Source organism: Dromiciops gliroides, chromosome 2 (genome assembly GCF_019393635.1).
Source record: "Dromiciops gliroides isolate mDroGli1 chromosome 2, mDroGli1.pri, whole genome shotgun sequence".
In the NCBI taxonomy this organism is placed as follows: domain Eukaryota; kingdom Metazoa; phylum Chordata; class Mammalia; order Microbiotheria; family Microbiotheriidae; genus Dromiciops; species Dromiciops gliroides.
In genome coordinates this window covers 176,432,250-176,502,378 of record NC_057862.1, presented here as the reverse complement: position 1 = coordinate 176,502,378, position 70,129 = coordinate 176,432,250, and the positions used below count along the sequence as shown (strand labels likewise).

The following is a 70,129-nucleotide window of genomic DNA, read 5'->3' as shown; positions in this document are numbered from 1 at the left end:
GCCGACCCGGACCGTCGCCATGGTCACCGCGGTTACCATGGTCACCTCCCTTCCCTGCGCCCCTACCGTCGGTTTCCGTTGAGGAGACCTATCTAGGAAACCAAAAACTCCCAGGATTCCCCGGGTCTGACCGAGGCCGAGGTACCTAGAGAGGTGGCCCTCGCCCGCCGGCGGGGGTGGAGTAACGAGTGTGGACTTCTCTGTCCTGGGCACCTTAAAGGCAAGGACATTGACACGTGGGCCTGGGGAGGGAAGGAGAGCGATTTGTTTGCAATTACTATTCCTGTTATTATCGTGATTACTATTTCCGGGCCGTGCTTGACCACGTTCTACTTTAGAAGGCTCCTAGAAGCGAGGCTTGGGAATGCTCTGTAGTGACTCTTCGCAGGATTTGCCGCCTTTGTCCTCAATACAACTAAGTCTTCGAGAGATTCTTAAAGGCAAAGTACTGAAGACACCCCCCCACCCCACCCCCTTGAGACTTTTTAACAAGATACATTTCAGCCTCCCCCTTTCCCCCTTCAGTTACACTTGGTCCACCTCTCCTTTAAGAGGTTCTTAAAGGTAAAGACCAGGACGTGCTATTTTGCGACTTCCTTTCAGGATTTTCTGATATGCCTGCTGCACTTGGGCACCTACCCTTTAAGATTCTTAAAGGTAAGGACTGGCAGGATTCCTGTCTGCAGGCTCCCCGTGTTTCTTAAGCCGGGTGCTATTCCCTGGCCTATTCGCCCTGGTGGCATCGGTCAGGGCGAACTGCCCCATTTGAAATAAAGAAGCGTTTTTCTACGACACACGATGCCCCATGCCTTTCTGGGCTTCCGCAGGGCTGGCGTCGGGGTGGGGTGCTTGCCGTGGGTCCCCAGTTGTCTTGCAGTTTTACATTTACAAGTCCGTTTGGCCTTGGATCATTGTCCGCATTTTACACATGAGAAAGCCCCAGCTCAGAAAGGTCTAAGGATTTGCTCACATAGTAAATGTAAGAGCTGGGGCAGAAACACTCCCTGATTTCCAGGGATCCTTCTGGTGTGGCTCAGGGTCATAAGGTCCTACACCCACTTTAAAAATCTTAACTCATTTTATCCTCACAACCTTGCTCTAGGCGTTAAGTGCCAGCCTAGACTCAGGTCTTTCCGATTTCCAGGTGGAAAACTTTAATCCCCTGGGCCACCTAAGCTACCTGAGGTCACCAAGACATAGAGTCTTCCCAAGTGTGCCCAGTTAGCAAATAGAGATGCTAGTAAGTTTCAATGGGAAATAGCGATAGATTGAAGGCAGATGGCATTGCTTCAAATCCAGGCCCTGCTTAAGTTCCTTCCAAAGACTGTGAACCCAGGCCTTCTGTGTTGCAGATAAGAGTGGTGGACTTGCCTCAGTTTCCTCATCTGGAAAATGAGGAGGTTGGACTATGATGACAGATGAAGTCTCTCCATACTCTAAGTCTGATTCTGTGACTCTTCACTGCATCACCAATCCTTCCAGCCCAGACATAGGGTACAAAGCCAAGAACAGATCTGGCTTTGGTCCATGTTGTAGACCAGTTACCCTAAAGTCAGTCTGAGTAAATTCTCAGCCTTCAGTAGAAAAATGTAAGGCAAAAAAAAAAAATCCATTTAGCCCCTGTCCACTGTGTCTGTGTTCCTTGACCCTTTGGGGGCAATCTGACTCTTTCAGAAAGGGCCTGAATTCAGAGGTAATAGATGTTCATTGTCACAACATTGGTTTAATATCAGATTCCACAGGAATGTCTCCAGCCCCCATTTCTTCTTTTCCACTACCTTGCAAAATTTTTGGAAGGGCTTCTCTTAGCATGCTCAGCCTGGCCTCTATCACTCTCTGGAGCAGGGGGTGGAGGAGTAGAATGGGGCTTGTGTGCCCTCTTTACTGCAGTGCAGCCCCATCACCTGCAGAGAAAGTGGAGCTGTCAGTGCCTACCCAGGGGACGCCCACGTCTGCTCCTGCCTCTTCAGTGCACCTGAACAAAAGCGGCAGTTCCCCCTCATATTCCACCCCCACTCCCACGTCAGCCCTCTCCCCACACATACACACATACACTGAAGTTATCTGAGCTCCAGGTTTAGCTCCCCCAGGCAGGCCTTCCGCCACTCACCCTGAGACACATGATCAGCCTCCTGAGGCATGAAAGGGCCAGAGAGATGTCCCAGATGTCCCTGGGAATGAGGAGGACCAGGGACAATGAAGGGTGACCAGAAGGAGCATGTGTTCACCACTTCAGGCTCCATTCCCAGGAATGATGTGTTTAAAGGAAGCCAAGATTGAAAGGATGACAGAAATGGCCAGAGTTTAGCAGGGTTGACAATGGTGAGTAGTTGAAATGGAGAGTGAAGGGCAAGGTTTGCTGCCCAGTTGTGATGCAGACACCCTCCATCAGAGCAGTAGTCCCAGGCCTGATACAAAGGCTTACCTTTGTGTACGTCTGCAGAAGCTTATAATTGTTGTTGAGGATGACTATGATGACCCTTGGCAGCAGGAGCCATTCCCTCCCCCTGGGAAGATTCCCCACCCTTACAGTCCCATCAGCCTGGCCCATCTGTGTGTTCTTTCCGACGCCTACAGGGAACAGCTCAGAACAGACGGAGCTGATACCAGACTCTCTACCAGACCTGGAGGGGAGTGAGCAGGGCTGGAGAAGGGGGCGGGGCTGGGGTCTTCTCCCCAGGCCAAGTCTCCTCTTCTCTTCAACCAGCTCAGATCAAACCAGAGGTGGTTTTGCTAGTCTGAGCTTGGGTGCCAAGAACATCCAGGTCCTTGACTTCCATATCGAACATAACATCTCCTTCTACACATACCTCTCTTCCTGGGCCTCTGGGGCTGCTTTCTGGCCACTCTGCTTCCCTCCTGCCTGCCCACCCCCCAGGGAGGCACTACCAGCTGCACCCCACTCTTCTTCCTGAGACCTGGGAACAGAAGAGCTGCATTCTCCTCTCCTCCCAAGGCTGGCTGGATAACTGCATGAAGTAAGGATCCGTCTATCCCTCTCCCTTGGGGATCTCATTTTGCAACTTTATCTAAACCTCCCTGAACCATCTAGTCCAGTCTCCTAACCTTAGGAATTGCTACACCTAGCCCAGTTGGAACAGGTAAGGGCCCTTCTTTTTTGAAAAGGTTCCAGGGTAAGTGAAGAAGACTTAAGAATCCTTCTGTTAAACTCCAGACATGTTGGGGGAGTTTTGGTGGCTTTTAAAAATTCAATTCAGTTCAACAATTATTAAGTGCCTATTATGCCAGGTACATAGTTAAGAATGTTACACAGGGGAATGTGATGGAAGCCAAGGAGGAATCCAGGCAAAGAGTTCTAGGAAAGCATGAGGAGCAAGGAAAGGATTTCAGGCTTCTTGAAGGAGGTAGCACCAGAACTGGAGCTTTGGCCAGGCACAGACCCTAAAATGCCACCTGCAGGGTACAGAAGACAGCCTGTAACGAGAACACCAAGGCACCCAAATGTTGTGAGATCTGAGAACCATCCAGTTCAGCTAGATTGTAGAATGAATGAAGGAGGGTCATGGGAAGAAATAAGACTGAGTAGAACACTTCCAATTGTATTTTATCCTATAGGCAATTAGGAGCCACTGAAAGTTTTGAGCTAGATAGTGACAGGGTGCTTATAAAGCAAAGGTAGGGAGGCCAGTTAGAAGGCTCATAAAACAGTTCAGGCCGGAGATGATGCGGACTAGAACTAGGCTGGTAGCTGTGTAGAGAAAAAGCAATAGATGGAGAGATTATGGGGATGGAATCCACAGGGTTGAGCAATTCATTAGATGTTGGGAATGAGGGACTGGAAATGATCATAGCTAGCATTTATAGAGTGCTTTAAGGTTTGGAAAGTGCTTTACAAATATTATCTCATTTGATCCTTACCCTGAGAGCTAAGTGCTCTTATTGGCCCCATTTTACAGATGAGGAAACTGAGGCAGACAGAAGTGAAGTGACTTACCCAATTAATAAGTGTCTAAGATAGGATTTGAACTCAGATTTTCCTGCATTCTTTTCCTCTGCCACCAAGCTGCCTTCAAAGAATCAAAGGTGGGGCAGCTAGGTGGCACAGTGGATAGAGCACCAGCCCTGGATTCAGTAGGACCTGAGTTCAAATCTGGCCTCAGACACTTACTAGCTGTGTGACCCTGGGCAAGTCACTTCACCCCAATTGCCTCACCCAAAAAAAAAAAATTTAAAAATTAAAAATAAAAGAATCAAAGGTGATTTTTCAAGGTCAGAGTCTGGGTGGTGGCACTTTTAGAGAGATAAGCTCTTTACTTCAGCCTGAATTTGGTTTTTTGTCTGTTTTTGTTTTGGGGGGAGGGGCAATGAGGGTTAAGTGACTTGCCCAGGATCACACAGCTAGTAAGTGTCAATTGTCTGAGGCCAGATTTGAACTCAGGTCTTCCTGAATCCAGGGCCAGTGCTTTATCCACTACACCACCTAGCTGCCCTATGAATTTGTTTTTAAATTTCAAGTGCAGGATGATATGATGGTATACTTAAAGAATCCTAGAGAATCAACTCAAAAATTACTTGAAACAATTAACAACTTTAGCAAAGTAGCAGGATATAAAATAAATCCACATAAATCATCAGCATTTCTATACATGACCAACAAAGCCCAGCAGCAAGAGATAAAAAGAGAAATTCCATTTAAAGTAACGGTAGATAATATAAAATACTTGGGAGTCTACTTGCCAAGACAAACCCAGGAACTCTATGAACACAACTACTAAACACTCTTCTCACAAATCAAATCAGATCTAAATAATTGGAAAGATATCAATTGCTCATGGATAGGCAGAGCTAATATAGTAAAAATGACAATACTGCCTAAATTAATTTACTTATTCAGTGCCATACCAATCAGACTACCTAAAAATTATTTTATAGAGCTAGAAAAAATAATAACAAAATTCATCTGGAAAAACAAAAAATCAAGAATATCCAGGGAAATAATGAAAAAAAATTCACAGGAAGGTGGGTTAGCAGTACCAAACCTGGAGCTCTGCTATAAATCGGCAGTCATCAAAACTATCTGGTACTGGCTAAAAAATAGAGTGGTAGATCAATGGAATAGGCTAGGCTCAGGAAATGCAGTAGTAAATGACACTAGTAATGTAGTGTTTGATAAACCCAAAGACTCCAGCTTCTGGGATAGGAACTCAGTATTTGACAAAAACTGCTGGGAAAACTGGAAGATAGTATGGCAGAAATTAGGCATAGACCAACATCTTACACCTTATACTAAAATAAGGTCAAAATGGATACATGATTTAGACATAAGAGGTGATACCATAGGTAAATTAGGAGAGAAAGGAATAGTCTACCTATCAGATCTTTGGAAAGGAAAACAGTTTATGACCAAACAAAAGATAGAGTATATTATAAAATGCAAAATGGATGATTTTGATTTTATCAAATTAAAAAATTTTTGTACAAACAGAAGCAATGCATCCAAAATTAGAAAAGAGGCAGAAAGCTGAGAAACAATTTTTGTGGCCAGTACTTCTGATAAAGGCCTCATCTCTAAAATATATAGGGAACTAAATCAAATTTATAAGAATCCAAGTCATTCCCCAATTGAGAAATGGTCAAAGGATATGAACAGGCAGTTTTCTGATGAAGAAACCAAAGCTATCTATTCCCATATGAAAAAATGCTCTAAATCTCTAATGATTAGAGAGATGCAAATTAAAACAACTCTGAGGTACCACCTGACACCTATCAGATTGGCTAAAATGACAAAAAAGGAAAATAATAAATGTTGGAGAAGCTGTGGGAAAATTGGAACACTAATTCATTGTTGGTGGAGCTGTGAACTGATCCAACCATTCTGGAAAGCAATTTGGAATTATGCCCAAAGGGTGATAAAGCTGTGCATACTCTTTGACCCATGTTAAGGGCTAAAATTCTAGCTAAACTGTCTAAAATATCTAATGAGTGGTCGCCAATAAATTATAAGCTTTAGCAAGAGTTAGACTTTTAAGCATTTATTAAGGAGAATAAGAATTTGGTAAAGAGAGAGAGAAAGGCCTAGATTCCTATCTATTAAAGGGAGAGCACATTTCTAGCTCCCTTCTCCACCAGAGTCCAGAGGAAAGAGAGCGAGACTGAGCACCAGTCTCTTCCTTCCTCCTCCCACTAGCCCGCGTCACTTCCTGACTCCTCGTCTTGCCCTCAAAGACCTTCCCTTCATGGGCAGAACTCTTCTACAGTAAGTATCCAGCAGGTGGCGTTATTCCAATCGTTACACCCAGCAATACCACTTTTGGGTCTTTTGCCCAAAGAAATAATGCAAAGGGACCCACATGTACAAAAATATTTAAAGCTGCTCTTTATGTGGTGGCAAGGAATTGGAAGTTGAGCGGATACCCATCAATTGGGGAATGGCTGGACAAGTTGTGGTATATGAATACAATGGAATACTATTGTGCTATAAGAAATGATGAGCAGGAGGAGTTCAGAGAAACCTGGAGAGTCTTGTGTGAGCTGATGATGAGTGAGATGAGCAGAACCAGAACATTGTACACAGTATCAACATTGAGTGTTGATCTACTGTGATAGACTATATTCTTCTCACCAATGCAGTGGTACAGAAGAGTTCCAGAGAATTCATGATAGAGGATCTCCAAATCCGAGGGAAAAAAAAAAAACTGTGGAATATAGATGCTAAATGAACCATACTATTTCTTTTGTTTTTGGTGCTGTTGTGTTTTTTTTCTATTTTGAGGTTTTTCATCATTGCTCTGATTTTTTCTCTTATAACAGGACTAATGCAGAAATAGGATTAATGTTATTATATATATATATGTATATAGATATATAGATATATCCTATATCAGATTAACTGCTGTCTAGGGGAGGGGGGAGGGAGGGGAGAGAGGGAGAAAAATCTGAAATTGTAAAGCTTGTATAAACAAAAGTTGAGAACTATCTTTACATGTAACGGAAAAAATAAAATACCTTATATGTAAAAAAAAAAAATTTCAAGTGCAGGAAGATACCTTAATTCTTTATCACTCTTCTATTTTCCTGGTAAAATAACCCCGATTCTTTCACCATTCTTCTGGACTCAGTCATTTGGATATTTACTGAGTGTCTATTTTGGGCCTAACACTATCCTAGGTAAATATGGGGGCACAGAGAAAGTGTATAAGGCAGGGTCCCTGCCCTCAAGGAACTTATAATCTTATATAAGTTTATAATTGGGAGGGGAGGGTGAGGCAAAAACAGAAAAATAAGTGAAAATGAAACAGTATATAATTAAATGCTAAATTGTATCCTGTAGACTATATACATCACTGTTGTAGGACTTCGAAAGATCAGTGATGACTAGAGTAGCTTGCAAAAGCTTCATAGGGGAAGTGGGAATTGAGTTATAAGAAGGATATGGTCGGGGGCCGCACTAGCCCTGGATTCAGGAGGACTGGAGTTCAAATCTGACCTCAGACACTTAACACTTACTAGCTGTGTGACCCTGGGCAAGTCACTTAACCCTCATTGCCCTGCAAAAAGAAACAAAGAAAGGATATGGTGAATTGGAGGGGAGAAAAGGACATTCTAGGGAGGCCCCAAAAACATGAATGAAGGCAGCAAGACGGGGCATAGGCAGGAGAGGCTGGGCTATAGAGGGCCATGGAAGCTAGGCAAAAGGGTTGCCGGTGTGGTTCCCTGTGAAATAATCTCCTAAATGCCCATTTCATTTCCTGGGAATTCCTGAGACAGGACCCTGCTGAGATTCTGACAAGTTTCCAAAAAGATGCCTTTAGTGCTCTTAGATATCATCCTCCTACTTAAGTAGGCCAGGATCCTGCTTACTTTCATAGCAGCAGGTAGAGTTTGAGAACAGCAGGATTGAAGGGGCCTTAGGGTTCATCCAGCACAATGGTTCCAAGGTGTCTCCTGGGGACCCCAGGGAGTCCCCCAAACCTTCGAAAGGGCAAAACTATTTTTATAATGACACTGAGACATTTTGATTTCTAATATGGTTTTTATTGATAGATATCACACATGGAAATAAAAGCTCTTAGGGGGGATCCTCAATGATTTTTAAGAGTGTAAAGGGGTCCTGAGATCAAAAAAGTTGGAGAACCACCAACCTAGTCCAACCTCTATCCAATGCATGACTCTCCCGACCCTCCCCCCAAAGCCCGTGAAATCATTCAACTCCTTCTACTTAACTAATAATTAGTGGTAGAGGGGCAGCTAGGTGGCGCAGTGGATAAAGCACCAGTCCTGGATTCAGGAGGACCTGAGTTCAAATCTGGCCTCAGACACTTGACACTTACTAGCTGTGTGATCCTGGGCAAGTCACTTAACCCCCATTGCCCCGCCCAAAATAATAATAATTATTAATAATAATAATAATTAGTGGTAGATCTCCTAACACGGAGGCTAGTATCCTTTCCACTGAACCACATTTGGTTCCCTTCATATCATATACACTCAGTTTGGGGGGGAGCTGGCATGCACGAGCCCAGTAGAGAACCATTGAGACTTACTTGGGGAGTGGTCCCAAGAAACAGGGTAACGAGGTTAGTTCTGAGTAGTCTCCAGTTTTGGTAACAGTAAGCAAATCAGTGTGACCCTTTGAGGAAAGGACATGTCAGTCAATTATTACTCTATGACTCTACTGAACGGATATCCCACTGACTTCCCTACCTAAAACAGCCCTTCGTGGTCACCAACTCCCCCATATGTGTTGTCTATGTGTTCTATTAACATATAAGATCCTTAAAGGGAGAGGTTATCTTGCTTTTGGTATTTGCTTCCCTAGTACTTTGTATAGTTCCCGGCATGCAATAAATGCTACAAAAACAGACGTGAGGCTAGGCAGAATGGGGGTCAGAAGAAGCATCTCTGATGCAGGGGTGAGGAGAGGACTGCTTGGTAGAGTTGAACAGAATGGGGTACCCTCGTGAACTGTAAGGGTGAAAGTAAAATAATCACAATCTACTGTAGACTGGAATTGGTTGGTACTGAGTGTGGGTCTATCCCTGAGTGGACCTTCAAGCAGCTCCCAATAAAAGGATTAAGAAATTGTGTGTAGGGGGCAGCTAGGTGGCTCAGTGGATAGAGCACCGGCCCTGGAGTCAGGAGTACCTGAGTTCAAATCCGGCCTCAGACACTTAACACTTACTAGCTGTGTGACCCTGGGCAAGTCACTTAACCCCAATTGCCTCACTAAAAAAAAAAAAAAGAAAAAAAAAAGAAATTGTGTGTAGAGAGTACCACCCCCTCCCCCTATCACTAGAGGAGTCTAGATGAAGGGTCCGTCCAAACTCTATACAAAGCCTTAGATCAGGGGTAGAAGGACAGAAAGAAGAGATATGGGGGCCTGGTCCCATCCTTAACACAAAAAGACCTTTTAAAGTACAAGAACAAATAGTTATAATCTCTTAGAATGGAAAGTGGGGTTGGGAGAGAATAGCACTGACTGAAGACACAGTGAAGGAGGCAACTCCAGAGAGTGGTGAAAACCAATGTGTCACTTGGTGGGGGTGATCACTAGCATTGTCCCCACTAACTCTGATACCCCTTTATGCTCCTGGAATGTCACTGCATCTAGTTCCTTGCCCTGTGATTTCACTCAGAATACATGCTGTGCACAAACTAGTCACTGTCCAGAGCCAAGTTCAGTGTTAACACTGGGGGAAAGGAAGACAGCATCCTTCCTCATGATAATCTGTCACCTCTCCTGCCACTGAGCCTCATCTATGGAGCTTGCTTTGTCAAAGACAGAACTTGTCACATAGAGGCCCAAATCAGAAACCATCTCCTACCCACACATTTGTGACAGATGGTATTCACCTTGGGGTGCCCTTGGATCCCAGAAGATCTGGTCATCTTGGCACACAGTAGAAATGAAGTAGGGGGGAGTAAAAGGTCAATTTGTCCATTTGTGTTCAAACTCATCTTTACCTATGGGCCTGCCCTACAGGGAAGGGGGAGGCAGAGGCTGAGTCAGTGTTAGAATAGAACTGCTGGTTGGGGGTGGAAAGAAATAAGTGTTATATGGACTGACAAGGGTGAAGAGAGAAAGGACAAAACAGAGTTCTGAGACCTCAATTGGCAGAGGCATCTAAAAAAGAATTCGGCCTGGTTGGAGGAAGCTTGATTATTGAACATCATTTGTCAAAGTAGGAACTCCATCAGATACTTTGTCCAGTACTTTGTTGGAAGCTACCTGACTGAAGCAGATATCCACTCAAAGAAACTTCCTAATAATTACAGCTATCTGAAAAATGAAAGGCCTTGAAAGGCCTTGAAAGGTAGTGAGCTCCCCCTTACTAGTGGTCTTCAAGAGGAGGCAGATAACTACTTGTTAGGGATGTTGTAGAGGGATATTCCTGTTCGGGTACAGGTTGGACTAGCTGACCTCTGAAATCATCATCCTCTAGGCTTTGGGTATAGGAAGAAGACTGAAGTCAGATGCAGTTTGTTTTTCCAAAGAGTTAGGCTGGTTGTGTGTAACCCAGGAATCAACACAGAAGCAGGTTAAAAAAAAAAACAACCCAAGATATATATCACTTGCCCTATGATCACTTACTCCTCTCTCCCACTTAATGGTTGTTGGACAAGTCAGGAGGGAAGTAAAGCCAGGAGGCATTCAGAGGAGAGGGTGTCTGGGAGATGACATCAAGCTCCTATGTGGAGGCCCCATGCCTCCCCCCATCCCCCGCAAGGGACTTCACTCACAAGGAGCAAGCTGCCTTTTCCCATTCTAGTGCCTGCAGGTTTGATGGGTTCTTTGTTTACAAAAGCTACCCAGATATTGACTTAGGCTGACAGGTTTCTGATTTCCAAGGTCACCCTTTCCCTCTTTTAGAGACGGGCACTCTCCTGGCACCTTTCCAGCCTTTGGGCACCTCCTCCATTCATTTACCCCATGTACTCAAAAATAACTGCTAATGGCTCTCCAGTAACTCCGGCCAATTCCTTAAGGGCCCTTGAGAGTGGGTCATCAGGGCCAACTGACAGAACACATTCAGCTTTTAAAAATGATCTTTGACTGGCTTCCTCCAACCCTCTCCTCGCACAGGATCTAAGTAAGTTGGATGGTCTGCTGTCACCTTATCCTCACCAAGTCCTATCACCATGGACACACTGTGAGATCAGATTAGCTTCTGGGCACCAAGGCACAGGAGTGTAGGGAGGATTGGTCTTGGCTTGGCTTGTCAGACTCAGGAACAAACATGATACACAAGCCCCACTAAGCCTCTCAGCCCAGGATTCCTTTTCTGGGTCCAGCTTATCATTGTTGACTTCACCTGGTTGCTATGGGAACGTCAGTCTCTGGTGGATGGTGAGCAGTACTTTGCAGACAAGGAGCACTGCAGGCAACCATGGTAACACCAAAAAGAGCAGAGCCTTATCCTTTCCCCCTGGAGGAGTGAGGGGGAATGGATGAGGTTGGTGGGAAACGGGGTGGAGGTGGCAGCTCAGGAGCCTTAGCTTCCTTGGAGGTTTGGCTCAGGTTTTTAACAGGGCCAGCAACCTTTGACAATTATAACACAAAGACAACAATAATCTCACATTTATATAACATTTGAAGGTTTGCAAACTGCTTTACAGGCATGATCTCATTAGATCCTTACAATGAGCCTGTGAGGCAGATACTACAGGTATTATCCCCATTTTACACATGAAAAAACAGGTTCAGGGAAGTTAAGTGACTTACCCAGTGTCACATAGCTGTTGTCTAAGGTAAGATTTGAACACATATCTTTTTCTGCTACTTGGCTCTAAATCCAGGGCTTTTTCTTTTCTTTAAAAAAATCAGACCAAAAATTTGTCTCCTCCAATAGAATTCTTCCATGTAACAAAGTGTAATTATGCAAAACAAAATGCTCTAACAGCATATGCTCCACTCTGCATCAGAGGTATGTTTCATCAGTTGTCTTGGTTGGTTATTTCATTGAGATTGAGATTTAACGTTTCTTAGAATTTTTTTCCTTGACTTTATTGTGATCTTTGTGTATATTTTCTCTGAGTTCTACATACTTCTCATTCTGCGTCAAATCATACAAGCCTCCCCAAACTTTTCTAATTTTTTCATATATTTGTGGTTTCTTACAATGCAATTGTCTCATTACACTTATATACTACAATTTACTTGGCCATGCCCCGAAACAGTAGGCACCCACTGTTTCCATTTTTTACTAGCACATGGGGTCCAACATTTTTTTCCATTGCATTAGCTCTCTATACCACACTGCCTCTTAAGAAGAGAAAAACAATTGAATTTTCTCCCAGCAACCCAAGGCAGTTGTCGAATAGGAATACCTCCTATTTGTCCAATGTTCCAGCCTGACAGTAGAGTCATCACACCCCCTTCTCACCATACCCTGAATTATTCTGGCACTTAGCATTTTGTTCCCCAATCTTTACTAGACTTGTCCCAAAAGGAGCTGTTACCTCATTTTTCACCAAGTCTATCAATTCTTTCTTCATTTCCTGGTTGTGAGAGATTAGCCTAAATTTCTGCCTATGCCCACAGGGCCTTTCCTAAATTTACCACCTCCCTCTATTCCCCCCCCTCCCCCAACTTCAACCAAGGAGTCTGTGAACTCCTTGAGGACAGGGACTGAATGAACCACATTAACCAGAGCCTTTCATACAATTTAAAGTTGCAAAGGACCTCAGGGGTCATGTCAGCCAACCCCCTCATTTTATGGAAACCAAAGCTCAGAATTGAAATGATTTGCCAAAGGTCACAAACCACTACCAAGGCCTATCAAAAGAGCCAAAGCCAAGGACTTTTTGTTGACTGAGGTAGATTTTATAAGGCTTGGGAGTCCCAGTTTATGCTAAGCAGACCCTCTTATAGGCATTTCTAACTAATGTTAGCTTTCTGAATTATTTCTGAAATCAGACTTTTCTAAGATCCTTGCTTCAATTTGAGATGGCTCAGAGGTGGGATGGGATGGAAGCAGGATAATAGGTCCTTTAGTATCTTAAGATTGCAGCATTTTAACAAGGCCACCCTAGTCCCCTAGAGAACAGTTTTAGGGCCTCAAAAATTAGCATCCCCATCCTCAATATCATAAACAAGTCTTGATGGCTGGGGCTTAAAGCCAAGGGAATAGCAGTAGGCTGTGTTCAAGTCTCAGCTCTGCCCTTTAAGTAGAGAAGGATCAAAGGCTTACATGGCACTAGTAATATCAGGGAAAGGTAGGAATGGAGTTGTAGTAATCTGGCATCTTGACTGTCTTCTCCCCTGGTCAATTCTGGATGCCATAGTTCAGGAAGGTCATGAATAAGCAAGAGAGTTGCCAGAAGAGGACAACAGGGATAGTAAAGGGCTTTGCCATGTAAGGGTATGTTGAAGGAAACAGCCTCAGGGCTGGACAGAACCCTTCAAAATACTTAAAGCCACTGTATAGAAATAGGATAGGCCAGAATCAGGATCGATGTTAGGGAGCTTTTGTTGCCTCTTGGCAACTTCCAAAGTATTAGAGATGTCCAGAAGTAGAATGGCTGGTCTCAGGAAGTAGTTGAGTTCTCCTCCTTTGAGGCCTTCAGTCAGAGGCTTGTTGGTCACATGTGGGGTAAATTGTACTGGAGATGACTTTTCAGGTCTGGGCTGGACTGGAAGCATGAGGTCCCTTCCAACACTAAGAATCTGTGTGTTATCTTTGTGTTTAGCACATCCTTCATTAGTGCTTAATAAATATTTGTTGAGTAAACTAATACCTCCTCACTTGCTAGAGCCACAACAGTGCTAAGGGCATGGAAATAGGACCTGCAAGGCAACAGCAACATCAACCAAGGGGATTGATCCCAGGGGAGAAGAGGAAAGCTAGAGAAGGCCAAGGGAGTGAAGGGACACAATGGGGAGTAAAGGGCTGGCAGAGCAGGGAAAATTCTATGTTCAGTCACAGAGGAGGCAATAGAGGAGGCAGACGTCTGAACCTAAGTGGTGGGTAAGTACCAATAAGGTGTTTTAGTTCATTATAATACAAATAGTACCAGACTTCAAAACATCAAGCCTACGTCCTGCTTCCAGCTCCAAGACCTTTTCTCCTCTCTCAACTTGCTTTCCCATCGGTAAATGTAAAAAGAAACAAAAAATGCACAACCCACCTAGCAATGTTGTAGGGAGGGCACTTCGTGAAAGTGCTCTCAAGTTATTACTTATCCTAGAGAAGCCCCATTTCCCTATCCACAACCCAGCAGGCACCAGTAGGAAGGGGCATTTCTCCCTTCACCTTGTATGGGTCCAAGGATGCCTGCTGTCCCCTCCCTACCCCATTCCCACCACCCCCGGAAGCAGCATCCGTGATAAGGTGTAGAGTCAGAGGCAGTGGCAATTGCTGTCACACACTAGACATTGTCAATCCTTTGAGTGGAGGAGGGAGGAAGGGAAGCTTGTCTATGTTCCCCCCCCCACACTTCAGCTTTACTCTCTCCAAGCAAGAGACAATATGAAGCAAGAGTAGGGAAGAACAGCTAAAGTGGAAGGGAGGGGCCAAATAGGAACAAGTTCCAAAAGCAATGACGAAATAGCACTTAATATGTAAGGAGTTAAGTTTGCCCAAAGAAAAGCAAAGGAACAAAGGGAATGCTGGTTATAATAATACAAATGCTGGAATGAGCAATGTCCACGGCCCCATGGTGATTAACAGAGCTGGGTCTCATAATGGTTCCTTATAATGCATTAGAGGTCAAATCAATAATGGAGGATAAACCACAGCGAGCAATTCCTAACTAAAAATAAAGCAGCCTTCTGCCCACCCCCAAATCCCCAAGCCCAGACAACCTAGAGTAGGGGCAGCAGCAGTGAGTAAAAGAAGCCTGCCACTGGGAAAAGCCCAGTCAGTGCTGCTCTCCAATAGTGTCTCTTGAAGCCAGGCTCCAAGAACCTACCATTCAATCTAGAAGGCATTTAGCAAAATGGCCTCAGGGACAAATATTACCACTGGGATTCCAAGCCATAAACCCAAGAGCTAACAAAGAAATTAAAGTCACAACAGCAATTACTTGTATTTTTAGATTGGTGACATGGGGAGTTCAAACATTGTTGCCATAGAGATTAGGAAAAAAATGAATTAAGGGATTTCATAAGGCCCTGGCCTTTTGATGGGCTCCTTACGGTTCTCATATTTAGGGGACTAACTATCCCTGCTATATCTCCCATAAGGAGGCTTCCCTTTCTCAAAACCTAATTACCTTTTTTTTTTTTTTTTTTTTGGTGAGGCAATTGGGGTTAAGTGACTTGCCCAGGGTCCACAGCTAGTAAGTATTAAGTGTCTGAGGCCGGATTTGAACTCAGGTACTCCTGACTCCAGAGCCGGTGCTCTATCCACTGCACCACCTAGCTGCCCCAAAACCTAATTACTTTCTTTTTTTTTTTTTTTTTTAGTGAGGCAATTGGGGTTAAGTGACTTGCCCAGGGTCACACAGCTAGTAAGTGCTAATTACTTTCAAACTGTATGACTAGAGGCAGCAAGGTGGCAACTGGACCTCATGTCAGCAAAGATGGAGTTCAAATCCAACTCCAGATACTTACTAGCTGCCTGAACCTGAGCAAATTACTTGACCTCTATATGCCTCAATTCCTTTATCTGTAAAATGGGGATAATAGCACCCACTTCTCAGAACTGTTGTGAAGTTAAAATAAGATAACATTTACAAAGCACTACTTTACAAACCTTAAAGCACTATATAAATATTATCTGAAATCCCAAGTCCCTAAACTATGCTCTTTTATGGATGGCAGACCTAGGAGAATATAAAGGGATCTGGCCAAGAACATTTGCCAACAAGTTATGGCATCCCTGTAAAATGGGCAAACTTCCATAATCCCTTTGGTTATTAAGTTATCACTTCACACTTGCCACTGACTGGCAAGGTGCTGAAATCTATGGAATAAAGAGCTTTAAGAGGTTCTCCTGGAACTAGGCAGTCTAGAGACCAAGACCCCATGAATGAAACGTACCTGCCTAGGAGGTACTGCCACACTGCCACCTTGTGGAAGGGAAGGATCCAACCTAGGGTGCCTGGAAAGGGGCTAGGGCTTAATTACAGACTGACTATGCATTAAAGTTATAGTATAGGAATAGGAAAAGGCTTAATAGCCTTGGAGCTACAACGCGGATACAGATGGGGAGCCCAGCCCGGGGAAGAGCCTTTTGTCCATTTTTATTTCTTTAGAGAAAGCCAAAGGAAAAAAAAGAAAAAAAAGGAAAAAAAGAAAAAAAAAACGCAATTGCGTTACAAACTTTTATCCCTAGAACCGTCCGTGGATTTGGCTCGTGAGAAGTTAAAATCAGAGACAGACAGACCAACCGACAGAGACAGCAGACGTGCGGGCAGCAGCTGCCGCTACTGGGGGGCTGCCCTTTGTACAAAGTTTATATATATTTATATACACAGACACAGGGGTATAAAATCCAGTGAAAAGGGCTCAAGTGAGCCAGGGTGGGAGTGGGAAGTGGCAGAGATGGGGGCAGTGCCAGCTGTGGAGGCACAGGGGAAGAGGAGGGGAATGGTTGTGCTCACTCCCCTCCCTCCTCTCTGCCTGGGCCAAAGAGATGAAGATGGACTGGAAGGAAGAGGAGCTGTACACAGAAGATGGAGAGCATGGGAAAGGCACCCCATATTTCACTCAACTCCTGGGGAACCCCCAAGGCATCCATAATGTCTAAATGGGTAGATGTCTCATGTACCACCCAGCAAGACGCTGAGCCCACAGCAGTCCCGGCCTCAGGTTGCACCAAGCTGAGGTTATAGGCTTCACAAGGTATATACGTCCACCTCCATCTGCCAGGCCCATTTGTTGCATCCCAGCATCTACAAGGTTTTCCCCAAAACTCAAGAGGCTTCTTCACCCAGAGGTCCTAAGGGCTTTCCCTGGTAGGCCAAGAGGGAGGGGAAGGGGAAAAGAAGAGAAGGGTGGCACCTTCATTTGTGGCCCCCACACCCCCCAGAATGGGGGACAAGTAGAGGAAAAAAGGATGATAGATGGGGAAAGGGCAATGAAGGGCACCCAGGGAGACGATACACAGAGAGACACTTGTATTCGATGTATGTACAGATTCTGCTCCCCCAGGCTGGGGGCTTTGCTCAACACAGAGTCCATCCCCAGTAGGGCCTTGGAGCAGCTGCTCTTCCTGGTGTCCAGTGTTGTCCCCAATCGCCCCAGAGCCAATGTCCGTGCCCGCAGGCTGGTGTGGTCCGTGGCAGTGGGGAGAAAGGGGCTGTGGAGGGGCAGACACGGAGAAAGGAGGTGGAGTAACCCAGAGGCACTGGGAAGCAGCACTGGGCTCTTACCTGTAGGCAGATGAGCAAAGAGAGTTAAACTACTAACCAAAGAGAAAGAAGAATAGGAAAGATTGGGAGAAAAAAGGCAGGAGTCTAGAACTTACATAGTCTGGGGAGTAAAGAGGCTGGAGAGCTGGAAGCACTGTGAGGCAATGGCCTGGGAGGCGAGATTCAGGGCTGGACTAAGAGCTGGGGAAAGAAATGAGAGAATCACTACACTATCAGAGGCTCTCCTCCTCCTCCTCCTCCTCTTCCCTCTGTAACAACCAATACTCACCAGTCAGGGCTGCAGGGTTCAGGGCTCCTAAGGGAACAGCTCCGTTCAGTTGCAGGGCAGCAGCTTGGGCAGCAGCAGCTGTGGTTGGGAGCTGAATACCAGAGCCTAAAAGGACAGAGAATGTAGCACCAAGTCCAAAACCTTAGGTTAAAAGTTTATCCCCATATTCTTCATCACAGAATAGTACTCACCCTCAGCCAACTTGGCCATCAGCTGCAGCCGCCCACCAGCGGTACCCAGGTCCAGTTCCTCACCACCATCAGGGAAGGTAATATCTGTGCCACCATCCAGTCGCTCAGTCACATGACCCACCCTCATAGGTCGCCCTGCAAGCTCAAAGCCATTCAATTGTTCCAATGCCCGCCGAGCACACTCTGAGTCAGAAAACTGCAGGGACCACCAAGATAATGTCAGTAAACTCCTGGCCATAGACCTGAACCTAAACCCCCCACCAATATGACTTCCACCACCCTACAAGTACAGCTTCACTTAGGCCTCTCTACATATTTTCCTTTCCCAAGAGACATGACACTTTAAAATCCCTTTTCCAATTCAAAGTGTTCTAAGAGACCTTTCTCCAAAAGCTGGTTGCCAGAGATCTGATCTTCCAGGCCCCAAATAAGGAGTACCATTTGCCATGAAACCTTGTCTGACATTGCTCAAGATCAGACATTCTTAAACTTTGTTTGTTATGGACTCCCCCTGGGGCAGTCTGTGAGCCTATGGAACCCTTCTTAGAATAACATTTTGTTTTGTTTTGGTTTTTTGCGGGGCAATGGGGGTTAAGTGACTTGCCCAGGGTCACACAGCTAGTAAGTGTCAAGTGTCTGAGGCCGGTTTTGAACTCAGGTACTCCTGAATCCAGGGGCCAGTGCTTTATCCACTGTACCACCTAGCTGCCCCAGAATAATGTTTTTAAGTACAGAAAATATATAGAAACCAATTATATTGAAATAATTATCAAAATATTTTAAAACCAAGTTCACACACCCCTAAGTTAAGAAGCCCTGCTCTAGAAACAACCAATAAATAATGGAAAGGTAAGCTAGAAGGATCCAAGGCTTTATGTTCTTATTCAGCTTTTACAAAGAAAGAAGTTCAGGAGGCTCAAGAAAAAGTCATCTAGGACTACCAAGAGCTATATTCTGGGGTGGGGTGGTCTATCAAGGACCACAATCTGGGGACAAGAGGGCTAGAACTGCTGATGATGGTTTTATTAAGTCATTGTTATGTTGACTAAGGCGCCTCTCTTTTTTCCTCCCTGGACAGAAGTAACCATAATAGCATGGGCACAAGCAAGTACCGCTTGTTTGAGTTGTTTAGAAGGCTAATGATGATCCCAACAGGAAGCAATTTAAGGACAAACAGGTCCCAAGAAAGCCACACTACCTGAGTCATCCAGGAAATTGTGCTTGCTACTATAAGAGTCACTGCATCTGGAAAACTCCAACACCTGCTGGAATGTTGGGGTTTAAAAAAAATTTTCTAGAATTACCTGCCCTAAGACATGTGGAACTGCCAAATCCCTAGAAAGTGGGGCCAGCAACTTGGACTCTGACTTTCTTAAGATAAATGATTACCATAGTACAACACAACACAACTTTTCCATCTCTCTACCTTGGGGTTCATTTGCATGACTTAACCAAGAAAACCAACAATTTTAATAGTTGGCAACCAAGTCAGTAGCCTGAGCTATGTGGAGCTGGGGGAACTGGAGACTAAAAGTAGAAGCAGGGGCAGCTAGGTGGTGCAGTGATAGAGCACTGGCCCTGGATTCAGGAGGACCCGAGTTCAAATCCAGCCTCAGACTCGACACTAACTAGCTATATGACCCTGGGCAAGTCACTTAACACTCTCTCTCTCTCTCTCTCTCTCTCTCTCTCTCTCTCTCACACACACACACACACACACACACACACACACACACACACACACACACACACACAGAGTCCACAGTCTGACTGAATGATGAGAAAGAGCAACTGCCAGGTGGTCTCACTTCTATTCCTGGGCTTTTCCTTTTCACAAACCCATCTTTTCCTTAATCAAGGAACATCAGACTCCCTCAAATTCACTAGTCCAGGCATAGCCTCACTGTTCCCAACACTGCCTCCAGAACACCCACTGTACAACTTCCAGCTGGTTAATAAAAACACTGCTCTCACCTGACCTCCAATCTTTAATATTCTTTAATAGCAGCCTAGAATCACTGCTAACAGCGAACTTGCCACTTTAAGGTTTGCAAAGCACTTTATACATCTTTATTACCTCATTCAGTACTCACAACAACCCTAGCAGGTGATATTATCTCCATTTTACAGATGAGGAAACTGAGGCAGACAACAATTAAATGACTTGCCCAGGGTCCACACAACAAGTAAATGTCTGAAAGAGTTTGAACTCAGGTCTTCCTGACACTAATATCCACTGCACTGCCTCACTATTTGTTTTGTTTTTTGTTTTTGGTGGGGCAATGAGGATTGACTTGCCCAGGGTCACACAGCTAGTAAGTGTCAAGTGTCTGAGGCTGGATTTGAACTCGGGTCCCTCTGAACCCAGGGCTGGTGCTTTATCTACTGTGCCACCTAACTGCCCCCTCACTATTAACCAAGGAGCATGTTCATAGAACAATGAAGCTCACCAGACTCCAGGATATCACATCAGTGCCAGTGATACAATGTAAGAGCAAAGAATCCCGGAAGTAAGCAACAGTATCAATAAACCATTTACAGTCCCTATAACAAGAATATGATGAAGCTAAGCTAGAAAAAACAAACAAGGAAATAAACTCAATTTCAGAGAAGTTGGGACAAATAAAACTGCTACTCACGGTTAAGAATCCAAAGCCTTTAGAGCGGCCTGTATCTGGGTCCTTCATCAGGACAATGTTATCAATCTATGAAACAAAAAGAAGGGTCTGGATTATTTTTGCCATGCCTCACCACTGATTCCTCCCCCCATCCAACCCATTCCTGAGATTTTAGACAACTTCTTTTCTCCCTTACCATCACATCCTTCTATCCTTTTAGATCAGAGCTAAAAGTGTACTATTTCCCCAACAAAAACCTTTTCCTGATTAACCTTATTCATTTATCAACACAAGTCCAAATTCGCTCCCTCATGACTCTTTCTTTTCTTTCTCTTTTTTTCTTGTGGGGTAACGTGGGTTAAGTGCCCCATGACTCTTAATGAACAATATTTTATGTGCATACAGGATAGATTCTGTATCTAATTTTTATCACATAATACCAATCAAAAACAACCCATTCTAAGCATCTGCTTAAATGTATGAACTTCTAATTGCATCTGAAAAGCACTGATTGGTCTCATCCCACATTTTCCAGCTCCATTCCCTAGTGTCCCAAGAGGGTACATACTTTGCCAAAGGGCTCAAAGATGCCCCGCAACATATCCTCAGTGATATTGAAGTGTAGGGAGCCAACATAAAGCCGCATAGGACCACCACTGCCCTTCTGCAAGTTGTTGGCCATGGCTGCCAAGCGGTTTTTCTCAGCCTGGAAAAGAAAAATGGTAAGAGGGATCACTCTCCACAATAACCTCTTCCCTATATTACTCCAATTACAGTTTATTACCCTTTGCATTCTCACCTGAGAGGCCTGCACAATGATGGGGACACCCAGCAGACGCTGCCCTGTTAGTCCAATTGCTAGTGGCACTGACTGGATTTCACAGAACTCCACATAGGCAATGCCCTTAGAACGACGTGAGTTCCGGTCTGAGATAATACGCACATCACGTACCTGTATAAGACAAAGGAGGAAAATAGAATCACAGACCTTAGGAGCCAGAAGGGCCATCTATTCAACCCCCTCATTTTACAGATGAGGAAACTAAGGCTCAAACATGTTAAATGACTTTCCCAGGGTCAACTGGCAGGTATCAGAGGCAGGATTTAAATCCAGCTCTACTTGACACCAAGTCCAGCATTTTATTCACTGTGCCCATGCTGAGTCTTAGGTTGGGTCTACAACTTAGATTGGGTTTATCCTATCCTTGGGTCGACTGATACCAAAAGAAAGCAGGAGATGATAAGCAATTTACCTTGCCAACAGCAGAAAAAAAATCCTCTAGATCTCGGGGTCGAATGCGGGCAGCCAGCTGCATACAGAAGACTGTTCGAGCATCACGTTCCTCTGGGCTCAGATTGTCAATAGGCTCCCTGTAGGATAAAAATACAGATTAGGGAGACCCCTATCTCCCAATTATTGTTCCTCTTAAAGAGGCCCATTAATTACTGAATTATAAACAAACAGTCTCTGGATTTCATGATTCATTCAACTCACCGAACTGGACTCTTCTCTCTGTAATGGGGGCTCTTGCTGTGTCCATATCTGCGCCTAGAGAATATAGTTGTTGAAACAAACAAAAGCAATTAGGACTATTCCACAGAAACCCATGTGACTTCTTATCCATGTTGGTCTGGAGATTAGTTTCCTAATATATAGAGAGATTCCAGCTGTTCTTTCACTCATCAGTTCTTAACATCAGCCTCCAATGAGAACTACTACCCTCAAGAGGCAGAAGTGCAGGAGACACATATCACCCACATCCCTATATACAGCTACTATATTACATGATACATAATATATTATTAAAATAACCAACTCCATAACAAAATCTGTTACCCAGTAGCAAGGGGTGGACTCCTGTAGCGTACACGCTCCTCCCGCCGGCGATCCCGGCTGCGTGACTTGCTACTGCGTCGGCGATCCCGACTGCGGCTTCGGTGGCGCCTCTGACGATCCCGGCTCCGGCTCCGGCTATTTCTCCGTCTGTGTCGGTCACGGTCTCGGCTGCGGCTACAGTTAAAGATGACTAAATTACAACATATCTCTCTACTAACCCTTTATATATCAGCACCATTATCCTATCCCAACAATCTTTTCAGATACTACTCCCAAGAACCAATAATTCCCTATTTACCTGCGTTTCCGATCCTTGCTTCTGCTATGGCTGCGGCTCCTCTTCTTCCTGTGAAAGACAGAGTTTTAAATCCTCCCATGGAGTCAGGACCTCCACCCATCCCTCTAAAGTGACAAGTTCCAAAGCAATACAATGGGAAAATAGAAGGCACTTAAGATACCAGGATGAAAACGCCAAGACACTGGGCAGAAGTGCACAATACCATCAGGTTGTGTATACCACCAGGTCGAATTTCTAAATTCTAATGCTGGAGGACTAGATAAGGCATTTTGTCAAAAACAAAAGCTTGTGGGGTCCCAATCGTGGAATTTTCTTGCTGTTATATCCAAATAAAATGTGCTCACACTAGGACTGACTTGTGAGTCCACATCAGGAAGTGAAGGCTTGAGCCAGGTCACCATTATTCCTATGACCCAACAGGACCATAACTGGAACCAAAAGAGTTAAGCATTCTTAACAGCAACTAGGGGGTATCACCTCCCAGGTCTGGCTGTCTCCTCAACTTGAAATAGGCCATTTATTTCCTCCTCCCTTACCTCCAAACGCACCCCAACCAAAAAACATCCAAGTCTTCTCCATCCCACACTCACTTGCTTGTCTCTCCACTGGTGCTGCTTCCACTGGTGCCACCTCCTCCACTGTTGCTAGTGCTGCTGGTGCTGGTGCTGGTGCTGGTGCTGGTACTGGTATTGCTTGGGCTATCCTTTTTCACCTCCTTTCTTTGCTGCTCATCCTGGGGGGTTCGCCAGAGGAATGTCCCAAGGGTGCAGACACCAAACACACAAATTCCAACGGACAAAAAGGATACAGGCGAACAAGGAAGAAAACCCCATGAGATCAAGTTCTCTAGTCATCTCCTTGGACATAGTTCCACCAATTAATGAAGCACAAAGCAGAGAAAAGGAACCATGCTCAAGTCTCATAGACAGGATTTTTCTTCAGAAATTCAGCAGGCATCTTTCTAGGTGCCCCCCCCCCCAAAATGATTTGCTCCCTCAGTAATAAGAAACTAGGGCTGGGACTACTGGGGTCCACTGCTATTTGTTGGGTGGGCTCCATGGCTTATAAATAAAACCACATTCATGACCACAATCAGGTGTGCTAAAAGGGAGCATCTACCTCTCCATCCTTTTCAAAAACAACTGTAGGCAATAAATAAGGGACGAAAGAATAATGTCATGGAAGGGCCTCACCTACAACTGGCCATTCTCCTCATTCCCTAAGACCCAGCTTGTGCCCACTTCAAAAAGAGAAGCCTAAATGAAAAGCCTAGAGCTTGGGGACATTACCTCTTCCTTCTTGTAGGGGGCTTCCAACATGGCTTCAATCACTATGTCAAAGTCATCTGACGCCATCGTGTCACAATCTAAGAAAAGGAAAGGCAGATGAAGCTGACGAAGGCCAAACCCATCTAACAGAAACTTTCCAAGCCAATCCCTTGCCCTCAAAAAGACAGACCTTGGGATGCTACAGTTCCATTTCTTAGGGAACTGTCTGTCACTTACCCTGGGTCTAGTTCTGTTGCCTAAAAATCACAATTAGTTCCGATCTGTAGCTTGGATAAGGAGACAGCTGGATAATTAAATGGTTTATGGTCTAGAAGGAAACTTAGAGCTTTGTTATATGACTAAAATTTTAACGAGCACCAGCTCAAAGAGACTATCCTGTGAACACAGTGTATCAATTATCAAAACTTCCCTTTACAAGGGATTCTATGCCTTTATCTTGTTGTCCAAAGTCTTGAATAACTGACTAGCTGCAAGTTACTCCATTTTGCTTAGCATACATTTTCAAACTTGCAAATAAAACAAGAAAATGATAACACAAACCCAAAATTCAGGAAAAGACAGTGAGAAACATGTAGATTTCCCTATGTTCTTCCCACATGCCTAGACTCGATACCAATTAACAGGGTTTTTATCAATGAGTATTTTCTTTTTTTCTTTTTTGGTGAGGCAATTGGGGTTAAGTGACTTGCCCAGAGTCACACAGCTAGTAAGTGTCAAGTGTCTGAGGATGGATTTGAACTCAGATACTCCTGAATCCAGGGCCAGTGCTCTATCCACTGTGCCACCTAGCTGCCCCTCAATGAGTATTTTCTATCCATGATTAAAGGAAATTTAGGTAACTCAACAAAGTGATAGGGATAGGGATAGGGCTTGTTATTTCATTGGTATAATCAAATTCCTGGATGAAGAAGAAACTGGATACTGAGGTCAGCATTTTCTGGGTAACTCAACAGTATTAGAGAGTAGCCCATGGCACTGAGAAGTTAACTAATTGTCCACAGTCACACAGCTAGTATAGATACATATCAGCATGAGGACCAGGAATACCTAGATCCAAGGCCATTTCTCCATCCATGCTGCCTGTTATACAACAAGGTGATAATAAAGGAAAAAATACTTTGGATAAAAACAGACATAACCACTCCTGCTTTGAAGACAAGATGGGCAGGAGAAAAATTTTTGCCTCTCCCCAAGCTTCCATGTCTAGCAAGAGTCTTTTGCCTGGATGTCCATATCAGGTCTGCCAAAATGGAAAAACAAAGGCACTAAAGAAAAACAAGAGACTAAAGTTACATATAGATGACCAATTTGTATTAATTATGAATATACAGCATGGTCAGTTTTTTGACAAATAAGAATACTTATCCAAATCCTCTAAAAGTAGTTACCTGAAAGACTATATACATTTATCCAATCATCATTACTCAAAACATTTTTGGAATTTCTTTTTTGGAACTGATTTCAGAGCTTGAGATACAGTACTCTAAATACTAAATACTCATTTCTCTTTTGAGTCTTACCAATAACCAAGCTCTTGTCACTGAATATTTTCTACACATTATCATTCTTGGTAACAACAAAAAAATGAGGGAAAAGTACTGTGGATAAGATGGGTTTAATAGCTCCTAGCTGTAAGACTTTTAAAGACTTTGGAGACTTAAGATTTTTTGTTTTGTTTGTTTTTGCAGGGCAATGAGGGTTAAGCGACTTGCCCAGGGTCACACAGCTAGTGTCAAGTGTCTGAGGCCAGATTTGAATTCAGGTCCTCCTGAATCCAGGGCCAGTGCTTTATCCACTGGGCCACCTAGCTGCCCCGCCCCCAGCCCTAAGATTTTTTTTAATCAATCAAAACTGATAGGAGCCAAATCTGGTGAATGAGAGATAATACAGTTTGATACCATTTTGAGTACAAAATGAAATATGGCTAAAAAAGTAATAATATATTTTATTATAACAACCCCTTACATTTGTATACATTCTACAATCTAACAAATATATTTACATATACTTCAAATGATCCTTAAAAGCAACAATGCCCTGAATACATATGGAACAGTACCCATGTTACAAATGAATAAACTAAAGCCCAGGGAAGTTAAAACTTGATTAGATCACATAACTATTAAGTGGTGAGCTAAACTCCAGTGAAATTCTACCATGAGGCTTATAAACTAGCCATTAAGAAAATCCTAAGAGTTCCAAAAATGTTTTGAACAATGTGTGCACACACAAAGATCCACAAAATTAATATCTTTTAAGTGCCTATTCTCTATAGCACTACAGTAGGCACCATGTGTGAAATAAAACATGGATAAAAATACCTACTTTAAGAGAACCCACATTCCACATTCTGATAGTTTTCCTTTAAAAAAACATATATCTATATATATACACACATACACAAACACACACACACACACACACACACACAGATCAACCCCATTACTTTATGACAGGTCACATCTTGCACAAACGCCTTTTGGTTTTCTGTAATATGTAAAATGTGCTTCAAGAGCAGGAACCATGCTGACCAATATTGATTATTTAGATCACTGTCAGAGTCCAGAAAATAAACAAGTCTAAAAACTAGAAATAACTTCTTGCTTCTCAAACACTAGTCATCTCAATTATTGTTTACTAGATCCACATTTCACAAAACTCCTTTGCCGTTTTACCAGCTATGATTTTTGCCCTCAAAATGTTTCTAATTCATGAGTTACTCTTTGTTCATATATAGCATAGGATAGTGACATGGTTGCAAAAACAAAAACAAAAAAAATTTCTTTTAAATGGACGATCTTTTGCACCTGAATCACTTGGCCAAGGTAAAGTTTCCATTTGTTTTCAGCCAAAAAGAGGAATGGATAAGTGAATCTGTGTGCACTCTTGCAATATAAATACTTTTGTGGAACCTCCCAATCCAAATGGATATGTGCCAGAATTGTACCTTTCTTTGTGTCCTAAACACTGCTTTACAATCTGCATACAACCCGCTGTCAGGCTGAAAATTTCCCAAGTACTCTTCCTGCCCCACTACAGAGAGATCACAAGAGAAGCCCCATCCAAAGACTGCATTCCCCCACACCCCTCCTCCTCAGAAAAATATGAGAAAGGAGGCTCCACAGCCACCAGAGTGCTGGGATATCGCCCAGATGGCCTGCTCGCAAGCAGCACTCAAACAAGCTGCCAGGCCCCTGCTGTTGACCGGGCAGAGGAAAGTGCTTTAGAATCAGTGTCAGTCTAGTTCACCCAGAATCCAACACATGCTGGAGTCCCGGGGATGATGGGGGGGGTGGGGGCGGGGAGAGGGTTTTCAATCTTTGGATCTGGTCACTCTGCTGAGCCCAAAAACATCCAAACAGAAGGGAGCTTAAAAACAATGTGAACAATGAGGCTGACCAAAAAACAAAAATAAACCAATTAGTGGAAGGGCCTCTCTCCCCTGCTGTAAGTTCAAGTGTTGGCCCGAGCAAAGCCATCCATCTCGGCGACCACACTTTCCCTCAGAGATCGCCATACTCGCACCACCAAAGATGGCCCTGCTACTCCTTCCTGGTCACACTTTAGCCCTAGAGCCTTCCGGATCCTCTGCCAGGAATTTTGGGTCAGAAAAAGAGATGAAAAAACCCGACACTAAAACACAGTAAATTCCATGTGGCCTTTTTTTTTTTTTGGAGGGGGAGGGGAATAGAGGCTGGAAACCCAGGACAGAGAAAAACAATGGGGGGAGCTCTAAATCCCCTCACCCCTCTTTCAGCGCCGTGGATGATGAAAGTCCGGCTAGGCCATCGATTGTGGCCACCTCGCCCGAGAACGGCAACGAGGAGGAGCTAACAAAGTGTCATGGCTGCGGGGCTCTGTTATGGGAAGAGATCAAAGTCACAGGGCCCTGGGGGGAGGGGGAGAGGGTGGCGCAACGCTACGGTCAAACCAAGGAGAAAGCCATGATGGGGTCGATGCCTATAAATTATACGAATGCCCTATGCCTGTGTCGAGAACGCTATTTCCAAACCAAAATAGCAAACAAAAAATTAAAAGGTTTGCGTGGTTCTGCTTGCGACATCACTATCTGCTTGTGACGTCAAGGGGAGGCGCCACGCGGCAACGTCACGGGCGGGTGACGTCTCGGTCGGGGGTGGGGGGGAGATTATTCAGCTTCGGGGGTCTCTCACCAGCTCCGGGTCCCCGCGGGGGGGTCCCGGGTTTCTCCGTTCCTTGAGGTGTGTAAAGGGCTCTGAGCCCAGCTCTTTCTCAGGGTCTCGGCAGAGAAAACGGCGCCGTGGCCGGAGCTGCTCTTCTTCCCGCAAGATGGCGGCAGCTCCGATGTCTTCCAGAACCTTCCCCCAATCTGCGCATGCGCTGAGCCCAAGCTAGGGTGGGGTCAACCCGAGCCGTCTCGCGGCAACTCTCCATACTGCACCCTTTTATTGGCTAAAATTAAAGTTATGGGCGGAGCCAGGCTCAGCAGTTTCCTAGCAACCGTCAATTTCCCTACTGATTGGTTGACGCTTCTGTAGATCAGGGAAAAGGGCCTTACCTACAACCTTTGTTGACGCCCATCGCTTTCTCATTGGCTACTGAGCCACTGGGGGAGGTGGAGAAAAATCAGATAGTGGGCGTAGTATTAGAGTAAGGAGGACCCACCTGACCCTGTTTCCAGCACAACGATTGGCTAGACCAATACGTTGGGTGGAGACAGTAAGAAAGAGCCGTAGTTATTTCCTTACATTCCCTAGTGATTGGCTGAGGGTGTCACGCTGGCCTTTAAATCCTTTCCCTGGCTAGGTTTGCTGTGAATAAAATCGTCCCTTGACCTCACCTATGATACTTAGCGCGCATGCGTCCAAATTTCTCCTTCGGGTTTTACTGCCTCCTAGGCTCTTTGTCGCAAACTATCCTAAGGCAGGGGTAATACCAGCTGAAAAGGTTTAAGGATGCAGAGGGTTCTTCTATTTCTTTTTACCAAATCTCATTCCAACCCTCCCGTCTCCCCCACTACCTCAGACATCCTACTTCCTCTCCTAGTAGAACGCAGGCGCCACGTTGATGCTTTCAGGGTGAAGCAGGGGCACAAGTCCCTTGGCCAGAAAGGAACTGAACATAACGACACCCACAGGCACGTTTTCAGGGCTCTTTAGTTTCCACAGGTTTTATAGTTCCAAGGTTTACTTCCCAGAGCTAGCAAAAAACTTGGACAAAAGGGAACTTCTGCAACAAGCTAACAAGTTTCTAGTCCCTGCCTCCAAAAAAGACTGGGGTAGGCAATTGGAAGAATCATCATTACTATCCAGTCTATGGTGAATGTTACAACAAACACAGTTAAGTCTTCACTCAATTTGTTGGGATTCGGTCTTTCAGTTTATCTAAAAACACCTCAACAGCTAGAACGGTTTGGGCCACGTCTTATGACTTAAGTTTTAGTATGCATTCTTTCATTGCAGAAGTTAGTGTGTGTGTGGCATGGGGGGGGAAGGGTCTACAGAGGTGAAATATTACATGTGTAGGTACATACTGTCAAACAGGGTGGAAATACAAACTATTCTGTTGAATTGCTTTCCCTTAAAATTTTTTTGTTAGAATGGAGAGGAACATATTCAGAAATGAATGTGATAGAAAAAGAGGTATCAAAAATAATTAAAATTTTAAAAGATTAAATTTAATAGGGACAAATTAAGTCATATCTGGGTTCAAAAAATCATTTTCACAAGTACAAAATGGAGGGTGCATCAAAACAGCAATTCCTCTTTAAAAGATCTGGGATTTTTGTAAGCTGAACGAGTCAACAGGTTCATAAGGCAACCAAAAAAGGCAAATGTGATCTGAAGTTGTATTGTCAGGCAGTGTACAGGACTAGAAAGGTGAAAGCCCTGGGATACCTACCCTTGAAGCTGCCTGGAGCTGAAGTATTGTACAATGTTCTAGGTGCTACATTTTTGCAGACTGCTAGACTATAGTATCCAGGGAAAGGCAACCAGGATGGTTAAGACTTGAGATCGTATGCAGCATGAGGACTGGTTGAAAGAGCTTGGGGTGTTTAAGATTGAGAAGAGGAAAAAATTCTGGGGAAATCAATAGCTTTCTTCAAGTGTTTAAAGAGTTGTTCCATGAAAGAGGGAATATAATAATAGACGACATTTGTATAGCACTTTAGAGTTTGCAAAGCCATTTACAAACATTATCTCACGTTTATACATTATCTCAAATGGATTCTGCTTGGCTCCAGAGAGCAGAATTAGGAGCAAATGAGTGGAAGAGTTGTAGAGAAGTATATTTTAGGCTTAATATGAGGAAAACCCATCTAACACTGAAGAGCCATTCAAAAAGTAATCAGTCTACCTGAAGAACTAATGGATCCTTCCTCACTAGTTAAAACAAAACAAAACAAACAAAAAAACCTGGATGCCCACTGGTCTATCATAGAGGGGGATTCTTATTCAAGCAACAGGTTGGGCTAAATGGCCTCAGAAATCTTTTCCAACCCTGAAATTCTTTCCCTGTAGGGCAAGAGTATAATATAATAATAGCTTGTCCCAGCTGACAAGGCTTAGCAAAATGCTGGCTCCGAGGGCCAAAAAGCACAATTAAATTTCCTGACGATAGAACAAGAATGGCTTTCACTCAGGTGATTTCAGGATCTGGCTCCTGGCCTAGAAATGAATGTGACTGAGTTTCCATCAGGTCCTGAGAATCAGAGGCAGGGGCAAGGGTGAGTGGGGGCAGGAAGGGCTATAACTTTGCTTTATTCGTATTTCCTTTGACATAGAAGAACCAAGAGGAACACAGAGTTGGGCAGGGTTGAAAATCACTCAGTCCAGTGTTCTCAGGGTTTGCTCCAGGAAGCCCTAGAAGCTGTGCCGTCCCTGTGGCTTCGCTTTCTGTAGATTGTTTCCTAGCCCAGGATCTTTTATCACCGAATGGGACAGGGGGCACTCTAATTAACTCTGCTCTTTTACCCGCCTTTATAAGACAGGAAAAGCAGATGAGGATACCCTGATCTGATGAATGGCAATGGTGACCCTGCCCTAGGGAATAATTACTGGTTCTATCAGTGCTATAGGGGAACTGGGAGCTGGTTCCTGGTTCCTAGGCTTTGGGCACTAGCAGGCAGCACTAGAGGCCGATGGTATAGGAGCGACCAGTAGGGTTATGAATAGCTGAGCAGATAGGTGCCGTCACTGCCCATTCATACCACACCTTCTTGGCATTGCTGCATCGCCAGAATCGCACACAGATAGTCTGCCCTTCATGCACGGTGATGGGCTGCTGTAGGAACAGAGACACAGGATGTTTGGGGTAGCTGGTCACCACAACTGGGACAGGGGCCTAACATAACAGAGCTTGGGAACAATAAAACCATGTTGGAGGAAGGGAAATGGGAAGTCAAGGAAAGAGACGTAAGTTAAGGGCAAACGCAGTAAATATTGGGATCAAGGAAAATGTCATCCTGCTCCTAAACATGCTCACCTTGATAGGAAAGAGAATAGGAAACCAGGAGAACATTCCAGGAGAGTGGGTCTCTGGACGGATACCTGTGGGGATGTAAGAACCAAATGAACTCAAGACCCTCTCCCTTGCCCTTACCACAACATGACTGTTACCTCTGCCAGAGCTAAAGAGGACTTTTATAAAAGGGGAAAGAATGGCAATACCAGTTCCCTCGGTCACCTTTTGAAGCAAACATATACAGGGAAATACCCAGATACCACACATTTCCTGCTAGCCAGAAGCACAAGCACTCACTCAGAGTTATGTCCTGATAAAGCACGGTCTCAAAGTAACCTGCAAACCCATGCAGGACAGTGTTCACTTCTACAGGAAACTCCAATGTGCGGTAGCGGTTGTTGTCAATCATAGGATCTGTCAAGAGAGAGGCAGTGAGGGGCAGGGAGCTCAAAGGGGATTCAGGGGCCCAGGAAAGCAAATCTGTCAAAGGAGGGCATGCTTAGTTCTGGAGAGAATCAGAAGCCACACAGGACCTACCTCGGTTGGGATGGCTAAAAGTAAAACAAGGCTGGGGTTCAGCCAGCTGGTGAAAGTTGTGCAGTCGAACTACATAAGGCATCTCAAACTGGGCCTGTCAAGAAGAGGAAAGCAGATGCTGGAAGGGAGAACAGGGACAGTCTCCTCCTTCCCAGGAACCTGAGAGGAAAGTATCAAGATCCTGAGGGACACACAGAAATAAAAGGAAAGAGAACTCAACCTAACTCCCAATTTATCATATTTTCTAATGGAAGAAAACAGGTGTTTAATGTTTGCTGACACAAGTTAGTTAAAAGTGGGTATGAGGAAAAAAAGTGAGTATGAGGAAGGAAAGAAGTCTTCTCACCTCAGGGTCCCGGTCCTTTTCTCGACATGCCCGGACTTCATTGTATAGTTTAGATGATGAGATGGGGGCTAGGAAAGACGTATACTCCCCTGGGATGCTCACCCCATCATCTGCAGAAACAAGAAGAGCAAATGAATCTCCAGTGGAGAAAGAAATTATGTTGATGTCCTAACATCTTCTGAAACCTACTCCTCTTCCTGATTTCCCTATTTCTGTGCATGGGTCATCTTCAACTCTCCCTCACACCCCATAGCTATATGAGCAGCTCCTGAGCTATCCATTGTACTTCTACAATATCTCATCTATTTCTCGCTACCCCATAGCCTAGTTCAGCTCTATCACCTTTTTACCTATCACAACAAACTCCCACAATTGTTCTCATCTCCAATTTTTCCCCTCTCCAGTCCTTACAGCTGCCGATTCGATATTCTATAAGCATGTCTAAATATATCACTCTCCATGCTGTTATTCACAAATCTACATATCCAACCCTAACCTCTCTGCTGACCTCCATTCTCACATCTCCAACTGCCTTTCAGATATTTCAAACTAGATGTCCTGAAGACATCTTGAAACTGAGCTCATTACCTTCCCCAAAAGCCCCAACACCTTACACTATCCTATTTATTCTATGATCTAGTAAAACTGGACTCCTTGCTATTCTCTGAGACATCTTTTGATTCAGAGAATTTTAACCAACTGTCCCCTGCTGGGAAAGCCTATCCTCATCATCTCCAACTTCCCACTTCCCTGGAAGTCATACCTTCAACAAGAAACCTCTCACAAGCCCTCTTAATTCTAGTGCCTTCCTTCTAGTGATTATTTCCTGTTATTTTCCATATGTAGCTTGTTTATACAATTGTTTGCATGTCTTTGTAACCCCAATGCTTAACAGTGTCTGACACAAAGAAAATGAGAGAACTTATTATTAATAACCAATTACTAATGGGGAGGGGGAATCCGGATTTCCCTGCTTTCTCATTGTCCCGAAAAAAAAAAAACCACACACACACACACACCCCCAATAGACTACCCCAGTAGGTGGGCTAGGTGGAGATGCAGTTTTTGTCCTATAATGACAAGATTAGAACCACATTTTCCCCCCAGATCCTCATTAGAATGAACCTAACTCATTATATTTATTCTCTCATTCTTTTTTTTTTAAGTGAGACAATTAGGGTTAAGTGACTTGCCCAGGGCCACACAGCTAGTAAGTGTTAAGTGTCTGAGGCCAGATTTGAACCTCCTGACTCCAGGGCCAGTGCTCTATCCACTGCGCCACCTAGCAGCCCCTATTCTCTCATTCTTAACCAATCAGAGTTGATTTGTGCCTGTAAAGAACACCTACTCTTCCAAGAGTATTTAAACACTGGATATTCTCCAGTTGTCGTCTTTGCTTTCAAAAGGGCCACTGATCTCAATTTATTACTTGTTAGCCATAATTAATAAACTGATTATTAATTATCCAGAAACTACATCCCTCAGAGTTTTCATTCATCACAAAAATACTGACTGATTTTCAAGAAGCTTCAATGGCTCCCTCTTGCCTCTAGAATAAAGTACAAACCCCTCTATTTGGCATTTAAAGACCAATCTTTCTAGTTTGGTTGGATTGTTTAGTGTGTGAAGGGGAGTAATATGAAACTACTCTGGTCTACTTGCTATTCCCATAACAGGACATTCTGTTTCCCATCTCTTAAGTCTTTGTACACCCTGATCTCCATGCCTGGAATGCTCTAGCCACTTTCCTTCCACCTCTTAATCCCTACCTCTTTTCAGGGCTTGTGACATCACCTAAATTACTTTATTTACTCTGTATGGATTTTGTATTCACTGATATGTTGACATGTTCCTCCCTAGCCCCAGTAGAGAATATAAACAAGGACTCTGAGGGGAAGGGTTTCATTGTATATCCCTAAGACCTAGACAAAGTGGCTGGCACACTGTAGATATTTAATAAATGCTTGCTGAATTGAATCCATTGTCTTCTAAGTCGCTTCCATAGGTTCTCCCACCCTCTAACCAATTTCTGCCCTTCCTCTGTCTTCTATCAGAAGGCACCTTTTAGGAAGTGCTGGGCTCCATCCAGGCATTCAGGTGATAGTTCATTGTCTGCAAAGGAGCCTAGGAGTTCACTAACGATGATGTCTGCCTTCTCAGGTGCCACCCATTCCCGCATATCTGATGATACCACTGTCACCTGGCTGCCCCACTCTTCAAATTGCCAGTTCTCTAGCCTGTGAGTAGAAAAGGTATTATTAGCATGGGTGCTGGCCCTGGAAAAGACATGTATAGAACAGGAGCATCACACTGCATCAGGAGTCACTCACGTCACCACAGCATTAGGATTCTTCTCCACAGCATAGAGTTTCACCCTCCGATCAGCCTGCTTGGCAGCCCGGAGAGAAGCATTCACCAGGGGACCTCGGCCTGCACCTAGGACCATCAGCACCCTGAAAGGAAAGACAAAGATGAGATAGAACTATGTGGTTACAAATGGGAGGAGTAGACAGCATAGGTGTAGGGTATTGTTGTAGAATCAGCAGCAGGAGTAATAAATAGCTAGCCTTAATATATCACCTAATGCCTGCTAGGCCCTGTGTTAAATACCAATGTGCTGAACACAATTAATCCTCACAACAGTCCTGGGGGGTAGGTGCTATTATGATCTCCATTTTATAGTTGAGGAAACTGAGGAAGAAAAAGGTTAAGTGACTTGCCAATGGTCACACAGCTAGTAAGTGTCTGAGGCCAAATTTGAACTCATATTCCTGACTATAGGATTTATACTCAATCCATTCTACCACCTAGCTGCCTGAGTAAGAAACACTCACTGCACATTGGTGTCCTTTTCCTCTTCTGGTACACGATCCAAGAGACATTTGTAGATGGCCTTGGAAGGAAAACAGAGGTTAGAGGTTACCACCCAAAGGAACCTCCTTCTGGCCTCATTCCCACTCCCATGCTCACCCAAGCCCTAGCCCTGGTTCCTTCCCCAACCCAGCCCCCACAGACCTGCTGGTACTGGGAGTATTTGATAGGATCTTTCTCAAACACTTCATAAGTTTGTGACTCCAGATTGTCCATCAGTGGCTCAAGAAAAGAAAGAGAAAGACCAAGTTAACTTAACTAAGGCCTAGAACATGATGGCAGTCCAAACTGGAAGAACACTTTATTTGTCCTCTGGGTCCAGCTGGAAGGAACAGGGGGAAGGGGGAGTAGTTTCCCTTCACACAAAATACCTCTTTGTCCCCTATCAATCCCACAATTCCTAAACTCACAACTCACCTGGAGTGGCGACTGGAGATAGTCCTCATAGCCCTTGGCAAAGAGTTCATAGGCATTGGGTGGTGGACGATTCTGGCTCAGGTATTCCAAATACTGAAGGTAGGTGCAAAATTCTTTTTCTGAATGATGATTGGCACCAGTAATGATGAACTGTACTTCCAACTGTCAAGAAGTCAACACATCTGCTCAACCTCTACAGCCTTTCTCTTTTCCTAGCAGAGTCCCACTGTCCTAAGGTTTAGAATACTCACTCCCAAACCAATCATCTGTGTTTAATCACTGCCAGAGGACAAGGGCATCAACAAAGGGAAGCCTAAGTCATTCACTTTACAAATCCTTAACCAATCCTCTTAAAGCTAGAGTATATCATCCCCAACAACAAGTATATGGCTTTAATATACATTTAATGTGCACTGCACATCTCATGGTACCTCAGAAAACCTCATGTCCTTTTGCTATTTCTTTCTCAAAAGTATTTCTGGGTCTCAGGATCCCAAACATTAAAACTGGGGGTTGAGGGAGGAAGGGAGAATAATATGATTCCCAAGTTGGTATTTTATGATTTAATCCTATGGAAGTATTTCCTTTGAAAACTCAAGTTTCTTGTGTCACATTCTCCCTTTATCTCTGGAGCCCAACTTTGCAAAAATCAGTCTTTGAGGTCAAATATGGAAAGGGAACTGATCTCTGAAGAAATTTCAAACACCCATATAAGCAAGGTAAAGGATCATAGGGGCACTACTGGATCAATGTTATAACTCCCTACCCCAAGATATACCCTTTTTACCTTGAGGAGCCGGAAGATCAACCTCTGGTGCACCTTAGAAAGGACAGGAAATCCCTTCTTATTGGTCAGGAAGATGCTGGTGGGAAGGATGGCTGCTTTGATTGGCTCCCCAAGCCATCGGTCAATAATATGATTGGATGGGAGGTCAGCACCAACTTCAATAGCTTCAGTAGGGAAAGAAAGATCTATTGAGCAAATTTTCTTTTCTGACAAGTCCTGCTACATGGCAGACTACTATAAAGTAAATGGAAGCTACCCAAAGCCTCAGCATTAGTAGCTAAACTAATCTGAAGCTTCATACCATGGCTCCTATTCACATGGGGGAGGGGAAAAAGAAACTCTAGATATGGCAGCCTGCCACACTCACCCACTGCAATCCTCTTGCTGTAGTCACACAGAGTGCGAAAGTTATGCCACCTGCCCAGAAGAATACAGAGAACAGGAGCTGCCAATCATTATACTCCTGTCAGCCACTTCCCCAGAACTTGTAGCCCATTCTTCTCCCAGCCCTGCATTCTAACCTTTTGCAATAACAAGAAGAGAATCACATACCACATCCATGTCTTTTCCTCCCCAGTGCATGCCTCTGTCCGTGTAAGAGGCTCATTCCCAATGATGTCATCCCGCAGGTCTTCTGCTGCCATCAAGGGCACTCGCATCCAGAACTGCATGGAAATAAACTCATTACCAATGCCTCCAGAAAATCTTCCTTGATTAGAATGAACCTGATCTTAAATAAGTGCTAACCCCTTTATGATTAACATGCCTTTCTTAATTCCTGCAGACTTAATCAGATAATGCCACTTCATGAAAGCAAATATTCACTTCTTTAGGTTAGGTTTAGGTTAATATCTACTAGTCTGTCCTGTCTTCCAATTCAACTCTACATTTTCTGAGACAGAAATAAGTCTTCTTTATTAAAAGGATTCAGCTTTTTGGTAATAATATTTATTTGATCTATCCAATAAGTAACTGATCAGTGATCCTAGGCAAATTAATGAGACAGTAGGGCTCTTTCCAATCCATTTTTTGCACAACAGATTAAGTAGCCTGGTTTAAGATAATAAAGTATTCAGTACAAGTCAACCATAGTACAACACTGCCTCTTCACCTTCTGGGTCTGTGGTCATACCATGGAAGAATGATGGCCTGTGTGAATGTGATTGGTCAGGACTCTGGCCAGGTTAGTGTTGTCCTCTTGAGTGAGAGGTAACAGGAAAGCTGGAAGCCCTAGGTATGCCCCAAAATTCAACTCCTGCAACATGGCCTGGAATAGAGACCAAGAGACAGATTAGCAAATGATGTCCCAAATAGATTGTGCTAGAAATAACTGACAACAAGATATCGCAATGGCCACCGAAATGTGGGCTGCCCAAGGTGTTATACAGGGGTCTGTGGTCCCCATGAGAGTACCTGCCTGAGTTCTAGAGATGGCCACAAGGTATAGGTCAAGGTGCCTTACCGCCTCTGAATTCCTTCTTATCTTCTCCACTTTGGAATCTGGACGGATCCATGGTGACAGCTTTCCCACTATCAACGTATTCCAGTCTGCATCCCCCAGGAGAAGACAAAAACTAGATGAAGTATGGTTACTTTACTCCTGCTTCTGTTTTGACCCCTGACTCTCCAGCAGACCCAGCAATGGAGCACAGAGAAAAGGGCTTTTCTCAACAAAGATAGGGAACAACTGTTCTAAGGAAACGGCCCTCATGGAAGTATTTTTACATGAAAACAAGGGATGGATAAAAGGTGTATGTTCCTGTTCCATGAGAATCACTCTCCTTAATTCGAGGAAGGAGAAGTGGGTTGACAGGGCTCCGAGAACGTGGGCTGTTCACTGCCTCTAAAGGTACGGAGGGCATTGAAGGGCTCCCTACCCCGTCCTGACAGCAGCAGGTCAGATCGTGTGTGGGGCCCAGGACGGGTCTTGGCAGGTTCCTGGGTGAACTCCCTCTTGAATCGGGGGTGGAAGACGGGCATGCAGAGGAAATCAAAGCTGAGACAAAGACAGATAACCCCCACCCCCACCCCCACCAGATACCATTAGCAAAATAATAGCGCTCTTCCGGCAGGCCACCAGAGTGGCCTGGCCCCACGTGGGTCAGACCAGCATGCACAGCCCACGAGCCAGAATGCACAGTTTGCCTCAATGGCCCCCAAAAAGGAGTCTATGGAAAGGAAGAAAGGAAAACGGCAGGAATTCCACATCCAGTAGAAGAGCCAGCTCCCCACTAGATCTCGCCCCTGGCTTGAGTGCCACATGCCCAAACTGTCCTCGGATTTCCTGCATTCCTTCCCACCTGGTTCCGAGCCCTATCCCAGAGACTCTCTGTGGTCTAGCCTCTCAACTCGCCCCCCGACCCCATCCCAGAGGCTGACTGTGATCGAGCCTCTACAACACCCCCCTCCACCAGAGGAATGGTCTCTCCCACCTCGGTCCCCTCCCCCCGGGGCTGGGAATAGTTTCTCCCACTCCATCTCCCAGAAAGCGCGCGTCTCACCCAAGAGAGGGGAGGAAAGGGAAAATGGGGCCCTCACCCTTGTTTCGCCACGGCCCCCAACGTATCAGCCACTTCTGGGACGCAGTTGAGGTCCCGCCCGCTGGACACGCGGCACCCGGGGGCCCCAACTGCCACCGTCGCCATTTTTCCCCTCACGTTGTCCGCGCCGGGACCCCTGGATAGCAACAACCAATGGCAAAGCACGGAAAAAGCCGGGTTTCCCCAGTAGGCGGGAGGAGTCTCCTTAACAACCCGAGCGTCTTCTCCCACTCAGAGCTGGGGGGGTGGGGGGTGGGGGAGAGGAGGGGGGGCGGGTCGATGTGTGGGTCTCCCTGCCAATCAGGTGGTTGCGCCGTGACGAAAGGCGTGAGACCTAGAGACCTACCAATCCGAGGGTCCCGCTTGTGAATAGTCTACTTCCCGTATCGTTTTATGTTTGAAACGGATCCAAACGAAAAACTACATCCCCCATGAAGCCGTGCGGCATTCTCTTGAAGATGTGCTGTGGCAAGAGTTTTTTCGTCCTCGGGCCAGTGGCGCAATGGATAACGCGTCTGACTACGGATCAGAAGATTCCAGGTTCGACTCCTGGCTGGCTCGATTGGAATAGGATATCTTTATTGCATATTTTAAATATGCCCTATTGTTTTCCTGCAATTCTTTATTACTCCTTGATGCATTCATTCATTCATCTATTTCTTCAACATAATAAATACCTACTGTATGCAAAACACTTTTCTACATTCTAAGGTAAATTCAGTTTATGGTACGCACAGTCCTGGCTCTCATGAAACTTGGGGGGGGGGGGGCGGGGGAGAGGAAGAGGAAAGAAGGCATTCATTTTATATCTACTTATCTTGAAGACTAGATTTCACCAACAACCACTGTCATACAAACTTTTCTACCCAGAACCCCAAAAAGATGTTGCCTTTTCAAGCAGTAAAAAGAATTTATCAAGCACCTACCTGAACATGATCTCGTCTCCCATCTCCAAAAGCCTATTGGACATATCAAACTGGATGTCCTATAGACATCTTAAATTCAATGTTCTTAAACAACTCATTATATTTTTTTTAATCCTCCCAACCCCACCCCTTCTACTTCCCTATTACTGTCGAGAACACCATCATCCTCCAAGTCATCCAGGCTCCCAATATAGGTGTCATCCTCAACTCCTCACACTCACCTTCCCCCCCGCTCCCCATATCCAATCAGCAGCCAAGTCCAGTGTTTCTACCTTCATTTCTCGCCTTTTCACCTCATTGTCTCTGACACTGACACTACCGCGGTGTAGGCCGTCATCAACTCACACCTGGACTATTTATTACAATACCCTCCTGGTTGGTCTCCCTACTTCAAGTATCTTCCCTATTCCAATCCATCCTCCGCTCAGCTGTCAAATTAATCTTCCTAAAAGCACAGATCTAACCATGCCACCCCCTCAAGTGAATAAACTCCAGTGGCTTCCTGTTACCTTCAGGATCAAATATGAAATCCTCTGTTTTGTTTTTAAAGCCTTTCACCACCTGCTCCCTTCTCATATCGCCAGTCTTCTTACACCTTATATTTCCCTCTTATTTTGTGATCCAGAGATACTGGCCTTCTTGCTGTTTCTTGCCCAAGACAATCTATCTTCCAACTGCATTTTCACTGACTGTTCCCCATGCCTAAAATTCTCTCCCTCCTCCCCTCTGCACCCTGGCTTGCCAAGTTTCCTTCAAGTCTCACCTACGTTCCCATCTTCTGACTGAACTCTTTCCCTGTCCTCCTTAACCATGGTGCCTTCCCTCTGAGATTATCCTCAATTTATCTACTCTTTGTGTGTGTGTGTATGTATGTGTGTGTGTATACACACACTCATATGGATATACATATGCATATTGTCTGTATGTAGTTATTTGCATGTCGTCTCCCTCATTAGACTGTAAACTCCTTAAGGGTAGGGACTGTTGTTTGCCTTTCATTGTATCCCCAGAACTTAGTATGATGACTGAAACATACATAGTTAGGGCTTAATAAATTATAGTTGACTGACTGACTAAATCAATACATTATCTTTTTATTTATATTATATCTTGTTTAAAGGATCAGGTATAAAGCTGGTGAAAATTTATCTTGGGCAACCTTTATATTCCTTTTTCTATTCTCCTTATACAAGTCAGTGTAGTATTAACAATATCCTGTATGTTTCCTATACTTTTATGCTGCCCAGGTAACCTTCTTAAGAGTAAAGCATCAGATGAATTACAGACCAACAGGTAGGAATGACAATGTGTTATCTCTTCTACCTTAAAAGACTAGCAGAAAGGAAAATGAATGTCTCACTAATAGTGGAATTTCTGGCATTTTGGAATTTGAGTGGGAGGAAAATTTTTTTTACAGGAGAATCTTCCTGATGCCCTTGAAATCACACCAGTAAGCAACTTCCCATCCTGCCTACCCTGCCATATCACTATATTAGTTCCCACATCAGGGAATCAAGAAATTTTGGGTTGAGTATGTCACTTACTACTGTGTGACTTTTGTGGAATCCCTTCACTTCAGGGGACTTCAGTTTTACTGAAATTAAATGACCATTAAGAACTATGTACAGATCAATGTGTTAGGTGCTGTAGGAGAGAATAAAGTTTAGAAAAGACCCAATAAAGTCCTAGTGGCACTCACAGTCTAATAGGAGACTAACATCCATACTTAGGAAGCTGAAATATACAAAAACACTTGGGAAATAAAGTTTGTTCAGTGAAGTAAGGGGATGAGCAGAGAACAGGTTATTCCTGACATGGGGAGCAGAGGAAACTAACTCCAGGGAGGGGGTGACAGTTGAATTGGGCTTTAAAGAATAGACAAGAACTTAAAAAGCAAAGGAGGAGAGAGAGCATTCCTTACCTAGGTAAGGCATGGAAATGGGATATCATGGGGTATTTTTGGTAAGGATAAATGGGAGATAGAGTAGTACAGTTTAGCCAAAGTAACAGAATTAGGCCAGATGACTTCTAAAAGTCTAACTCTAAAATTCTAAACATGACAGGAATCCCAAGGAAACACACAGGGGGTGTTCTCAGACCTACTTGTTAATTAATTGATTTCATAAAAGACTATACAGACTCTACTATAAAGCGGCAGTCATCAAAACTATCCGGTACTGGCTAAGAAATAGAGTGGAAAAACAAAACAAAAACAAAAACAAAAGAAATAGAGTGGAGGACCAATGGAATAGGGTAGGCACAGGAGACACAGTAGTAAATGACATTAGCAATATACTGTTTGATAAACCCAAAGACCCCAGCTTCTGGGATAGGAATTCAGTATTTGACAAAAGTTACTGGGAAAACTGGAAGATAATATGGCAGAAATTATGCATAGACCAACATTTGACTAAAATAAGGTCAAAATGGGTACAGGATTTAGACATAAGAGGTGATACCATAGGTAAATTAGGAGAAAAAGGAATAGTCTATCTTTCAGATCTTTGGAAAGGAGAGCAGTTTATGACCAAAGAAGAGATAGAGAATATTATGAAATGCAAAATAGATGACTTTGATTACATTAAATTAAAAAGGTTTTGTACAAACAGAAGCAATACATCCAAAATTAGAAGGCATACAGAAAGCTGGGAAACAATCTTTATGGCCAGTACTTCTGATAAAGGCCTCATTTCTAAACTATATAGGGAACTAAATCAAATTTATATGAATCCAAGTCATTCCCCAATTGAGAAATGGTCAAAGGATATGAACAGGCAGTTTTCTGATGAAGAAACCAAAGCTATCTATTCCCATATGAAAAAATGTTCTAAATCACTATTGATTAGAGAGATGCAAATTAAAACAACTCTAAGGTACCACCTGACACCAATCAGATTGGCTAAAATGACAAAAAGAGGATAATAATAAAAGACTATACAGAGTTAACCTAAAACATGCCCCTTACTATCAGCTAAGCCTACAGTTCTGAGTCAGAAAGGCACAATAAAGAACACTAGTGCCTTAGATCTTTCTTTTTTGGGGTTTTGGTAATCAGTTCTCAGTTGCTCCTCCTTTTGTATTTTGGTTTTTTTGGTGGGGCAATGAGGGTTAAGTGACTTGCCCAGGGTCACACAGCTAGTAAGTGTCAAGTGTCTAAGGCAGGATTTGAACTCAAGTCATCTTGACTCCAGGACTAGTGCTTTATCCACTGTATCACCTAGCTGCCCCCTGTATTCTGTTTTAAAAGGGTGAGGGGAGAAATCTTTCTTTTTTACCTATAGAACTGTAAAGAATGTAGGACTTTGGACGACAAGACTGGGCTGAGTGAGATAGGGAGAAACAAGGCTATAATGGAATGAGGAGTGTCTTTGGGAAAGAAATAGTTTATCCCAGCCCTACAGGGATGGGTGACAAATGGAATGCTTCATCTCCTTCACTGAACAGACTCACAGAATTTCAGTGTTGGAAGAAACCACAGTGAACTTACGGGAAAAATAATTCACTTTATGACTTATCCAACAAATAGACATCTGGCTTTTTCCTGAAGACCTGAAATAAGGGGGATCCCCAACTTCCTGAAGCAAACCCTTCCGCTTTTGGGTAACCCCAATTGTTATCAAGTTTTTCTTTAGGTTGTACCTAAGTTTACCTTTAGTACAACCTTCCACCCAGGACCTCACCCACAATAGTTCTTCCTTTTGGAGCTAAACAAAAGATGTCAATCTCTTCCATGTGACAGCCCTTTAATACTTGAACAGAGCATTTGTGTTCCCATTAAGTCTTCTCTTCTCCAACCTAAACATTTCGAGTTCCTTCAATCCTCATGTAGCATGAATTTAAGGTCTTTAATTTGCCCGCTCTAGACAACCTCCTGAATATAAAATCCTTTCAAAAATGTGGCATCTCTGACTGAACACAAATGCTCTAGATGTTATTTGGTGATGGCAGAGTTAAAATGGATTTTTACCTCCTTATTCCTGAAAGTCATGCCTTTCTTTTTTTTTTTTTTTAGTGAGGCAATTGGGGTTAAGTGACTTGCTCAGGGTCACACAGCTAGTAAGTGTTAAGTGCGTGATCCCGGATTTGAACTCTGGTACTCCTGACTCCAGGGCCGGTGCTCTATCCACTGCGCCATCTAGCTGCCCCACCTTTCTTAATATAGCTTAAGATCATATTAGTTTTCTTGGCCACCATATTACATTGTTGATCCATATTGCACTTTCAGTCCACTTAAACTTCTGGATGTCTTTCAGATGTCCAGACCTGCCTCCACCTACATTTGTGAAGTTGAGTGTGTGTGTGTGTGTGTGTGTGTGTGTGTGTGTGTGTGTGTGTGTGTGTGGCAGTTGGGGTTAAGTGACTTGCCCAGGGTCACACAGCTAGTAAGTGTTAAGTGTCTGAGGCTGGATTTGAACTCAGGTCCTGCTGAATCCAGGGCGGGTGTTCTATCCACTGCGACACCTAGCTGCCTGTAGTTGAATTTTTTTAAACCCCAAAGTAAGACATTTTTACATGGATATGTCCCTATTAAATTCCATCTAATATGGCTTGACCCAATGTTCTTACCTGACTTTGCATGATCCATAAATGCGAACAAAAGTCATTGAAAAGAATGTTAGAGACCATAGGGCCAAGCACAGATCCTTTTTTGGTTTGTTTGTTTTTTATTAATCACCCTTTTACCAATACATTATAGAAAATTGCTAGGGATCAGAGTCAGAATCACTAGCCTATAATCTGCTGACTCTATTCTCTTCCCCTTTTTGAAAATCAGGCCATTTGTCCTCCATTTCTGAAGTTGTGTTTTGTTTTCCTATCCTCCATGATCTTTCAAAGCTCACTAATAGTGGCTTATCAATCACACATCTGCCAATCCTCTAAGTACCAGAGGATCAGGGCCAGATGTCTTAGATCATTAAGGTTAGGTAGGAATTCCATCTGTGTAGGGAAAGTCACTGCACAGATGCAGTTCCACGACTCATCAGTACTTAGACTTTAGAGAATTATCCGAGTGAACTGTCACATTAAGTGACTCCTGTGGTTACACTATTAGTATGGGTCAAGAATTGATTTCCAATCTTTGTGACTCCAAGTCTGACCTTATACCCACACTGCTTCTCACTCTTTTCCTCCCTTCTTAGTTACTTTGAGCATCATCTTCCTATTGGACATATTTGTTCTGCCTTTTATGGCTCAAATAGAATTGTCCTTGGCAGATAAAACAAGCAATATCAGAATTGAGCTCTGCCCTCTTTCTATTCCTAGTTATCATCATGTACTTCCTTGCAGCAGTCCTATCCCTTTTTTATACTCTTCTCCCCAATATAGCTAAAAAAAAAAAACTTTTTTGTTGTTGTTATTCTTAGCTTTCCTTTCCAAATACTGGGTCTTTAACTGGATTCATTTTTATCTAGAGACTGGGGGAGCAATGGATGAATTTTCCTTTAGGCTACTAGGTTTTCCTCATGAGAATCTATCCTTCTGCCTTAAGTCAAATTCATTTCTTTTGTCTTTTTCAGCATACTGACTCTCCAACCACTTCTTCTTTTATTCTCCTCTTCCTCTCCCTGAGAGTTACTATCTGAAAACAAATTCTTCCTTGCCTTTTCCAGGATATTTTCACTTCTGCCTCCTCTTTCATCTTATGTATTGGGCCTTCCCCAATCTGATGACGCCTCACTTCTCCATCCTTGTATCTCATCGGCTATGTTCTATAAACTCCCTATGCCAGCCAAGCTAAACTGCCTTCCATTTCCTGAACACATCCTTTGGTTTGCCATCTTGGAGGCTTTTCTTGGTTCCTCACACCCAGAATGTCTTCTCTCCTTCCTTACCTATTGAATTCTCTGGCTCCTGTCATCCAGGTCTTATAAAGTCCCATTCAAGTACCTCCTCTAAGAAGCTTTCCCCAGTCCCTCTAATCATGTATAGTCTTCTATATTAGAATTTTGGAAACTCCAATGCATTTATCATGTCATACTTTTTATTATAGTTATCTGTGTTTGTACCTTATCCCTCCACCTAGTCAGATCCAAGAGAGCAGGATTATCCCTTTCTAAACTTTGCATCTCACCCAGTGCCTAGAAAAGTGTAACATATAATATATGCTTAATAAACAAACATATGTGGCTAAATTGATGAAGCTGGAAATAATGATTTAATGCTCTTGTGACTTCTCCCATTATTTCCAATCTCTTCCTTAAAATCAAGGGAGTATTCTATTGAAAAATAGTATCTGAACTGTTTGTTGTGGCAAAGAATTGGAAACAAAGTAGATGCCCATTGAGTGGGAGAATGACTAAGCAAACTGTGATACATGAATGTAATGGAATATTACTATGCTGTAAGGAATGACAAATAGGATGAATACAGAGATGTGTGGAAAGACTTATGTGAACTAATACCCTAAGTGTGGTAAGCAGAGCCAAGAAAACAATATACATAACTACAATAATGTAAATGAAAAGAACCACAAAACAATTGGAAGTAAACATTGCAAAATTATAAAGAGCAAGCTTGCCTCCAAAGAAAAGATATGAGAATATACCTCCACATATACTCTTTTTTTTTTCTTTTTTTTTTTTGTAGGGCAATTGGGGTTAAGTGACTTGCCCAGGGTCACACAGCTAGTAAGTGTCAAGTTTCTGAGTCTGGATTTGAACACAGGTACTCCTGAATCCAGGGCTGGTGCTTTATCCACTGCACCACTGAGCTACCCCCACATATACTCTTGTAGAGTTAGGGATCCATAAGTATGGAACATAGCATAAATTGTCAGATTTATTTAAATTGTATTGATTGATTTTGCTGATTTTTTTTCCTTACTCTTTTTCTTTAAAAAAAATTCTATTATCGAGGCAGCTAGGTGTCACAGTGGATAGAGTACTGGCCCTGGAGTCAGGAGGACCTGAGTTCAAATGTGACCTCAGACACTTGACACTTACTAGCTGTGTGACCCTGGGCAAGTCACTTAACCCTCCTTGCCCTTAAAAAAAAAAGAAAAGAAAAGAAAAGGAAAGAAATTCCATAAGCATCTACTGAACAATGACTATATGTAAGATGCTGGGAGAAACTGAGACTCAGAAAGGTAAAATGACTTGTCTAAAATAAATAGCTAGAGTGTACCAAAATTGGGTCTTGAATTTGGTTCCTTTAACCTGTTCTGTCTTCACCACGCCAATTATGATCTTGCTTATGTTTTGTATTGTACTGTATTTCTCTGTCAAAATAGATAGGACAGTCCTGATCCTTATTTAAAGTTTTTTTTTCTTTCTTTCAGAGCCTAATTTCAGTCTTAGTTCCTCATCCCACAAGTCTTCTCCAATAAATCCAGGCTTCAATGACTGCTTTTTCTTTTTTTTAATTAATAAACATTTTTATTTAAAGTTTTGAATTCCAAATTCTATCCCTCCTTCCCTCCCCCCTTTCTCCCTCCCTTCCTCTGATTACCATATTAGTCAATTTGTATAAGAAAACTTGGAGAAAAGAAAAAATGAAAGTGAAAAATAGCATGCTTCAGTATGTGTTCAATATCAGTTTTTTCTTTGGAGATGGATAGTATGCTTCATTAGTCCTTTGGGATTGTCTTGGATCATTGTATTGTTGAGAATAGTTAAGTCTTTCACAGCTATTCATCAAACAATATTGCTGTTTCTGTGCACAATATTCTCTTGGTTCTGCTTTTTTTTTTTAAGTATTTTATTATTTTCCAGTTACATGTAGAGATAGTTTTGTTTGTTTTGCAGGGCAATGGGGGTTAAGTGACTTGCCCAGGGTCACACAGCTAGTGTCAAGTATCTGAGGCCAGATTTGAACTCAGGTCCTCCTGAATCCAGGGCTGGTGCTTTATCCACTGCGCCATCTAGCCACCCCTTTGGTTCTGCTTTCTTCACTATACATCAGTTCATGCAAGTCTTTCTAGGCCTTTCTGAAATCGTCCTGCTTGTCATTTCTTATAACACAATAATATCCCATTACAATCATATACCACAGCTTATTCAGCCATTCCCCAATTGATGGGCATTCCTTTGATTTCCAATTCGTAGCCATCACAAAAAGATCTGCTATAAATATTTTTGTACAAATAGGTCTTTTTCTCTTTTTTGGGATGTCTTTGGGATATAAACCTAGCAGTGGTATTGCTGGATCAAAGGGTATGCACAACCTTTATATAGCCCTTTGGGCATAGTTCTAAGTTGCTCTCCAGAATGGCTGGAGCAGTTCACAACTCCACCAACAGTGGATTAGTGTCCCGGTTTTCCCACATCCCTTCCACTATCCAAAATTTTCCTTTTTTGTTATATTTGCCACTCAGATAGATGTGAGATAATACCTCAGAGTGGTTTTAATTTGCATTTCTCTGATCAATAATGATTTAGAGCATTTTTTCATATGACTACAAATAGCTTTGATTTCTTTGTCTGAAAACTGTTCAAATCCTTTGACCATTTATCAATTGGGGAATGACTTGTATTTTTATAAATTTGACTCAGTTCTCTCTATCTTTGAAAAATGAGGCTTTGTCAGTGATACTTGTGTTGGACTGCCATTTCTGGATATATGTTGTTCTTATTACTTGAATATAACAGAGGCAGGCATATCACTCATCTATCATTTAGCCTATGTTGTGTTGTAAGGCAACATGTCATGTTTCCCCATATAATAAATCCTTAGAAGATATCTTACTATCTAGTATACAGGTTTACTAAATGTTCAATAATGCTTCATGCATTCAACAAACATTTTTTAGATACCATGTACAAGGCCCTATGGGAGATGCAAAGGCATAGTCCCTGACTTCAAGGAATCTCAGATATAGTATGGAAAACAGAAAACATACATAAATAATTACAATACTTGGCATTACATACTATGAACATCCTCTAAGATACTACAAAAGTTCAGTTGAGGATATCATTGATTCTAGGTTTGTTGATCAAAGAAAACTTCCTGGAATAGATGACATCTAAGCTGAACATGGGAAGTATAAGTAGAGTTTGGGAAAGTAAGGTTTGAAGGAGGGAAAAGCATTCTAGATGTATGGAGATATGTAAAAAAGACAAAGATATGTAAAAAAGCAAAAGATAGGGGCAGCTAGGTGGTGCAGTGGATAGAGCACTGGCCCTGGAGTCAGGAGTACCTGAGTTCAAATCCAGCCTCGGACACTTAACACTTACTAGCTGTGTTACCCTGGACAAGTCATTTAACTCCAACTGCCTCACCAGGAAAAAAAAAAAAAGGAAAAGATATTGGAAGAAAGCAAATAATTTGGTCTGAGCATTGGGTCTGTTTTGGGGACTGGTATGGAAAAGGGCTAGAAAGGCAAGTTAGAACTAGATTGTGGAAAGCCTTGAATGCCAATCTAAGAATTGTTACTTTGAATCCCTCTTAACCAATTCACATCAGCACTTCTTTTTTAATATTCTTGGATAGGTCCTCAGGAAGCTGATAGATTAAGGGGTCATACAGCCAGTGGGTGTCAGAAGCAGGACTCAAAGTCAGGTCTTCCTAACTCCAAGGCTAGCTCTCTACCCACTATGGTACACTATGCCTCTTAAGTTCTAAACTTATTCAAAAGGCAAAGAGAAATCACTGAAAATTTTTGAGCATGAAAGTAACAGGATCAGAGTTAATACCTTGGAAAGATGACTCTAGCGTGAGAGTGAAGGATGAACTGGAAGTGTGAAGAGATTAGAGGAGAAAGACATTTGGAAGCTATTACAGTATCACAGGCATGAAGTGATAAGAGCCTGCAGTAGGATGAGTAGCAGCAGTGGGAATTAAAGGAAAGAGCAAGAAGTAAAATACAACTTTTTTTTTTCTTAAATAAAACTTCAAAGAAAATGGAAACATCTGGCAACTAACTGGATGGGAATAGATGGCATGAAGGAAAGGGAGGAGTGAAAAAAGAAGACAAACCAAATGATTTGGTTACAAACCGGAGTGGCTAGAGAAATGGTAGGACCATTAACAGAAACAGGGAAGTCAAAAGAAATGTGACCTGTTTCCTTTTGGGAATGGAACCTGGAGAGATGTTGGGTTTTGAACACCTTGAGTCTGATGTCTTTAATCAGACAAGTAGGAGGAAATATCCAATGTCGTTAAAAATTCAGAGCTGGATTTCAGGAAAGAGGCTAGATAAATTTGAGTTATCTGCATACAGGTGATAACTCAATAAGATTGCCAAGGGAGAGAGGAAAGTGCTGAGGACAGAACATTAGGGAACAACTATATTTAAGGGGCACAGAGAAAGAAGAGGCAGAAGAGACAGAGGAAATGGTCAGAATGATAAAAGATCCACAAGTTCAGAGCCATAAAAGCCAAGTGTGGTTTGATGATAGGTGATCTGAGAATCATAGGATTTAGAGCTAGCAGGCTCTTAGAGATACTCCAGACCAGCCCTCTTCATTTTACAGAGGCCAGTGCCACAGGGGCTGAGAAGATCAAATGTTCCTTAGAAAAGGCCACTGAATTTGGTCATTGGTGACTTTCTAGCGAGTAGTTTCAGCAGAATTGTGGGCATAGGGGCAGCTAGGTGGCACAGTGGATAGAGCACTGGCCCTGGAGTCAGGAGGACCTGAGTTCAAATCCGGCCTCAGACACTTAACACTTACTAGCTGTGTGACCCTGGGCAAGTCACTTAACCCCAATTGCCTCACTAAAAAAGAAAAAAAAAGAATTGTGGGCGTGGAAGGTAGGGGGTAAGAAGTGGAGGAAACAAGTATAGACTGTTCTTGGGAGACATGTGGGGCAAAAATAATAATTGTAATTATACAGTAACTCTATCATGATCCTTTGTTCTATAGTCCCTAAATTCTCTTTTCTCTAGTGTCTTCAACCCTTATTGTTTCCACTGATAGTGAATGTTAGTGGAGGAATAATAGGGCATTTTTAAAAAATGGATTGAAATATTTTGTTTTGACACAAGACACCCAACCCCATCCCCAAATTTATTAGCTGTTAACAGAATGGAGGGATCTGCTCTTTCACTTTGACTATGTGGTACTAACATTGATGTACCTAACCAGAATTTCCTTTCAACTCAAAATTAACTTTTTTCGGCATTATTGTAATCAACGCGCACATACATTGTTCTTTTGGCTCTGTTTCTTCCCTAGACATCACTTTGTATTAGTCTTGTTTTTCTGAATTCGTGTTTTTCAGTCCTTATAGCATCATAACATTCAATCAGATTCATATGCCATCATTTTATTCAGCCATTCCCCAATTGTCAGGCACATACTTCATTTCTGGTTTGTTTTTTTTTGTTATCACAAACCATGCTGCTTTAAACACAAGTGGGGCTTATAATCTCCTGGGGATATAATGCTTATAGTTGATTCTCTGGAGTCAACATATATGAACATTTCAGTCACTTATTTTTTGCATCTCATCAATTGTTTTTCAGAACAGTTAAACCAATTCAAAGTGCCCCTCAGCAGTGAATTACCATAGGAATAAGACTCATATTTTTAGTAAACATTCCACATCTGGTCAATAGTGTGATCAAGACAAACCACTGCAATGACAGGGGACTTTGGTGATGTTTCAGAGACCAATAGTAAGGAAGCTATTTCATCTTGCTTCCTAAGCCTTTTAGAAATCTGAACGTGACTTCCCTAAATCCCAATTTGCCAGAATGTCCTAGTATGAAGCAAAAGGATTTAGAGACGAATTTTTGTCCATCTAAGTAATGGGAACTTGATCAGGCTTTTCTTTATGACTTGTTCATTTCCACTTGTGTCTTCAAATATCCAACTACCCCACTCACCCAAGAGTACAAATTCTACTTTTCTACCAGTCATTATCTCAAAACCCTATGAGAATTTACTTTCTCCATCAAGCCTTTTCTAAATCTATAAAACTCAGATCATCACAGCAGTACCTCTATCTCTCAGGATTTATGTATAAAATCTGACTATACACTTTTGCACTTTCTCTAAGTGTCCTTGGATATTTTTTGAGTTGTCTTTTTTGTCTCCCAGTCATAGACAATAAACTCCATGAAGGTAGAAATTCTCTTATAACTTCACGACATCAAAGTGTAATGAGTGCTTGACTGATAAATGTTGACTGTCATATTACTTAGCTGAAACACCTGGTTTTGAGTTTCCATTTCTAGACCCTGGTTTCTAACCTTCCAGGTAATGAAGTAACATTTTACCTTTAATTCCCAGCACATTGTATCTGTGATCTTAATAAAAAAACAAACAAAAAAACCTCCTTCCAGTTTCATTTCCTTCCCACAGTTATTAAAAGGAGCCAGCCAAAATTTGACCTTATCTAGGTAGTAATTTGGGTTAGATGTATTCTTCTGAATGAGAGTACTCTTTACTATTCTGGTGTTCTGGCTCCCCCCAAAACAGGGCTCATTTCCCCTTTATCTGTTCTTTGCTATTCTGGCCCAGTTCTTGAGGTTAGTCTTATTCCATACCTTGATTTGACTCTACAGACACAATCAGCAGTATACTCCACTTACATCACATAGGGTAAAGCTAGAAAAAGGCCAGCAGCTTCTCTTTTCCCAGTAATTGGGTAGGACTACTTCACAGGATTTTTTTTTAAAGAAAAGATTGAACTGACAATCATAGAATGGCTCCCCTACAATCCTTTGAGGTGGGTAGGGAGTTCCACCCCCATTTCAATTGTTAAGTTTCCTAAAAGCAGACAAGTTATACAATCTTCAAAATAAAGTACTTTGGGGGCAGCTAGGTGGCACAGTGGATAAAGCACCAGTCCTGGATTCAAGAGTACCTGAGTTCAAATTCGGCCTCAGACACTTGACATTTACCAGCTGTGTGACCCTGGGCAAGTCACTTAACCCTCATTGCCCCACCAAAAAAAAAAAAGCATTTCAAGATTTCATATAGGAAGGCTAATTGTTTCTCCCTCCTACCTTTAAATATCTCTCCACACTTGTCAGAAAGCCTTCCTTATCAACACAGGACAAGTAGCCTTTTCATAAGCTTTCAACTTAAAAAAAAAATTGTTCGAAACCTGTGATTTTATTGGTGTAAAGAGCTCTCCAGGAGGAAATTCAGTCTACCAATGTAGGTGGTAAGCAAATATTCTGCAATTTATGGTCCTGTGAGAGTTGTCAGGGACACTGAAAGAGTAATCGACCTAGGCAACCAGATAACAAGTATGTGTCAGACTTGGGACTTGGTTTTGTTTTGTTTTGTTTTTCTTTGGGGCAATGAGGGTTAAGTGACTTGCCCAGGGTTACACAGCTAGTAAGTGTCAAGTGTCTAAGGCAGGATTTGAACTCTGGTTTTCCTGAATCCAGAGTCGATGCTTTATCCACTGTGCCACCTAGCTGCCCCTTCAGATTTGGGACTTGAACCCAGGTCGTACCATCTCAAAGGCTAGCTCTTTACTCACAATGCTGCACTACCTCTCTTCCATTTCAGCCCCAAAGGAATTACTAATAGTCCAAGAAACCATATCATCATTTTATTTAGGGAACAAATGGACAAAAGGCAAGATTGGTTTTCTTAAGAGACCACAAGATGTGCAAATCTATTCCTAGGGAGGAAGTGAAGGAGGCCAGGTTACTGCAAGCACAGGATAGAAACTAGGAAAATGCCTAGTCCACTAGAGTTCTTACTGTATGAGTGGTGTCTCCTAATTTCCCCTTTTGAGAAATGAGAAGGCAATACTTGTATAGGAGAAACAGGACAGGAAGAATGTGTGCTGCTGAGGCAGAAGAAGCCAGGTCCTTGGTTTCTGCAAAATTCAATGGTAAGACTTGTTAAACTTGTTAAATTCCTGAAGAGCCCAGCGCTTGTTCTCAGTTGCCTGCTTCAAATGGGTGTACTCCTTCACCAGCTTGTCAAACTCCTCACCCAGCACCTCATAAGTGCTCAAGACCTGGCGTGATTTCTCCATGTCTTGTTCCTGTAAGCGAATGGCCCCCTCCAAACTATCCCTAAGATAAGAAAGGAAAGGAAAAATGGAAGTGATGTGGCAACTGAGAAAACAGACACCAAATGGAAAAGGGAGATGAGTCCAGAACATGGTAGGTACTAAAGCTGAGTGGCATGCCAAATTCTTATCACTCACCTAATGAGACGATGAACCTCCACCTTCTCAGCTGTGTAAGTATCTGATAAAATCTGTAGCTCCTCCATCCTGATAGAAAGAAAGTGACCAAGAAGATCAAAATCAATGATAGCAGCCAAGTTAGGGATAGGACAGACAACCCAAACAGCTCAACTGTCCAGTGTCAGTGTGTGAAATGAGCATAGATAGCATATACAATCTCAGTCTGGACACTGCAAAATTGGTCTCCTGTAAAGTACCCACTTTGGAAAAGACTTAGAAGTAAAGACTTAAATAGGGTGAATGCTCTGGGCAGTACAAATAATGCTGACATTTATTGAAAGCTAATGTGGAATTAGAATCCTTCAGGGGGAAAAAAAAAAGAATCCTTCAGGAACCCCAACACCATCTCACCCCTCCCCACCCCCCTCACCTCCACCCCCACCCCCGCCAGATCTAAAGTTTTACTTTAGCTTCAGAATCATGGCACTACACTTGATCTCCAAGTACTGAGCATTAATTTGATCCAGCTCTGATTGTGTTTTTAGCCGGTGTTCCTGAAGAAGTCTCTGTAACAGTGATAGGCATCGGAGGAGCACCTGAGGCACCAAGGAGATAAAATGATTGCTTAAGTTAGTGAAAAATAAGATGCAAGATGAAATCAGAAACATTCTCCTGAAGCTTCACCTTAAGGCCATGGTGTCTCTCTCTTGACATCTCTATCTGTCTGTCTGTCTGTCTGTCTGTCTGTCTCTCTCTCTCTCTCACACTCACACATCCCCTCACCCTCTACCTGAGAATAGGTGGAACTCTGCTTTTCAAGTAGTACTGTCTGTTCCTTCTGCTGTTTCTTGGCATTCTGGTTCTCCTGCTTCTCACTTGTCAGCACATCTGCCAGCTGCCATACCTTTGCTGCTTTCAGTGTTTCACTATCAGAATCTGGGGGAAGGAAAAAAGAACAAAGTTCGAGAAAGAAGACCCCTAAGAATGCATTCTTCTATTCTTCATGCCTTCCTAAACCATTTTTGGTGCCAGGGTTTGGAGCACCTAGTGATGGGGCCTCCACAAGCTCTTCCTTCTGGGTTGTTTCCCACCCAGATTACAAAAATTCCCTTTTCTTCACTTTTAACCCAAGATTCGGTGTTTGTGGCCTCCATTGACAATAAAACGCTCCTGAAAACAACAGTAAGGGGGACTTCTTGATCCTGACCTTCCCTTTCCATGGTACTATAGCCCTCTAGGAAAATAACAGCCATTCTGCAGGAGAATGAATGCTTCCTGCTCTGTACCTAACTGGACAAAGGAAAAACAGCAAGAATTCTATACTCTTTATTCCAGCCAACAAAGTGGAGAAACAGGTAAGGACAAGCACCTATTATTTCTATAACTTTCTAACTCTTGCCCCTGATTTCAGAAGAGGAACATGCCAACTTTTTCCAAAAGATGGTGATGGTATGCCAGAGGAGCACATGATAAACAGGAAGCACAGAGCAAGAGCTCACCTGAACTGGGATCATGGTAGCAGAGCAGAGTGAAACACTTCTTCTTCAGTTGTTCCTCAATTTTTGGCTGGAGACACTCCCTCATTCTCACAAAATCCTACCAAGTCAGAAACAAAGGGACATGAATATAATATCCACACTGTGGAGACTCACACAAAATAAGAAATAGAAGGGGAGAGAGTCTTATTCAGCCTTCAGCTTCAGCCTCACCCCCACCTGACCTCTGAAGGGGGCATCAGTTCTAGCAAGTCTGACTTCTCCAGGCCCAGCAAAGGTGGCATCTCTTTCTTTTGGCTTGGATCCAAAAGTCGAGTCAGTTCAGTCACTAATAACCTCTGTTCAAGAGATTCATGAAACTAAAAAGAAATAGAAGTTTTCTTCAGTCATCCTCATAAACCACTTCTCCACACCTTCTTCAAGCCTGTGAACATGTTACCCACCTCAGACAATCCCCATGGCTTTTCTTAAACCTTTCTTTCCAAGCTTTTGGGACCTCTCACTTTCCCCCAAAATTCCCTATCCTACTTCTCTTCTCTGATAAACCAAGTTACCCACCATTTTCCCACATATCATCAGATAAAAGCTGCCTTGGCTTCATCACAGATCCCTGGCAAGTGACTCCTTAGGGCTAACCTCACCTCATCTCTCTTCATGCAGACAATACCTTCTTATCCTCTGGGGTAAGATCTGTGTCCTGTGTCTTCACGTAGTAGTCCACAAGCATTTCCTGTATAAGTCTCTGAAGAATCTCTGACCTCAGCCATGCTGTCTTTTGCAGCCGGACCTCCTTCCAAGCCTAAAAGAACAGACAGTGCTAGGATGGAGCACTCTGGCTTTTATGGCATGTCTTCCCTGCTCTTATGAAGAAATCCCTTCTCCCTCAGCCCTTACCTCAGCTTGCTCGTCTGCAAGGGTGGTGCTTAAACCACTCTCATCCATGTATTGAGAAAGACTTAGCAGGAGCTTGCTAAAATGAGGGTTCTGTAAGAGGTCTTCTTCAGTCAGGTTACAAGGTGGTAGCTGTTTGCTGCATACTTATGTTCCATCCATCCCAGGGAAGAGAAGTAAAACAGGCATCATTGGTTAAGACTTTGCCTTCTGTAGCCAAGCATCATGCCAACTTCATTTAACAGACAGACACTTCAGAAATCCTCACCTTTTTTTTTTAAGTGTGTGTGGGGAGAATGGGAACAAGTTTTAAAATTTTCCTGGAATGATATTAACTAATACTTTAGGTAATATTCCAAGGATGGTGCCAAGATACTAAAAGTGATTTATGTTAAAAGAGATTGAAAAGAAAGCTATAAAAAGGATACTTAATAAAGGATTACAGGATGAATCATCAAAGGAAGAAAGTTAAAAGAGCTTACAAAATGGAAATGAAATTGAGAATTACATACAAAGTATTGAAAATATGGTAATATTAAAAAAGAATCACCACATGACCCAAAATTCCTCTTCACACAGGAATTCAGCCTTCAGCTTCAGCCTCATCCCCACCTTTTTAAAAAGTTTTTAAATAAACTTTAAAAGACAATTTTTACTGTATTTACAGCTAAAGATGAAAGATAAATTGTTGTCTTTCCTGTAATTAAAATTTTTTTTAAAGTTTAGTCACTAAATTCCCACTATGGTGAACACATTTAAATAATTCATATTGATGCTGCTATACTATGTCTGTATCATGCAACTGCATATAAGAAAATACTGAGATTCTAATTCCCTGGATATTCAATACATAAGATGCCCATATACACAAGGAATATATACCTGCACTATGATGGGATCTCTTGTTTTACTCCTATTCAGCTAATACCTCCACTGAGTTTCCCTGCATAAGCAATGTTTAGAATCCCCTTGTAGCAAAAGGAGTAATTCAGGACAAGCTCTACTCTTAATTCTTAGGTAGCTGCCCAGAGAGAGCTGCAAACAAGCCTCCTAGGAGTATCCTTTATCCTCACAAATTCTAGTTTTTCCCAAATTACTATAAGCACCAAGATACTTTTGTTATGGATGCCATCATGATAGATAATGACAGTTCTTATGAGCATAGAAATCAAGAAGCTGGAAAAGTGCACCCTGAATAATCACAATCCTTTGCAAATGGTTAGCTTTACCTTGCTGGAGTAATTCCATACCCTCTCCAGGCAAGCAGAAATCTCCTGATGCCATCTCTTCTGTGGGACTTGCACCTGTTAAAATGACAAAAAATAAAGGAATGAAATGAGGAATACCTTAGTACCTTCAACCCATAAGCTTAGGATGAAGGCCAAGAATGCCCCTTGAAGAAAGGAAATGCCTCATGCATCCTAAAGACCAAGGTCTTATACAATTTTTTCTATAAGCCAACTAGCAAGTGACAAAACACTTTCCATACTGAGTCCTTTAATTTTTCCAGTTACTTCACAATGCCTGAAAAAAAAAATTGAAGGAAGTTTTCCACATTCTCATTAAAGTCTGAATAAATTGGATGTTTCCCCCCATTAGGTCTAAGTCAAAATTGAGTTACCCCTTCCCAATATGAGTGAAATAGGAAAAGGGAAAAAAAAAACTATCAAAGTCTGTTACTTTTTCCAGCCAAATAACTTGGCTAAATTTCAAATTCCAAAATAGTCTTTTTCTGCTTCTCTAGCCATTCCTTTCATCCTGAGATCTGTAGGTACTTTCTGATCATTAACTCCAGAGTTGTCCTCTAGAGTGACAAATCATTCCATACTTGAAAAATAACAACTGGTTTTCACATAACAGCATTAGTAAAGAGTACCTGGAGGAAAGAGCAAGACAAAAAGACTGGCAGTGGGGTCAATGTACCCAAAGTAACAAAAAGGTATAGTTAATGCTGCTCAGACATGAGCTGTCAGCACTTTGACAGAACATCAAGTGCAAGGCTAACAATTACATCAACACCAGACACAGTTAAGATGGGCACAGCCTGGACTCAAGAGACTTGGGATATTTTTTTCTTGCCAGTTATTTTCCATTCCTTTGATCTCTCCCCCTCCTTTTGTAAAAAAAAAAAAATTAAATGTATTTAGCGCCTCACCAACACCCAGTGACAATTGAACCTTCCAAAGGCTATTATGATTTAGTACTGCTTGATGTTCACAAAGAGTTTGGTTCACTTGGTATTTATTAGTTATATAAAAATAGCTATTCATTTGTTTTCTAATATAGCCTAGAAGACCTAGATGAAGAGTAGAGACGCAAGGATTTAATTTGCAGCTTCACTGTTCACTCTAAACGTAAATTGAAGAGAAACACTAATCTGCTTCATAATTTTCTACCTAGGATAATTATTCTTGAAGTTAAATATTCATGAAGCCTTTTGGATAAAAGCCACAATATTAATAACTGATTTGCAAATAGTAATTTTTCTTGTTAAACGCAATGGTTAATATTACACTTCAAGGACTGAGATTTTGAAAACTCTCCTTTAATTTTTTTTTCTTTCAGGGACTTTTTGCTTATGAGTCTATCTAAACTTTGCTAGACCGAATGAGACACATACAATTTCACTATCAAATTCAGGCTCTAAGCCTTTATGGATCAACCTGGGAAGTCTACACGAACCCAGGGGTCACTGGCAGGCTCAGAAGAGGCTTCCACTCAGGGAGCACTCCAGTGGAAGGCTTTTAATACTGGATGAGAAAGAACCAATTATCCGTATGGGCTTTGCAGGTCAATATCGACCTTGGACATAAGGCCTAATCCAAACGCTCCTTTTTTTTTTTGGTGAGGCAATTGGGGTTAAGTGACTTGCCCAGGGCCACACAGCTACTAAGTGTCAAGGGTCTGGGGCCGAATTTGAACTCAGGTCTTCCTGAATCCAGGGCTGGTGCTCTATCCACTTCGCCACCTAGCTGCCCCCAAACGCTCCTTCTTACCCTAGTCCTTTGACGACTCAAGCTCTGGCTGTCTGGGGTTGGGATGGTTTTCTTTACCGGGCTTAGCTCTGCAAATGGGAAGTGGTTAATGGTGCCTTCGATCCGGGCTAAAGACCGTGCCCCTGCAGAACACAGACAAGTTAAACGCTGCTCCAGGGGCTGGGGCGTTTGTTTAAACGTTCTGACTCGGGCGTCTTTCAAATTCCTAGCGCTGCCTTTGCACACTGCACTGAACGTCAAATGGCCTTTACAGCCGTTTCACAAGAGATGACCCTTACAGGGCTCCCGGATGAATCAAAATGCGCAGTGAGCACAGTCTCTAGCTCGCTTCGGCTCAGATTGAAAGACTAGTGATGCGTCTGGCTTCACACCACCGGAGAGTTTGGGTGACGGATTCGGCCTGGGGCGCGCGCGAACCCTAGCTGCCAGCGGATCCTGGCCGGAGGGGGGTGGGGCGGGGAAGCCGCTGTGCGCGCGCAGCTCGCAAGTGGGCGGGGCCCACTGGCTCGCGGACTCTCTGCTCCGCCCAACGCCAGAGGGTATGGCGCGCGCAAGGAGGCAGGAAAACGGTCCGCTTCGGTTCCCGCGCCGCTAGAATTCCCCACCCCCATTCACCGCTCCCTCCGGGAATCCAGCTTCCCACTTGGAGGCAGGATGACTGGATTGACCTCTCGCTAGAGGCCTGCGACCGTCTCATGGACCGCTCTTCCCTCCCCCAAGTGCTTCCAAACACACCTCAGAAGCAAAATCCTGAGGCCGCGCCGTTGAGGCGACGAATGGGGTCGGTTCTGGGAGGCAGCGGCTCCCCCTAAGGCCCTCCCAATCCCTCCCGCATTCCCTTGTGCGGGACCGGAACTGTCCTCCTGGACCCTAAGTAGGGGTGGTAAAGTGGACCAGGGAAAACCTGTCCCCCCCTCCCCCCCGCCCAATCCCCTCCAACCATACAGAGCCTGAAGATAGCCTACAGAGCGCCAGCAGAGGAAGTGCGAGTTACCTACACCCTAGGCGGGAAATGCAGCCGTCCCGCGAAGGATCCGCCCTCGGGGCCCTGGCTCCTCCCCCTTCCAGGCGCGCCTTAAAAAAGGGGCTGACCACCAGCTACCCCGGTAGAAAGTTGTCCGGGAAATTGTTCTGTCCATTCTTGAGTTGGGGTGACGAGTGGGCATTAAAGCTAGAAGACAGTACCTTAGGAGATCATCTGGTTCAAGTGGATCAGAGGATATGCAATCAGAGCAAATCTGATATTTGCAAAATCGGTGTGGGACTTTGGAAAAGTCATTTTGAGTGTCAGTTTCCTCACCAAAAAAATTAGTGAAATTTATTAAGCACGTACTATGTGCCAGGCACTGTGCTAAAGGCTGAGGATACAAAAGGAGGCAAATGATAGTCCCTTTACTCAAGGGCCTTACACTAATGGAGGAAGCTTACAATCTAAATGAGGGAATTCGGTTCTTAATGAGATCCTTTCCAACTCGAAATCTGATTCTATTCTCGTTCCTTCACTTTAAGAAGGGGAAACTGAAGCTTGGAAATTAAGTGGCCTGATACGTTACATAAAAGTAAAAAGTAGTAAGGCTTGTGGTAAACTTTAAGTTTAGGTAGAAAAAGTCCAAGTTGTGTCTCCCCACCTCCAGCTTCTTCTTATCCAGACATTCACTTTTCATCCTTCTGTTCCTCCTTTTCATCTTTCAATTTTAATCCATTTTATTTTTTCTTCAAAATAGGTTGGAGTCGGGGGCAGCTAGGTGGCGCAGTGGCTAAAGCACCGGCCCTGGATTCAGGAGGATCTGAGTTTAAATTCGACCTCAGACACTTGACACTAGCTGTGTGACACTGGGCAAGTCACTTAGCCCTCATTGCCCCGCCAAAAAAAAAAAAGGTCGTAGTCAAGGAGTTGAATTATTTTGCTGTTGCTGGAGAGTATTTGTGACTGCCTTAACAAAAATAATCAAATCTCTTTGCCTCTGGGAATAAACCGATAACCTGAGGTGGTCTGGAAAGAATCTTTATAATGCAAAACATTGAAGAATTGGTTGGGGGGAAGGGTCATCTTTCCCTGAAGTTCTCTCTCAGGATTATGCTAGAGGCTACTGGTATCTACTGCATGGGTATGTGAATTATTTGGGACAAGTAATGATTTTGATATAGTTTCTTGAGAAGTTTCTTAAGAGTAGAGATTGTTTCATTCTTTGTCCTTGTGTCTCTTGTATCCTATAGTGCTCGGCACTGTGCCAGGTAAACTCTTTAGTGATTGACAGCAACTGTCAGGCCAGTTGGTTCTATTGACTCTGAATGGGTGAACTTGACCAGATGAAGTTCTGTCTGCTTGAGTATTAGGTTTTGTGCCATAGGCCTATTTCATTACTTTAATTCTGAGGTGTTTTAGATGGCTGTAACGCCAAGGAAACATGCAAAAATTCTACCTCTTAAAAAGCATACTTCAATGGCCCTTAGAGATGTTGTAGTAGCTATTGGCATTGGGGAAGTTCTGCTACTCCCCCACTGATGGCCTTCCCATTAAAAATCAGCCAGTCAATTCAATTAGCTATTAGCAAGAGTATTTATTTACTAAGTCAGGCAGTACACTAAGACACGGTGGGATAAAACATTCCCTGTAAAAGTTTGAGGTACACAATCCCATAAGTACACACCGGAAAGAGTAGGTTTACACTTATACTATGTAGGATTAATTTACAATTAGGTATTGTTAATTTATGGTCTGGAGTTATAGCAGAAGGGGTCATGCTCTTTGAGGCTGCCTGTTTCCTCCTGCAATTTGTCCTTGTCCTTGTTCCATGTTGGATGTGCTGTCTCCTGTAAATACAGTCTCTCTCCAACCCAAGATATTCTAATGATATTCTCCAGTTATTCCAATGGTAATTGTCAATAGGGGATTGGGAGGGAGGTTAAGAGGAACACCCCACACCAGCAACTCCCTCTCAAGGTCTTAGTTCCATATCCTAAACTGGAATGGAGCTTGAACTAGAATTCTTCCACCTCTATAATAGCTCAGTAGTTAATTAGCTCACTACTGAAATTCTTCCAGCTATTTAAAGTCCTCCGGGGTGTGATTGGCATGTTTGATTAGTTTAATCAGCTAATTCCCTTCTTGACCCAAGAGGTTCACACTTCATAAAGGAGATCATGGAGTATATAGACCATCTTATTTATATTTAAAACTTCATCATGCCCTTACACAAATTAAGGTGGGAAGCATGTGGAACCTTCTCTCTCATACAAGGATCATTTAAGCCCACAAAGAAACAGTCAGTCAATAAACATTTATTAAAGACCTAATGCATCCTTAGTCCTAACACTAGCCAAATGCTAGGCATACAAAAACAAAGGAAAAAAGACAGTTCTTGCTCTCAAAAAATACATTCTAATGGGGGAGACAAATCAGTCACTAAATTACAGAGTAGCAGAAACTCAAAAGCAAAATAAAGAATTAATAATTGCTGTGAAATAGCCTAATTAATCCTCAAAAAAAACTAGAAAAGACCTTCAGTGAGACCAAGTAGTGACAGAGGAGGAGTAGTTATTGATTGCTCTACAATGCAGCATAGGCTTCTTGAAGTTGCTAACCATTGTTATTAAGAAAATAAATGCCTCTCCTGTCTACTGGTAGCTCTTGCTTTATGAAAAATTGCATTACACAAATTTGACTCCTGGGGGCAGTGGCAGGACTCCATTCAGGCCCTCGACCTACCATGCCACATGTCATGAAAGGCTAAGAAATGTAAGAGATAGAAATAAACAGGCTTTTTGTAACTTGCCTAATTTAACCCCCTAATTTAATTTAGTGATTGACAGCAACTCTCAGGCTAGCTGGTTCTGCCCATTCTGTTGACCTTGACCAGATGAAGCAGGATAAAGCTAGTTTTCCTGCAGCTGGGTGGAGCAGTAGATAAAGCACTGGCCAGGAAGTCAGGAGGACCTGAGTTCAAATGTCCCCTCAGACACTTCCTAGCTGTATGTCCTGGGAACCCCAGTTGCTTTAAAAGATCCAGGGCCATCCTGATTTCACACACACACACACACACACACACACACACACACACACACACACACATATCTTGCCATTGGATCCAGATGGCTTTGGAGGAGAGACTGAGGTTGGTGACCCTGCACAGCCCTCCCTCACTTAAATCCAATTCAGTGCAAGTCATGCCATCTCCCTGATGTCATGGTCTTCTTCCTCAAGGAACTTTTTTTTTTTTTAGTGAGGCAATTGGGGTTAAGTGACTTGCCCAGGGTCACACAGCTAGTAAGTGTCAAGTGTCTGAGGTCAAATTTGAACTCAGGTACTCTTGACTCCAGGGCGGGTGCTTTATCCACTTCGCCACCTAGCCGGCCCCTATGGTCTTCTTCCAAAAGGAAGGACAAACAACAACAGTTTAAACCTCATTGAAAATGTGGGCTATGATGAAAGGTACTTGGGGACTGTCAAAAGTTATATTTAATATCCGATGTGATAAAAGTATGGTTTAATGATGAATAAAAGAAAATGTGTCAAAATCTTGTGAACTGAATGCCAAATCACATAAAGTAAGTGGTTACAGCAAATGTAAGCTCTATTACATATTTAAAAAAATTTAAGATGTAAACATCTGTAAGGTTTCAATATATTTTTTACTTTTCCTCAGTTATTTTATATAGCACTGATACTAGGTAGATTGATAGTGTAATCAGATACAAAAATCCAATACTCTCAGTTATTTTGTCATCTTTTTTATCCCTAATATTTTAGGAATAAATATTTTAAGATTTAAAAATTGCTTACTCTTCTCAATATCACAACAGAGCATTACTAAACATGAGGCAAAAATTCCTCATGAGAAAACCCATCCCCAAATAGTAAATATGATTTAGTAACCAGTACATCAGTTAAGATCAGTAACTTTTGCAGGGGGAAATAAGCATAATATTATATTAATATTGTTCTAGTAAAGTATTGATCACGTGTCTCCCTAATGCCTCATGGTCTCAGTCCACATGGTAAGAAAGCAGTGAGAAAGCTTCAGCATGCGCCAGTTAGCACAAGCAGGAGAAAAGCCCCAAAAGACCCATACTGTCTCCAAGAGACCCAGAAGACCTAGAAGACCTCAAAGACCCCAATAAGTAACTTTTTACTGCTTCTTTTCACCCTCCCAGATCTGTCAAGTTTCATAAAGTGAGCATTGAGACACCTCTTTAGAACTGATCACCTTTCAAAATAGTAATCAACACGTTTCAGATCAATTTAATGCTCTACAGAAGCTCATGGTGAGGTTAAGAGGAAGAAACCAATCCTTCCATTTATTGAATTCAGCAGATATTTCTTGAACACCCGCTATGAGCAAAGATAAATATGACCAGGAGTTTATAATGTAGTAGGAGATAAGAAATATCTATAAACAATTATAATGAAAAAAGTGCTTGAAGGAATTACCAAAACTTTTGGTGAACCAATTCAACTCTTCAAGGCCCTTTTCTTTCCTACTTTATCCCTTGAGCTTGCCCAGCTAAGCCTCATCCTTGGACTACTCCCATCCCACCATATGCATGCAACCTTTGCTCCTACTTGGGTATAGTTTTTCCAAACCTTTTCAACACCTCTTAAGTTTAATGTAGCTCACCTTATCCTCATTCCCCCTTTGCCTCATATTTTAGTGAAAAATTGAAGCCATTGACCAAGAACTCCCTCTTCTCCTTTCCTTCTCATCTTAAGTTACCTAGAGGCTTTCTGCTTCTCATTCCACCTTCTCTACTGTCTTACATGAAGAGGTGGCCCTTCTAACATCCCAACTTTCTCAATCATCTTCAATCTCTTTCTGTTTATCATCTGCTTCCCTATTGCCTACAAAAATGCGCATACCCCCCAAAAAAACCCCAACTCTCATTTCTATCCTATATCCTTCATTTTGTGGTTAAACTCCTCAACAAGGCCATCTACAATTGTCTTTTTAAACCTGCAGTTTAACCTTCATTCAACTGAACCTGCTCCTTCCAAAATTACTAATGATCTTTTTTTTTTCCGGGGCAATGGGGGTTAAGTGACTTGCCCAAGGTCACACAGCTAGTAAGTGTCAAGTGTCTGAGGCCTGATTTGAACCCGGGGACTCCTGAATCCAAGGCTGGTGCTTTATCCACTGGGCCACCTAGCTGCCCCTACTAATGATTTCTTAATTGCCTTTTCACAGTCTTTATCCTTCTTGACTTCTCTGTAGCTTTTGGCACAATAACCTTCTCCTTGATACTATCTTCTCTCTAGGTTTCCATGACACTCTTCTGCTTTTCCTCCTACTTGTCCGTCTTCCCTATCAGTCTCCTATGCTGGATCTTCAGGTTATGCCTGCTAACAGTAGGTGTCTCCCAAGCCCCTATCCTGAGCCCTCTTGTTTACTTTTTCACTTAGTAATCTCTTCAGTACCCAGCAATTTAAATATCTTCTCTATGCTGATGATTATCAGGTCTACTTAGCCAACCTTAACTTCCCTACTAACCTCCAGCCCCATATATCCAAAAGCCTATTGGATATAACAAACTGGATGTCTTATAGACATATTAAACTCCAAAACTGAACTTATTATCTTCCACCAAAACCCTGCCCCTCCCTTTCTATTCCAGTTACCCAGGCTCCCAACTCTTCATTCTCCCCACACTGTGATAATCCAATTGGTTGCCATGTGTTGTGGATTTTACTTTCCTAACATTTCTCATATGTACCTCCTTCTCTTTGTCATTGCCACCTCCCTGGACAGGCCCTCATCACTTCACACCTAGACTTACAGTAGCCTGTTGATTGATCTGCTGACTCAAGTCTCTCTCTACTCTCTATTTCATTGTCAAATTAATCTTTCTAAAGGGGTGACTTTGTCACCCCTCCATTGGCTCCCATTTCCCTCCAGGATCAGCTATAAAATTCTCTCTTTAGTATTCAAAGCACTTTACAACCTGGCCCTACCTGCTTTCCAGGCTTCTTACAATTTACCCCTGCAAAATCTACATCCAGTCTTTGCCCTTCTTCACACACAAGACATTTTATCTCCTGACTGGGTATTTCCACTAGCTGTGCCCCTTGCCTGGAGTTCTCTCCCTCTTCATCTCTACTTCCTGGCTTCCCTGGATTCTAAGCTTCCTTCAAATTGCAGATGAAATCTTTTCTACAAGAAACTTTTCTTCATTCTCTTAATGTTAGTGCCTTTCCTCTGTTGATTATCTCCAAATTATCCTAAAAAATCTTATTTGTACATAATTATTATGTTGTCTCCCTCATTAGACTGTGAGCTTCTTGAGAGTAGGGATTGTCTTTTACCTTTTTTTGTATCCTCAGCCCTTAGCACAGTGTCTAGCACATAGTAGGTACTTAGTAGATACTTCTTTATTGACTGAAACAAAATGATTATATCTATGTACATAAATACATATGTGTGTATACATACATATGTCTCTGGGGAAATAGTTGGTGTCCTCAGGTATTCCTCTTTAAAGAATTATACCCTCTCAAACACAAAACCAATTAGAAAAAAATAATCTTTAAGTGCTAGAGAATGGAAACCTAAAAAGGGGTCTAGGGCAGTTAGGTGGCACAGTGGATAGAGCACTGGCTCTAGAGTCAGGAGGACCTGAGTTCAAATCCGACCTCAGACACTTAACACTTACTAGCTGTGTGACCCTGGGCAAGTCACTTAACCCCAATTGCCTCACTAAAAAAAAAAGGGGGGGGTTTCTAGAGGGGAGATAGGTATCTTAGAGAACTATGTCTCTGGAACTATCTCCTTGAACAGGAGAAAAGCAAACACTTTTATAGATGGCAGATGGGGTGATCACCTGAAAATGGAAAGTTCCCTTTGGGGGTGGGGAAAGACTTGAGTGAGGAGGTGGTCCTGACTTTAGGAATTATCCCTGTCCCCTGGAGCCTTAGGCAGCAGCCACATCTAATGGGATTATCTCCCTGAGGGGTGGGGGAGACTGGAATGAAGGGTGGTGGTCCTGGAGTTAACTCAGTCCATATCCCTAGCCGCTTATCTCCCTTGCTTCGGTCTTCTCAAGGAGAATTACTCTAGATCCTAGGTGTGTCCTATTTTAGTTCAACTGGCCAGTTTAAACTTTAATAGTTCTAACCCCATAACACATACATATGTACACATACATATGTCTTTTCACAGAGAAAAAGTTATTTGAACTAAATCCTACCTAAAGCATGGGTAGGATTTCAGAAAGCAGAGATATGAAGGGAATACTATTCTGAGCAAAAGAGATTGGAGAATGTAGCATCTGTTTGGGAACAGTGAGTATAACTTTAAATTTACAGCTAATCAGTTGAGTGTTACATTGCTCCGTAATCTCAAATCTTTTCCCCTCTTTTTGTTGTCCTATACCAAACCCCAGCTGAATCCGGGATTGCTTCTACCTTCTGTCCCCTCTATTCCTACTCATGTGCTACTGAATGGCATTGAAAAAAGCCCTGCAATTATTTTGATTAAGTGCACTACAAATTTGTGTTTTCTAATCTCAAATGGACCCTCACACCGAAGCAAGACAATTCCTTTAAGCCTTTCTTTTTAAAAAAAAATATTATTTTATTTTATTTTTTTGGTGGGGCAATGAGGGTTAAGTGACTTGCCCAGGGTCACACAGCTAGTATATGTCAGAGGTCAGATTTAAACTCGGGTCCTCCCTACTTCAGGGCCTGTGCTCTCTCTACTTCACCACCTACCACCCCCTTAATTGATTCTTCACCATACTCCCCACAGCAATTGTTTCACATCTCTTCCTTCAAGCCTTCCTCAACCCCTATTTGAGTTCTTCTCTCAAAACCTCTTGACATCATCCCCACTTCTCTTGTTCTTTACCCCGATCTATGATAAAAAAGATGGCCCTTCTCACCAAGGCTTGGTTCTCTACTTGTCCATTTGATCCCATTCCCTTCTGTATCTTCTAGCAGATTCAATGCCCCCTCCCCAAAGTCATTCTGACCTTACATCTTTATCTCTATCTGTTTGCTCTTTCTCTACTACCTGCAAACATGCCAAGGTTACCACTATTTTTAAAAGACCCTCACTTGACCCTATTCTCCCCCCAAACTCTGTCCTGTATCTATCTTCTCTTTCACAGCTAAGCTCCTAGAAAAAAACCTAAAAACTATATATACTTAATGCCTCCACTTTCTTTCTTTCTGAGCTCCCTTGCAATATTATTCACTTGAAAATAGCTTCTGCAGTTATCAGGAATCATCTAACTACTGAATTTTATTACTTTTTTTTCAATTTTCATCTAGATAGTGCAATGAATAGAGTATTGAGCCTGAAGTCAGGAAGATATGAGTTCAAATCTGACCTCAGACACTTACTAGTAACATGACCTTGGGCAAGTCATTTAACCTTTGCTTCAGTTTCCGCAACTGTAAAATAGAATAATAATAGTGATTTAGGAGGCAAAAAGGGGTTAATAGAAAAAGCTAAAGACCCAAGCTCTAATTTAGATATTAGCTCTAAAAGGGATTCAGATCCCGGTTAATGGATAACTTACAAATCAAAATGCTAGGTTCTCTTGCCCACAGAAATCAGTACCCATAACGGGACCATAAAGGATCAGGTCAAATAACAATAAAGGAAATGACAAAGGTATAGAAATTCTAATGAAAAATAGAGATATTTTGAAACTAACCGTGGGAATCAGAAAGAGACATGCGCAGAAAAGGCCAAATTTGTCCCCAGATTCACCTTGTGACTTGTAAACTCCAAAAACACAACTCCACTGAAAAAGGTACCTGCCTCAGGGGTTGGTTTAGGATCCCAGGAACTCCAAATTAGGATAAGCCCTCCCCTGTACCTCCCTAAAGTGGAGATTATTATAATGAGACTGATAATCAATTTATCCATGCTATAAATATAACTATCTTTCCTTTCCTTATTTGAGAGATAGCTTTCCACTTTTCTGATTCTCTCCCTATGATCACTCACAGCATTGCAATAAAACTTGGTAAACTGAGTCACTGAATCTTGTAATTCTTTTGGGATGACTCAGGATCAATTTGACCCCAAATTTCCTGCCCACATCAATAGCTCCTATCTTCCAGGGTTGTTGTGATAATAAAACATGTTAATATATGTAAAGTATCTGGCACATAACACTATATAAATCCTAGTTATTATTATTATTGACCTCTGCAGTATTTGACCATTCTTCCCCCTAGATAATCTCTCTCTCTCTCTCTCTCTCTCTCTCTTGCTCTCCTCCCCTGGATTTTTGTGGCCATGTTCTTTCTTGGTTTTCCTTTTACCTGTCAGTTCCTTCTCAGTCTCTTTCATTAGAGTTTTATCCTTATTTGGTTCCCTTACATTGATGTATCCCCATGGATACACCTAAGCCCTCTTTCAATCAAGAAAGCAACAGCAGGACCATCCTAGACCTTCCATACAGAAGTGCATAAAGCTTGACCTTAACAATCAAGTCCAAAGTCAGGAAGTAGTCTAGAAGAATGAACAAACAAACAAACAAACAAAGAGAATCCCACCATAAAGTGCTACTATGGTGGCAGGGAAGTTCAAGACACAATTATCAGTAGAGCCCTATGATCCCACCCTCATCAGAGTTCATAGAGCAAATCCTATTAGACGAGGTCTAAGAATAATTCTATTGTGTCATAATGATCTTTTTGTTTCAGGGCAATGAGGGTAAAGTGACTTGCCCAGGGTCACACAGCTAGTATCCAGAGTCAATACTTTATCCACTGCACCATCTAGCTGCCCCCAGGGGCACACAGCTAGTAACCTCTGTGACCTCTGACACATACTAGCTGTGTGACCCTGGATTCAGGAGGACCTGAGTTCAAATCTGGCCTCAGACATTTGACACTTCCTAGCTGTGTGACCCTGGGCAAGTCACTTAACCCTCATTGCCCTGAAGGGAAAAAAAAAAGAATGGCAGAAGTAGGGAAGAGGAATATTGGGAGGATGGGAAAGGAAAGTTAGGGAAAATTATCTCACATAATCAGGCTAGACAAGTAGACATCTATATACAAAGAGGGGAAAATGAGATTTGCTGCTGACACTTAAACCTCATTCTTATCTC

At 42.8% G+C, this 70,129-nt stretch overlaps 4 protein-coding genes and 1 non-coding gene across 10 annotated transcripts in view; 2 read left to right on the top strand and 3 right to left on the bottom strand.

Moving 5' to 3' along the window:
- REM2 (RRAD and GEM like GTPase 2) overlaps positions 1-1,282 on the top strand; it is a 6,814-nt gene extending 5,532 nt beyond the window's left edge. Inside the window, exon 5 of the mRNA XM_043980378.1 lies at positions 1-1,282. This exon is cut by the window's left edge and continues 330 nt beyond it. The gene's annotated coding sequence lies outside the window, so the exon portion shown is untranslated.
- A 14,844-nt stretch (positions 1,283-16,126) lies between these two features.
- Positions 16,127-28,141, bottom strand: RBM23 (RNA binding motif protein 23). Of its 3 annotated transcripts, none has more exons than XM_043984266.1 (14): positions 27,951-28,141; positions 23,779-23,855; positions 23,080-23,222; positions 22,490-22,537; positions 22,192-22,365; positions 21,850-21,903; positions 21,608-21,725; positions 21,154-21,306; positions 20,923-21,060; positions 20,376-20,441; positions 17,737-17,932; positions 17,546-17,650; positions 17,373-17,457; positions 16,127-17,277 (listed from the first exon to the last, which is right to left on the bottom strand). In XM_043984266.1, the coding sequence occupies exons 2-14, from the start codon at positions 23,842-23,844 to the stop codon at positions 17,274-17,276; spliced, it is 1,350 nt and encodes a 449-aa protein (XP_043840201.1). In that variant the 5' UTR covers positions 23,845-23,855; positions 27,951-28,141; the 3' UTR covers positions 16,127-17,273. The 3 variants fall into 3 exon arrangements, with proteins under 3 accessions (XP_043840201.1, XP_043840203.1, XP_043840202.1); XM_043984268.1 differs by having other exon boundaries at positions 23,080-23,213; XM_043984267.1 differs by lacking the exon at positions 16,127-17,277 and having other exon boundaries at positions 17,369-17,457.
- A 2,348-nt stretch (positions 28,142-30,489) lies between these two features.
- Positions 30,490-39,833, bottom strand: PRMT5 (protein arginine methyltransferase 5). Of its 2 annotated transcripts, none has more exons than XM_043987402.1 (18): positions 39,646-39,833; positions 38,718-38,855; positions 38,057-38,175; positions 37,642-37,727; positions 37,312-37,446; positions 36,732-36,844; positions 36,547-36,596; positions 36,180-36,343; positions 35,393-35,554; positions 35,120-35,197; positions 34,939-34,997; positions 34,435-34,557; positions 34,166-34,341; positions 32,105-32,214; positions 31,759-31,852; positions 31,519-31,635; positions 31,243-31,307; positions 30,490-31,041 (listed from the first exon to the last, which is right to left on the bottom strand). In XM_043987402.1, the coding sequence occupies exons 1-18, from the start codon at positions 39,687-39,689 to the stop codon at positions 30,889-30,891; spliced, it is 1,986 nt and encodes a 661-aa protein (XP_043843337.1). In that variant the 5' UTR covers positions 39,690-39,833; the 3' UTR covers positions 30,490-30,888. The 2 variants fall into 2 exon arrangements, with proteins under 2 accessions (XP_043843337.1, XP_043843338.1); XM_043987403.1 differs by lacking the exon at positions 39,646-39,833 and adding an exon at positions 39,066-39,220.
- TRNAR-ACG lies at positions 39,208-39,280 on the top strand. The gene has a single exon. It is a non-coding gene; the product is annotated as a tRNA-Arg (tRNA).
- A 13,262-nt stretch (positions 39,834-53,095) lies between the features above and the next one.
- HAUS4 (HAUS augmin like complex subunit 4) lies at positions 53,096-60,125 on the bottom strand. 3 transcript variants are annotated; one of them, XM_043980810.1, is made up of 11 exons: positions 59,072-59,708; positions 57,305-57,379; positions 56,626-56,687; positions 56,079-56,221; positions 55,852-55,983; positions 55,409-55,543; positions 55,188-55,284; positions 54,479-54,624; positions 54,154-54,284; positions 53,707-53,775; positions 53,096-53,572 (listed from the first exon to the last, which is right to left on the bottom strand). In XM_043980810.1, exons 4-11 carry the CDS (start codon positions 56,124-56,126, stop codon positions 53,380-53,382), a joined length of 951 nt encoding a protein of 316 aa, XP_043836745.1. In that variant the 5' UTR covers positions 56,127-56,221; positions 56,626-56,687; positions 57,305-57,379; positions 59,072-59,708; the 3' UTR covers positions 53,096-53,379. The 3 variants fall into 3 exon arrangements, with proteins under 3 accessions (XP_043836745.1, XP_043836744.1, XP_043836743.1); XM_043980809.1 differs by lacking the exons at positions 56,626-56,687; positions 59,072-59,708 and adding an exon at positions 60,070-60,125; XM_043980808.1 differs by lacking the exon at positions 56,626-56,687 and having other exon boundaries at positions 59,072-59,707.
- Between the last annotated feature and the right edge of the window lie 10,004 nt (positions 60,126-70,129).

Bases quoted from the DNA above. Each gene is read 5' to 3' on its own strand.
- RBM23 (XM_043984266.1), bottom strand. From the start codon at position 23,844: ATGGCGTCAGATGACTTTGACATAGTGATTGAAGCCATGTTGGAAGCC. The intron at 17,933-20,375 runs GTGAGTAGCAGT...TGGTCCCTGCAG, and splicing joins AAGGCTTTGGATTCTTAACC to TTTTCTGACTCAGAGTGTGC. The intron at 17,651-17,736 runs GTGAGTACTATT...CTGTCCTTTTAG, and splicing joins GATGGCCAAGTTGGCTGAGG to GCTCTGGTATTCAGCTCCCA.
- PRMT5 (XM_043987402.1), bottom strand. From the start codon at position 39,689: ATGTCCAATAGGCTTTTGGAGATGGGAGACGAGATCATGTTCAG. The intron at 38,176-38,717 runs GTGAGGGCCCCA...TCTTTGTCTCAG, and splicing joins GGGGCCGTGGCGAAACAAGG to CTTTGATTTCCTCTGCATGC. The intron at 36,845-37,311 runs GTATGACCACAG...ATTTCCATGCAG, and splicing joins CAGGCCATCATTCTTCCATG to TTCTGGATGCGAGTGCCCTT.
- HAUS4 (XM_043980809.1), bottom strand. From the start codon at position 57,359: ATGGCATCAGGAGATTTCTGCTTGCCTGGAGAGGGTATGGAATTACTC. The intron at 56,222-57,304 runs GTAAAGCTAACC...ATGGAACATAAG, and splicing joins TATGGAATTACTCCAGCAAG to TATGCAGCAAACAGCTACCA. The intron at 54,285-54,478 runs GTAGAGGGTGAG...TTGGTGCCTCAG, and splicing joins AGAGTTCCACCTATTCTCAG to GTGCTCCTCCGATGCCTATC.